Here is a 72089-nt window from a genome sequence, read left to right on the forward strand (position 1 = left end):
TTTCTTACACGTCCTGTACATATTCATGATTCAACGCTCATCAGACTCATTTTCTATGTATACACATGATTGTATAGTTAGTGACCTTGGCAGAATACATGTGGATAAATGTATCTAGAGAGTATCACTGCGTCATATAAATAGCGTTACTCTGGTTCAATGATAGTTGTCACAACATTTGTATCTTGTATTGCAGCTATGGTCTATTATCTGTCAATAAAGATATACAAACTGTGATAATCAGTAGTTCACTACAGAACTTCATAACATCTGAGAGTTGTTGAGCACTCAGACAGCCAAGCATACATGCTTATTAGAAGTAAGTGTGACAAACAATCTCTAATCAAAATATTGTTTTGAATTTACGACGTCACGTCTGCTTACTCGTCACTTTGTAACCTAGAATTGAATGAAAAATAATTGTGCTCAATTACAGAGTGATTTGGTTGGTGCATGCATCATTGGAGTATAAAACATATATGAAAAGTTAAAGACTGTAAATTTTGATGGCAAGTGATTTCAATTTTGCTGGCTAGCACGTGTAACGAAAAACGAGAGCCGAAAAACCCGGGATACGAACGCTAAACAACTGCTCCTAACAAAAAATGACGTTTAATATGCACTTATGGGGCCACGGGTGTTCCCCTAACTCGGTCTGCTTCCAGGCGTGGAATACTTCATGAATTAGTAATCCACGTGACGATATTGCACTAAAATGACGATTAAGGCATTTACATCTACATTCAATTTAATGGAACACTCTAGGGCAACGTAAACGACACGTGTAGTGCCCTAATCTGTCGACGATACTATATTGTTGGTGACGTCAGAGCTAGAATGACATTGTATATATTGACCCAACTGACCTTTTGCAGGTCACAGGTCTGTTCACCCTTTATAAGGACGGATATTAAGATACATAGTAATTTGAAACCTGAAACAGTTGGTATTGTACACGTAGATAAGTACCGAAAGAATAGAGCCGTTCAACTTCGTAAAGCGATACAAATAGGAGCCGATGCCCGATACAAGTCGTTTTACAAGCTTGGCCACTTATGACTGCAAGCGATTTATATAATATAAAGTTAAAAATTCCTCGTTGAAATCACAAGCATCATAATGATCGAAGTAAAATACAACGGAAGGCTTGACTCTGATACTGCAGGAAAAATTAGCCAAAAAAACACATGTTATCTGGTAACTCGCATAATCTTAGTTCAAGTCGTTTATTGTTGTTGTTATCTGGCGAAAATGTATATCAGTCAAACACGATACGTGAATCGGGGACTTACTAGCTGCATCATTTTTAGACTCCATGTCAGACATTGTTGGTGACGTCAGAGCTAGAATGACATTGTATACACTGATAAATTGACCCAATCGACCTTTGCAGGTCACAGGTCTGTTCACCCTTTCTCAGGATGGATATTAAGATACATAGTAATTTGAAACCTGAATACAGTTGGTATTGTGCACGTAGATAAGTACCGAAAGACTATATTCCGGTGTCTTGATACTTTGTTTGTGCGCTCTTTTGATTGCTGTTTCAACATTGGCTGTGGATCATTGAATGCTCATTGGCATAATTGTGATTAAACAGACATGTACAAAATTATATAGTAGGCGATGTGCATTACAAGGCATTCGTTATGTTGTCACGTTTAACATAAAAATTGTCAATGTTACAGACTTTCACTGAAAATGAAACTGTTGATCATAAAGGACGCACGACCGTGGCGCAGAAACATTTAGGAGAATGAGAGAATACACACAACGCAGCTTAAAAATACATACTTTTAATAAAAACGGGCGTGGAGTGAGCATCAGAGTATGGCAAGTTCGTTGAAGCGAATATATATGTTTAAGAGTTAAAACAAAGAAATGGAAATAGAATGTGTATTCCACATAAGCAGAGTTCTTAGACTCTAGAAAAACTCCTGAAAGCTTAGAGAGAAGACAGTCTTACTTGACTACTACTCAAATTCCTTTCAATTTAATATTGCTAGACTGAAATATATCATCTTATCATATCCCGATGTCATGTCCCTATGCTGTACATTGGTAACTCCATACACGACTGAAGTCTCAATAACTGTGTCCTAAACTAAGAAGTTATCTGCTTTAAGCTTGTTGGTGTAAATTATCCAATTTCAAAGAGGCTAATAATCTATTGTGCGATGTGCAGACACTAGACCGCCCGACACAATTGAGCAGATCGACTCTGGTGTAATTCAGCCCTTCTTTTTCATTTTCAGTTCAGCCCAAAAGCGAATCATTGAAATGAATTGTCTGTCGAGGTCTTGTCATGATTACATTAGCAATGATATGGTTATGCTGGCGGCGTTTGAATAGTTTTGAGGTAAAGGAGGGGAATAAAGAAGAAATTTAAGGGAGGGAAGATGAACAATAATCATCATCATCATCATAATCATGATAATAATAATAATAATAATAATAATAATAATAATATTTAATATAAGTATTATATAGAAATAATAACGCGAATAATAATAATAGGTTCAATTTCCGTGAAAATTTCACCAGAACGGTATTTTGGGTCGAAAAGACCAAATATGATATCGAATATACTGCCCCATATTTCCATGGTAACCATTTTAGGGGTTGAAAATTTCAGTTTTTCTAATATCCAATGAAAAGTTACTTTGATTGAAATGAAAATTATCTAGCGGGGGGAGTTCGGGTCGGAGAACACAAAAACCAGACTAATTTTAATGTTTTGAGTTGCCATGGTAACTATTCTGGGATTAAAAATGTTACTTTTCCCTAATTCCTATTAAAGAACTATTGATTGATGTAAACATTGATAATAAGGGTTTTTCACACTCATTTTAATATGAGATGTTTCCATGGCAACCATTCAGGAGTAAAAATTACTAGTTTTTCAAAGATTCCATCTAAAATCCAGCAATCAACAGAATGTGTTATATCAAAGGGATATTTTGGGTTAGGAAGACCAAATGTCCAGTGTAAAAATCCAGTAATCAACAGAAATATTATACCAAATGATTATTTCGGGTTAGAAAGACAAAATATGACATCCATTTTTACTGCCCTGTTTCAATAGTAACCTATTTGCGTTTAAAGATTTCAATTTTCTTCCTAAGCCCATTAAAAGTAATCCCAGTTACTATGCAAATGCTCTCCTAAGTGTATTTATAACAGCATGAACTCCATGTTCATTTTTAGCTCACGTGTGTAAACACGTGGGCTAATGTCATAGTGATGTCCGTCTGTCTGTCCGTGTGTGTGCGTTTGTGTGTTAGTGTGTGTGTGTGTGTGTGTGTTTGTGTGTGTGTGTCTGTCTGTCTGTCTGTCTGTCTGTTTACACGATAACTCAAAAGGCCTGAACGGATTCAAGTCAGATTTGGTGCACAGGCACCATATGCTACTTGCAAGAACTTATTAGATTTTAGTTTGTGTGGCTTGCATATTAATGAAGTTATGCAATATCGTTTTTGTCCCTACAATGGTTTCCCTATGGAGACGGTAATGACAGTGTAGACATATATCAAGAAATACTGCACAAATTTTTCACAGATGACAATCTCAGAACATTATAATGATACTGTGAGTGTCATGTCAATTATCTTTTCATTAACATATTTAACGAATTTTTGTTATTTGCAACAACTATTGATCTGATATATATCTAATTATACTTAGAAGCATTGGGCAGTGTCAAGTTAATATATAGCTCATTTGCATATTTTATGAAGTTTTGTAATTAGTCATATAACTCCGATATAACTTCACCAAATGTGATGAAATCTGCTGCGGCTACTGATCCGACTGACATCTTACTGTAGTGTAAAACATTTAGTAATGTGAAATTAATTAAGGGTTCATTTGCATATGTAATGAACTTTGTAATTAGGTATATAACTATGAAATTACGGCACCCAAGTCAGTGAAATTGGGTACAGATATTGTTTTGATAAATATATAATTGTACCGAGAAGCATTTGGCCATTTCAAGTTAACAAATAGGTCATTTGCATATTTTATGAAGATTTGTTATTAATGATATAACTCCAAAATAACTGCACCAAATGTGATGAAATCTACTGCAGATACTGATCCGACAGATATCTGATGGTGGTGTAGAGCATTTATTTGTGTGAAGTTAATTAAGGGTTCATTTGCATATTTAATGAATTTTGTAATTAGTGATATATTACTCCAAAATTACAGCGTTAAGTTTGATGAAACTTGCTACAGATGTTGATCTGATAAATATCCAATTGTACTGAGAAGCATTGAGCAGTGTCAAGTTAATAATTAGCTCATTTGCATATTTCATGAAGTTTTAAAATTAGTCATATAACTCCGAAATAACTGCATCAAATGTGATGAAAACAGCTGCATATACTGATCCGACAGATATCTAACTGTGTTGTAAAGCATTTAGTAATATAAAGTTAATTCAGGGTTCAGTTGCATATTTAATAAACTTTGTAATTAGGTATATAACTCTGAAATTACGGCACCAAATTTTGTGAAACGTGCTGCAGATATTGATTTGATAAATATTTAAGTGTGCTATGAATCATTGAACAGTGTCAAGTTAATTTAGGCTTTATTTGCATATTTAATGAACTTTCTAATTAGTGACATTACTGTAAAATTACAGCATTAAATTAGATAAAACGTGCTACAAATGTTGATCTGATGGATATCTAATTGTCCTATGAAGCTCATTTGCATATTAAATAAAGTTTTGTAATTAGTGATTAAACTCTGAGAGTACTGTGCGATGTTGAAAAAAACCTGCCACATATAGTGATAACATATATCTTATTGTTCTGTGAAGTGTACTTCTATTAATCAACCTGTTGTAAAACACGTGAGCATATACAGTTCATATCTGGTTTTCCCTCATGAATGTATAGATTTATGTCAGGATTTCAAAGTACAGCCTATTTCCTCGTTGATTGATATGTATAACTTGTATGGTTACATTGGTGAATGTGCTTTACCAGATCATTCTGTATTATCTGTTACTTTTACAGCTTATGATGTTCATTCTATAAACAAAGATAAAAATAGTAGTACACAGTCCACTCCCGGAAAGAAAAGGAGATACAATGTTTCAAATATTCCCACAATTTTCTTAGACTCTGAAATAGGTAGACGTGCTACCCTAGAAATAAATGATTTGCTTGGGAGTAACAAAAACACCCAAAGGGATGTGGATGATATCTATGACAAATTTTGTAAGTGCTTTTTTACAGAAATGGATTCTTTGCTAGATTATTTAGACACCCCTACTTGTTCAAGATATTTTAAGAGTCATAAACCTTTCTGGAATTTTGAGCTCACAGCATTGTGGAAAAGCATGAGGTTGGAAGAAACATCCTTCCTTCGTTGTAAAGGCTCAAAATCACAAAAATTAAAAGCTAGACTTTCTTTTATTAATTCGAGACATGCATTTGATCGTAGGTATAAGCAGCTGAAAGGTCTTACCATAGGAAACTTATGGATGACATTGAGAATTTGAATACAGATAACCCGAATGAGTTTTGGAACCATGTGAATAAATTGGGTCCTAAAAGAAATAAAGATGTCCCCATGGAAGTTTATGATAATGACGGTTCTATAGTTTGTGATACTGGTGCAGTTTTAGATAGCTGGACAGCCGATTTCGAAGACCTTTACAACATTCCAGAAGGGGTTCATTCATTTGACAATGCTTTTTTCCAGCAAGCTATGAGTGGTAAGATACAATTAGAAAGGGAGTTTGAAAACTTCAATGTTTTCTTGAATCGTGATATTTTAATTGAATAGGTTTATCGTGTAGTTAACAAGGCAAAAAATAAGAAAACAATGGGTTTAGATAATCTCCCTTATGAAGTGTTTAAAAATGAGTTTTCTGTAGCATTGATTCATAGTCTATTTCAATATATTTTTAGGTTGGGTATAATGCCAAGTATATGGGGGAAAGCCATTATCAAACCTATACCCAAAAATGTGCATAATGATCCACGGATCCCCTTAAACTACAGGAGTGTCAACTTACTTTCTACTGTCAGTAAACTTTTCTCAGGTATCCTAAATAATAGACTGGTGACATTCCTTGATTCAGAAAACTTATAGTTGATGATCAAAATTGCTTTAGAAAATCAAGGGCTTGTATAGATCACATATTTGTTCTAACTACCATAATTAGAAATAGAAAAGCTCAAGGTCTGTCAACGTTTGCTGCATTTGTCGACATGAAAAAAGCTTTTGACTGGGTTAACAGAGATATACTGTTTTATAAACTACTTCACTATGGTATCAACGGTAACTTTTATCATGCTATTAAGAATATGTATCATAATCCATTTTCCTGTTTAAATATTAATGGGTTTTCGTCTCCATGGTTCAGTACAAGTTGTGGGGTGAGACAGGGGGATGTTCTTTCTCCCACTCTATTTTCAGTGTACTTAAATGATTTTGCAGTTGAAATTAATGACCTCCACATTGGCATTCCAGTGGGTGATCTGATGATTAGTGCCCTTTTATACGCTGACGGTATAGTGATTGTAGCCGACTCCAAAGATAAACTTCAGACTGCAATCAGCCAAAACACAAATTATACTTTTTAGAGGTCCAAATATTGATAGAACAAATTTTGTTTTTCAGTACAATGAGAAAACATTAGACTTTGTTCCTAGATACAAATACCTTGGGGTTGTACTGGATGAATTTTTAAATTTCGATGTCACAGTGGGTACACTAAGTGATGCAGCTGGTAGGGCATTAGGGGCTGTAATCTCAAGATTACACAAATACAGAGATTTTAGATTTGATACTTTCACCACTTGATTTAATTCTTGTGTTACACCAATTGCGGATTACTGTTCTGGGATATGGGGTTATGTTGATAATATGAAATGTGATTCTTTACAAAATAGGGCAATAACATACTTTCTTGGGGTCCATAAATTTGCACCAAAACTTGCTATAAATGGTGATATGGGTTGGACTCCACTGAATGTGAGACATAAACTGAATATCCTAAGGTTTGGAACAGAGTTGTTAATATGTCATATGACAGAATCACAAAAGTTGTTTTTCTATGGGATTACAATCTAAGAGATAGAATCAAGAATTGGTCTAATGATATAGCTTATGTATTTAGAGATATTAATTTACATAATAAGTTTTTAAATCTTGAAACTTTAGACTTGGGCTATGCCTCTTGTAAGCTAAAAGATATTTTTGAGAGAAATTGGTGTACAGATGTGTGTAGAAAACCTAAGTTAAGAACATATGTAACTTTTAAGAAAAAATATGAAACAGAAAATTATTTACTGCAACCATTGTCAAGACCGAAACGCTCAATTCTTGCACAATTCAGAACTGGTATTTTACCTTTAAAAGTAGAAACAGGCAGATTTCAGCAATTACCAGTGGAGGATAGAATCTGTAATTTTTGTCCAGGGACTGAAATTGAAGATGAGAAACACTTTCTTTTTTATTGCTGTCTGTATGATTCCCTAAGACATACATTATTTGGAAAAGTGTGTGCTTTATACCCAGAATTCAGTGCTCTTCATATTACTGATAAGGTTGAACTACTGATGCTTAAAACACCTGACTTGTTGGCAAACTATATCTTTGATGCTTATGATATGAGAAAAGATACAATGTATAATTTAGAAACGTTTAAGATAAACTCATCTCACTCAGAATACTGTTACTTTTACTATTTATTTATTTCTTGTTGAAATTTGTTTTCTGTGTCTTATAAGCCCAAGGGGATGGATGTGGCAAGTTTTAACAGATATTGTACTACACATGTGAGCAAAAGTAAACTTTAAGCCCACGTAGGACACGTTAATAAATAAAATACAACAACATATAATAATAATAATAATAATAATAATAATAATAATAATAATAATAATTAATATAAGTATTATATAGAAATAATAACGCGAATAATAATACGTTCAATTTCCGTGAAAATTTCACCATTAGGGTATTTTTGGTCGAAAAGACCAAATATGATATCGATTTCACTGCCCCATGTTTCCATGGTAACCATTTTAGGGGTTGAAAATTTCAATTTTTCTAATATCCCATGAAAAGTTACTTGATTGATATGAAAATTATCTAGTGGGGTAGTTTGGGTCAGAGAACACAAAAACCAGACTTATTTTAATTATTCAAGTTGCCATGGAAACTATTTTGTCATCGAAAATGTTACTTTTTCTCTAATTCCTATTAAATATGTACTCGGACATAAATCCCGATATTTTGGGAATAACCTCATTATTATACACCTTTTTTAATTCAATTTTACCTCGAAAAAATCAAAATTAAAGCTTTTTGGGGGATGCCCGTCCCGCGCGCACTGCACTGAGCGATCGCGAGCAAACTGAGAACGCGTTAAGCGTGTCCGCTAAGCGCACAAAACGAAATTGCAAACCCGCGCAGCGCAGTGTAAGCTTACGTGTTAGAAATTGTAGGTCGGCAGCATAATTTCACCCGAATTCACAGGCTTTTGATTCACCACTACTAACTTTGTGAGTACCGAATTGTTTAGAAGTATTTCCCCGCATTGACGTAATGGTGTTTTGAGGTCAAGGGTCAAATACCGTCCAATAACACCATAATTTATTGTACTCCGAGTCAAAGTTATTGGACTCTGCGTCCTCTGATACCAAAATTTACTGTACGAAGAAAACTCAATAGATTGCAGACGCAGGTGTATAATAATAAAGATAATGTATATTGGGGCCATTATGGTTAAAATTATGTTTTCCGTTGATTTTAGTGTGTTAGAATTAATTTTATATGGACCAGAAATAATTTTTCAAGCATTTTTAATTTTGTTTCATGCAGTCATCTCAAATAAGTGTTATATAGTATATTACTAACTTATTATGCATTCATCGAATCAAGTTTATGCCTTCAAATCAATTTTGTGATAAAATTAATTCTACTAGTATCTCAAATTAATTTTATGAACCCAATTCCCCTTAGCACCCAATGTACCATTATTTATCACAAGCAGTAACAGTAGCGCACAGTTTTTTTTTATTTAACACATGATTCACTGGTAATTATTTATTTTTTGGATTTACAATTAATGATTTCTTTGCCTCATTCCAGGAAGAATAATGAAGACAAATTATTTCTGATTGTTTAACTATAGTCAAATTATGACCATGTAGTGGTGCATTATTTTAGTGTGACCTGGCGTGACCCCATAAACTCTATGATTAGCTAGATCCCTTTCCATGGTAGCAACGGCTAAATTTGAACATGGTGCCTGTATACCTTTAAACACTTTTTTAAATCCAGCAGGCCAAGACAAGGGGGAAATATTACAAGATAAATGTTTCACGTTTAATACTGCCCTACTTGACATAGTATAGGGCCCTCACTTGTGCGAACGTCGTAGGAAACACTTATTGCAACAATTTACCCTAAATATAAAGAATCGGCTGTCAATTAAACTGCGGTTGCTAACCAACCGGAGGTAAACAGTGAGACTAAACGTGCTCAGAAATACGAACGCAATAGACTAATCGTTTTGGCGTGTGCCAACTCACAATTATAGAAAACCGCAAAGATTAGTCGTTTTGGCGTGTGCCGGCTAATCGGCTAACAAAACCAGGGAACCGCAAAACCGCAAAAAGAAATGTAAATAGCTATGGAATAGTTCCTATAAAAATCTCTATATATGTATATCAACGTCAACCTGGGGAATAAGATTTTGACCTGTAGCACAATGCTCAATGGAATAGTCAGTATTATTGTAAAAGGCGATAGTCATATCAAACTATTGACATGCGACAAAAATAATTAATCTGTCCACCTTTCAGCTTGGTGAAAAACGCATTTATTGATTCGCCAAAGGCCTGTGGATTCGCTTAATTTTGCACAAGTGCTACATGGACATAGGAAAAAGTTCGACTCACCCTCTGGATTGTTGAGAATATAACTGACTGTTTCAGTGAATCCGCCATGATGAGAGTTCTCGAATCCAAAACTGTAGCCGTGCTCGAATACAAATGTCTTCTCATTAAATTACGTCATTTTATACAAGAGTTAGCATTCCAAAGTCTGTCACCCTGTTTTTTGCGAAGTTTGGAGAAGGGCGGCATTTCCATCTGAATGATTGAACGACGTGAAACACAAACTTCCATCGCATAAGCTTATGTTCCGGCAATATGTAGGGCCTACACACAGTATAAGTTACACTGCAGTTACGTAAGCTTACAAGCTTTATATTATACTCCACAAAATGGCCACAGGCAGCTTGAACTTTTTGAAAGAATTTCCTAAACGTCCTACTTGGTACCTTAACACTCACATGTGATATCCTGAAAAGTATTCTCTGCAGTAATTCCAGTTTCTGTCAACATTCAACTGTTCAACGACACGATAGCACGAGCATTACTGACACGCGTAGCACGAGCATTACTGACACGCGCACATAGACTCAATTGCGCATGCTCTCTGAAGGGCATGCGCGTGAATTGCGCGTGTTCCAACAGTGAAGAACGCAAATCGCATGCTCTGCCAGGCTATTCTGGCAGGGCGAAACATGCGAGATGCAAAAAAATGTTTATTCTGCAATGCCAATATAACGCTTACGAGGTTAGGTGGTCGCAGAAAAGAAGAAATTTCACTGCACAGAGAGAGAGAGAGAGAGAGAGAGAGAGAGAGAGAGAGAGAGAGAGAGAGGAGAGAGAGAGAGAGAGAGAGAGAGAGAGAGAGAGAGAGAGAGAGAGATTGTTAATTTATGTTGGAAATCTTTTTCATAGTCGTGAGCTTTGATGAAAGAAAACTAAAAACAAAATTAAAATGAACTGATTGAACGTGTATCCATGAAGTTCTCACAAAAGTAAAAAAGTCTAGGCCTGCTGGTATCGCTTAAACTGCTTAATGTCACTTTCCCGACAAGCATTATCCCTTGGGTTAATGATATCCCCCTCTCTCCGAACACTATGATGCATAATTCTGCGCTGCACGTACGACAATATGGAGTCACCCCATTGACAAAATTAAAATAAACAACACCTCTTTTTCAGAATTCCAACACAGCTTCAATGAACTGTTATTGATTTCTATATAATACTTATAGCCCCTAAACTTGTAATAATAATAATAATAATAATAATAATAATAATAATAATAATAATAATAATAATAATAATAATAATAATAATAATAATAATAATAATAATAATAATTAATAAAGTATTATATAGAAATAATAACACAAATAATAATAGGTTCAATTTCCGTGAAAATTTCACCATAAGGGTATTTTGGGTCGAAAAGACCAAATATGATATCGATTTCACTGCCCCATGTTTCCATGGTAACCATTTTAGGTGTTGAAAATTTCAGTTTTTCTAATATCCCATGAAAAGTTACTTTGATTGATATGAAAATTATCTAGTGGGGGAGTTCGGGTCAGAGAACACAAATGCCAGACTTATTTTAATGTTTCGAGTTGCCATAGTAACTATTTTGGATTGAAAATGTTACTTTTTCCCTAATTCCTATTAAAGAACTATTAATGATGTAAAAATTGATAATAGGAGGTTTTCTGGTTAGCACACCAAAAAAAATCACACTCATTTTAATGTGAGATGTTTCCATGGCAACCATTCAGGAGTAACAACATTTTTTTTTCAGAAGTCCCACAGCTTCAATGAATTATTTTTTAGATTTCTATATAATACTTATAGCCCCTAAACTTGTAATAATAATAATAATAATAATAATAATAATAATAATAATAATATTATTATTATTATTATTATTATAATAATTGTTTATTTTTCACCCTATGGTGACCTATTGGTCAGATTGACGGGGATTACATGACTTAAAGAAAATTAAAAAGTGAATAAATAACAAAGGCGAAAATATTACTAAAATCATACATAAAAAGCAAAAGTAATCTTTAAAAGCAAGTCAAAAAACAAACAACAATATAAAAACCAGATATGAACTGAATATGCTCACGTGTTACACAACAGGCTTATTAATAGTCAGTAAACAGACTAGAAAATTGTAGCATACTTACAGAACAACTTGACTTACTAATGTGACCCTTGAATGGAAGGAATGACTTTGAGTTTGACAAAATTACAAACTTATTTATCAAGCATTGAAATTGACTGCTGGTGACTCGACATGTATTGACATTTATCAGACACCTTTTACCTGTCTCAACGAGCAAGGAGATGTTATGCAACATTTGCAGACCTCAGGATAATCACTAACCAAAACACAAGAACAAAGACAGACATTGTATATTCTCAGAGCAGTTCAAAAGAGCAAACGACCCGGAAGACAGACTTCTGATAAGACTAGATGTGTATACGGTGTACTGCCAGAGTAGCTATCTCTGACGCTGAGTTGTTTTACGTTTCAAGCGGGCGATAACCTACACTTATCAGACACCTTTGACCTGTCTCAACGAGCAAGGAGATGTTATGCAACATTTGCAGACCTCAGGATAATCACTAACCAAAACACAAGAACAAAGACAGACATTGTATATTCTCAGAGCAGTTCAATTGAGCAAACGACCCGGAAGACAAACTTCTGATAAGACTAGATGTGTATACGGTGTACTGCCAGAGTAGCTATCTCTGACGAGGATTTATTGTATTATGTATTATTATTGTATTATGTTTTTCGATATTCCTGTCAATAAACCCAATTCATACGCCGTGTGAGGCGTGTAATAAGAACAATCAGTTATCTGTTATATCATTATATGGAGCAGGTTTCAGTAACTTTCGCACAGTACTTTCAGAGTTAAATCACTAATTACAAAACTTTATTTAATATGTAAATGAGCTAATTATTAACTTGACACGCCAAATGCTTCTCAGTACAATTAAATATTTATCAGAACAATATCTGTAGTAAGTTTCATCACATATAATGCTGTAATTTTGGAGTAATACCACTAATTACAAAGTTCATTAAATATGCAAATGAACCCTTACTTTACTCCACACAGCTAAATGCTTTACACCACAAATAGCTATCTGTCGGATCAGTATCTGCAGCAGATTTCGTCACATTTGGTCCAGTTATTTCGGAGTTATATGACTAATTACAAAACTTCATAAAATATGCAAATGAGCTATTTGCTAACGTGACACGGCCAAATGCTTGTCAGTACAATTAGATATTTATCAGATCAATATCTGTACAAGATTTCACTGACTTGATTGCCGTAATTTGAGAGTTATATACCTAATTACGAAGTTCATTAAATATGCAAATGAACCCTTAATTAATTTCACACTACTAAATGCTTTACACTACAGTTAGATATCAATCGGATCAGTATCTGCAGCAGATTTCATCACATTTGGTGAAGTTATATCGGAGTTATATGACTAATTACAAACCTTCATAAAATATGCAAATGAGCTATTTATTAACTTGACTTGCTTATGCTTCTAAGTGTAATTAGATATATATCAGATCAATATTTTTTGCAAGTATCATGAAGTTTGGTGCAGGAATTTCAGAGTTATCCTACTAATAACAAAAGTTCATTAAATATGCAAATTAGAAGATAATTGACATGACACTCACAGTATCATCATAATGTTCTTAGATTGTCATCTGTGAAAAGTTTCATGAAATTTTGTGCAGTATTTCTTGATATATGTCTACACTGTCATTACCGTCTCCATAGGGAAACCATTGTAAGGAAAACAATGATATTGCATAACTTCATTAATATGCTAGCAATACTAACCAAAATCTAATCACTTCTTGCAAGTAGCATATGGTACCTTTATACCAAATCTGACTTGAATCCGTTCAGGCCTTTTTGAGTTATCGTGTAAACAGACAGACAGACAGACAGACAGACAGACAGACACACACACTAACACACACACGGACAGACGAACAGACATCGCTATGACATTAGCCCACGTGTTTACACACGTGAGCTTATGACCAAGGACAACAATACTAAATAAAACAGGTCAAGTGAAATAAATAGGTACAGGGAGACAACATAAAACTAACATAATGAAATTCTTAACTTAAAAGACGGACACTGTAAACAACTGGGCTGATTTCCTTACGTTTGGTTCTGCATCTAAAGTCACTCTGTGATTAAAACGGGTGTCATATATGTGGTGCGTTACATCAGGAAGTAAAAAGTGCAGTTTGCTATCAGGGTTAAAATACTAGACGCAAATTTCTTAAAAAATGAGCAGGTGTCTTGCTTGAAGCGTTTCCATGTTCATCCATTCGAGAGCTGCTCTTTAGGGTATGAACGGATAAATAATCCTTACAGCTCTTTTCTGGACACTTTCAATGGTGGACTTAAGCTTATCTGAAAGTCCTCCTTGCCATACTACTGTGAAAAATTCAAGACTGGAACGTACTAATGAGATGTAGATTAATTTAAGGTCGTTAGCACTGGCTCCATACCTACTCAAAACGCGCATAATATGGAGACGCTTAGAAGCTTTGGTTACTAATTCGTCAATATGTAAATCCCACTTCAAATTATTACAGACTCTTAAACCAAGACATTTATATTCATTTACAAGTTCCAAGACCGTTCCATCTACCACCAGCGGTTGAAGATTTACAGGAGACTTTGAAAAGCATATCCTCATTTCTTTACATTTCAATGAATTTAACTGCATGTGGTTCGTTTTGGACCAATCAGAGATTTTATCCAGGTCTGACTGCAAGGTCGATTCACAAGGATTATTGTAATGAAAGTGTTCTGAAATAGTCGTATCATTCATAAAAATGAAATGCGAATTTCTTATACACAATTGAATATAATTAACCATCAGGATAAATAAGATTGGACCAGGTTTTGTACCCTGGGGCACTCCAGCTTTTACTCTTTGCCACACTGAGAATTCATTATTCAAAAGAACCCTTTGTGATCTATCGGTAAGGAAATGAGCGATCCATCTTATACTACTAGGATTGACATTCAAATTTACAAGCCTATACATTAAAATGCTGTGGTCTATTTTATCAAAAGCCTTGCTAAAATCAAGGAAACAAATTCTTATCATATGTCCAGGATGATCAAGTTGGTCAAGCCATGTTTGAATCATGTCCACCATAGCTAGCGAGGAAGACGATTTCTTTATACCAGCATATTGTTTTTTGTCGCTAATACCTTTTACTTCATGCTTTATCCACTTTTCCATCAATGATTCCATTAGTTTTCCTATTGTATTTGTAAGTGAGATTGGTCGAAAATCGTTCAGAGAAGCCGGATTATCCACCTTAGGTATAGGGACAATATTTTCTTGTTTCATCAGTTCAGGTACATAACCTTCTTGGAAAGATGTATTCAGGATATCCACTGGGGGAGTATAGCAATTCATTCAAAGAAGTCATAATTCATTGGCAATTGCTTCATTGTCGTATTCCGGTCTAAAATTTAATGTCAGATTCACTGTATCAATGTGTATTCCGATAACCAAAACATTTTGTGTCCAACCCTTCTGATTTGAATATGTTACAAGCGAAATTGGACCGTCAGGATTTTAGGTTACCAGGACTACGGAACCCATGAAATTGTTCAAACTTCAGTGAACTGAAGTGATTATGTCAAACGCATGGTAAAAGTGTCTTCTCAACATAAGCTTACATACAGTGAGACAAGAGGCGGACTTAGTGACATATATGTTTTGCAGCTCCTATTACCAGTGACCTACATTCTACAGATTCAACATTCAATAGATCTCCTTTCTCTACAAATAATTTTACACTTCGGGTACGCATGACCATTTAGTTGAAGCAATAGACCCGAAAGTTCACAATTTACATAGACCTTTGTCACGTGATCTGCAGCTCTGAGCAGTTAGGCGTTGCCTTAATATGCGTTTCTCTTAGACATTTTAGGGTAATCGTTGATCAGAAATACATCATTCTAGAGCATCTCGGCTACATTGACGTTGAAATTGATTTGTTAACATCCTAAGTCGGCATGGCAAGCTCTGACGTAAGACCGAGTACTTCAGACGGCAGACGGGGTGTACTTGCTGAACAGTCGAGTGGTAATGGCGGCCGAAGTGGCAGTGCTACGGCAGCGAAAACCAAAAGGTAAGCTCTACAGACGCCTATTTGTAAGCTGATAGGGCAATACCATATGTTTTAATGTGATGAACGTTGTCCTTGTGCATTGAGAAATTTCATATTGCAGCATTAAATTCCCATCGCACGAGTATGGGTTTTACATTTTGCGCAAAACACTTAAGAGCTGTACTACGTAAAAATAACAACGTGGCATTGCATTCTCACGACTCTAACTTCGGTTACACTAGTGCCATCTACGTTTTGTTGAGAAAAGAAAGTAAGTGTTATCTGACCCAGATTTTCAACTTCCCATCACTGCATTCTAATATGAACGTGACTAAGTGCGTCCAGTCATGAAGAAACTGTTGTGTACAGACATCATGACATCAAATACCAAGTCGTACATTACATGTTCATTTTGCGTTCACTTTGCTTGTGATCGTCTTTTACAATAAATAAAATACGTCAGCTCTAAAACGCGTATGTTACATATGTACCATAGATTACCAATCTGTAAACAGCGAAGTTTTCACAGACAGAGTTAATATAGTTCCTCTTTGTTTTGCACATTCTCATAAACTGTGAAACTTTTCAAAGTATTGTAGCTTTTGGTTGAGCTAATTATCACTGCTTTTAAATATTTTACTAATTGCTTACTTTCAGCAAAATAGTTTAGTAATTTGAAAACAGGTCACGTGCCATTAAATAATGTTTTCATAGAAAACCATGGTTAAGAAATTATTCTACGCAAATTTATGCAACTTAGTTATTAATCGGTACTACTTTCTATGCCAAATATTGTCGCCTGCTCCTGAACAACAATAAATATTGAAGCGAATTGTATATCTGTGGAGGAAAATAATTATTACGATTAGCAGACCTGTATTTATTTCGAACATTTGGAATCAGAATTTTATTATCGAAGTGAAACTAATATCTCGGCACGGACGGAACAAAAAACTGACTACGATTGAAGCGGTACAGGCGAAATATACGATAAGCAAGCAATACGATCAGCAATTGCAAGTTTTGCTGCGGTCTCGACCGAAGAAGTCAAAGCCCTCGTCGGGCTGCAAACAACTGAAACATCGTTATGAAAATGCGTCGCGAAGTTACTGATTTCAATAACTGGCGTCTGACAGTAACGAAGACAAATCGTAGACTGGAGAGTATTTCCACCAGTCGAGCTTGCCCCTTCAAGGGACATGAAATGGGCGTATCATCTTGCGAGATTTATTACGTCAGAGAACGGAAACATGGTGGCGAAGAGTATGAGCTAGATTCGGTATCCAGTTTAATACCATAAATCAGTCGCCTTCGAAGATCAACAACGGCAAATGAGTAACATATTGAGTGGGATTGATAATAAATTCAACCCGCGACCGATCACATCGCCAAGCGATAGTGCAATACCAGTGTCGGCAATTACCGCAAAGACGAATGTCTTTGGCCTTGGCCAGCAACCCGATAGATCGGCTCCTCAGACAAGGCGGCGATCAGTACTTCGCAATACTTGGTTTAGCCAGCAAGTTCAAAACCAGTTACACGAGCTATTCTCCAATACTCAAATCACTGGAGGTATCTTCAGCTTCACATTCAACAGCGCGGCCAAAGGAAAAACTCTTAACAGTGTCTTTCTTCGCGAGATGTCCGTGCACCACCGTGTTTCAAGCACCACTTATCAGCCGTACTTGGACTCGAAAGAAAGAAAGAAAGAAAGAAAAATTAAATTGTTCATCGGAATCGCCGCTTCTACTTTGCCCGGTTCGGTTTTTTTTTTATTTCGGCAAATTCATACTATATAACTTCACTCAAATCATAAATTTTGTGTAAAGTGTGTCGGGACAGCGGTAAAGAGGCCAATACATGGGGGCAAAAAAATGGAAAAACTCAGATGCTCGGTTCTAGCAGGAGGATATTGAAGGACAATACTGAATTGTTGGATTTCAGTAATTTGCTGTGCATATCAATTTTATTCTGAGAGCATGTTGAAATACTCAGAATATGTTGTGCAACAAGCTACTGTAATTCCCTATGTTGTTGAGAAATATAGTGTCGAATTCAATTACAAGTATCAGTATATCTTGTGTCATATATTTCTGGTCAGCCTAAAAGGGGGAAAGATTATTTTGAATTGTCTGCATCCCCGCAAAAAAGTCCAAGGGACCGCGGTTACCTTTGGCCTAAAAATAAAAATAAAAATAAAAATAAAAATCTTCGCCCGCCCCTCCTGAACTTTTGTCAAAAAATCCGATGAACAAGGTTTTTTTCCTCTGGCGTAATCTGATTTCGCGCACACTGTGCATATCAATTTTATTCTGTGAACATGTTGAAATACTCAGAATATGTTGTGCAAACACCTACTGTAATATTTCAATATTTCGAATTTTTATTTCAGTTGATCTAGCTACTCCAATGTTGTTCACATGTGTTAAAACTATTTAAGATTTCTGTCCTGAAACGTCTTTGTTTGTGTCTGTTTTCGCTGTCTGCGTCAAGATGGAATTTCAGTGACACTGACAGAGTGAGCTCAGCATCAAAATATTTCAATGTGAATAGCAATAAGTTTCCCTTAGCCAATCGGTGAGGTCACAGCTGATGAAAAGGTCATTCACAGCACATCAATGCTAACCATATAGAAGCTATCATAATGCAAGCTAGCTGTATTGCGAGTAGCCGCTTCTTTCGACTACGATTGACAAAAGTGGGGAACATATGTAATAATATACATTATATCCGTTGTAATATTTCATACCCTTTCGACCTCAGAAACTTTTTGACCTTTATGTGCAACGTTTTCACAGTTACAACTATGATAACCCGCGCATGCCTCTTGGATCGTTCTTTGTGCTAAAGTGGACCAGATGTGAATTTAATATGCTCACGTGGTTTACAACAGGCTCGTTACATTGAAGTACGCTTCACAGAACAATAAGATATTTGTCAGATTATTATATGTAGCAGGGTTCATCAACTTAGCACAGAACTTTCGGAGTTAAATCGCTAAAATTATAAAACTTCATTTAATATGCAAATGAGCTGTTTAATGACTTGACACTGCTCAATGCTTCCATTGGACAATTAGATATTTATCTGTTCAACATCTGCACCATCTTTCATCATATTTAAAGCTATAATTTCTAAGCAATACACTAATTACAAAGACCAATAAATATGCAAATAAACGCGTAATTCACTTTACTCTGCTCAGTGCTTCACGTGACAACAAGATATTTATCAGATTAATATCTGTAACGGGTTTCACAAAATTTTGTGACATAATTTCAGAGTTACATCACTAATTACAAAGTTCATTAAATATGCAAATGAACCCTTAATTAACTCTACACTACTATCTACTTCACAGAACAGTCAGATACCTATGGGATAAGTATCTGCTAGAGATTTCATCAAATTTTGGTTCAGTCATTCCAGAGTTATATGACTAATTACAAATTTTTATTTAACATGCGAATGAGCTGTTTAATAACTTAACACTGCTCAATGCTTCCGTTGGACAATTATATATTTATCAGTTCAACATCTGTACCACCTTTCATCAAATTTAATGCAGCAATTTAGGAGCAATATCACTAAATACCAAGATCATAAAATATACAAATGAACCCGCAATAAACTTGACACTGATCAGTGTCTCACTTGACAACTAGATATTTATCCGATTAATATATGCAACAGACGCACTGTCATAACTACGACGTTAGCACACGTGTGTGAAAACGTGAGCTAAATTGTGATAAGACCCCTTGTATTATCTTGCTATAAAGTATCCAAGTTCGAGGCCCGGTAAAAGGAGACTGTGTCAGGGTGACTAATCGCATTCAAAATCTGTCACGGTGAATTTTCTTCATTCAGAAAATAGCTCTTTAATAAATAATGTTTAACGTTTCAGTTGCTCTCTTACTTTTAATCCTGAAGGCAAAGGTGGTTTGATAAAGAAACACGCCAAGGTGAATGAAAATATATTTGAAATTTACAGGAAACACCTTTTACCGATACTAATCAATTTTCATAATTTCTTTTTGTTGTTCTCAGGAGTATGGCAAAGAAGGCTGTCATCGTATGTGATCGATGGGGGCCGTTAATTCATGGTGGAATCACCGACTGTGTTCATCAGGCAATCAGACTTCTCCAGAATATGGGGATTTCTGTTCATTGTACCGCTCTTAAAGCAACAGAAGAAGAGGAACGTGAAGCTGAGGAACTTGGTGTCACGCTTCAGCTTCCGACAAAAACAGGCGTATTAAAATTCCGAGAGCCTCATCGTGATTGGTTGTTGTACCACAACGTGCACTATCCAAAGCTAGAAGAACTAGCAAATGTGAAGTTCGTGTTTGGCTTCAGTGCGTTCACCTCAGAAGCAGCCTTTCATATCACGTGTAAAGTGTTTCCAACGGCGTCCTGTTATCTGTTCAATCTGTTTGATGAAGATGACATAACGCCTTTGATCGTCGGCTGTAGTAAGGAAGAAGTGGAATTTCGTAAGAAAATTATGTCAGATGAATTTAAGAATGCTAAGTGTTCATTTTCAGTGGGAGAAAGAGTTTACGCAAAGTATAGGCGACTTTATCGTGACTCTAACCAACAGCTGCTTTCTCCAACGTTGTTCGAGGAATATTTATCTCCTTCGATATCAGAAAGTCTACCAATTCTTGAACACGAAGCATTCCAAATTCTATCCATCGTCCAAGAATACGAATTCGAAGATCCAGAGAAACTTGAAGTCATCATCAGTGCCATAAACACAGTCGCTGAAAATCTCGACCAACTGGATGAAACGCCACCGGCATGGAAAATTATAGGAATACCACCAAGTAAGGAGAAGGAAATCGTAAAAAAGCTGACGAGAAATTCTGCTCTGACGATCACGCCTACTTACGTTAACACGACTGAGGAATTTAATCGCCATCTGTTCTCGTCCCATCTTGTGCTAATTCCGCCTTCATCAACGAGTTATGGAAAACCTCACTCTAGCAGCTATGTGCGCAGCGATACCTGTTATCTTCCCTCGAAGATCCCACAGTCATGAGATTGTAAACAAACACATTGGTATCATCGAAGCACGAGAATGTGCCATGAACATGGACAAAGATCCGGCAGAGTTGGCCAAACGAATAACATCCGTTATACGGAAAAATTCAACAGCATTGGAACGTGCTACAAAGATAAGAAAGCACATCATAGAAAAGGTTGTTAGGGATATACCAGGCGTCAATAAAGCTTTCATTTCAACCTTAATCACCGATATGCAAGAAACCTCTGAAAATAATGAAACCGCTCGGGAAGCAAAAACTGCTGTTGAGCAAAAAGGTATGCATACAGGACAAGGACTTTTGAGTGAATGAGTATGTACGTGAGATTGTGTTATAAGAACGTGTACGTGTAAATATGGCAAGATTTTAAAATTAGATGCAATATTTGAGGCAAAGGAGAAAGTAAAAAATCATATAATAAGACAAGCAAAGACATGGGGAAACGCAGAAAAAGATAATGACTAAAAAGAAAATTATAGATACAGACAATATAGTTCGACAGTCACCATCACGTAAATTTTCATACAATCTTCAAAACAGATCTTAAGCCGTCAACAGTAGAACACGTACCAGGAACAGCAGGCGATACAGACAGTATTTCTAGTACGTCTGGCAGTCACGAAAGTAAAGGTAAGATAAAAAAGAAGACGCCTTTCATCAAACATGGTGACATGATAAGAACACTCACATCCTCCAAATTTTCAAACTAAGTTAATATTGTTGTTGTCTTTTAGTTTTTGACTTCAAAATAACGGTCTTCTAATCACGATTAACGATTTATTGTTTGAACTTCCTCGCCATGGGTATTATACATGTTCAGTTGAGCATTGTAATTACTGTATTCCAAGAACAAGGCTTACAGTCAAACAAAACAGCATTAAATACGCAGCAATCAAACATTGGCATTATTCCGTCGCAATTTGAGCAAATTACGTGTGGACAAAAATTGAAAGTGGAATTTAGAAGCTGTTGAATTAACACAGAATAATTTGTATCTTTTTCTTGATTTACTTATCTATTTTATTGTATTTTTCATTGTCTCTTTATACTTCAAACATGTTTTTGGTCTTTAATCAAGCTCTGTATTGCATCATTTAAGCTTTTGCAATGAAAATCGTTTGCTTTGTTTCAATGTGAGGAGAAGAATGATTTTCATCGTTGGAGCATTTATATATTGAAATCACTTGTATGTTGTTTGTGGAAATTTCTTATGCATAAATGTGAAAAAACAGTGTTTCCTTTGTAACACATGTAATCTGATCGTTTTTAAAACCCGAGAATCCCACATTGAAAAGAGTCCACTTTGCTTTTTGTAAAAATGGTGACTATGTGGCCTAGAACAACATCAATAAATCACCAACTAATCTTGATAGCGTACAATGTTCGATATACGAGGTATGCAATAATAGAAAGCCTTCCCCCTGTTTTCCAACAGGTGGAAGAGAAACAAGGACAGCCATTGAAGGAAGATTGACATCATACGAGCGAGAGTACACTGGCAATGTTAAATCAGACATTGGAGAATCAACTGAACCGATAGAGAAAGGTAAAATTGTTTGTCTTTCTGTGTGTCCTCATATATATATATTATATATATATATATATATATATATATATATATATATATATATATACACACACACACACACACACACACACACACACACACACACACACACACATATATATTATATATATATATATATATATATATATATATATATACAAAGGTTCGCTGTCGTATTATGTTTGCAGAATACAGTTTGCAGTTGCAGGTTTGCAGGATGCAAAAAAGTTAACAAACATATCATTACGTTGTACTTTAAGTAATTCAAATTCTACTTGAACTGTGAGGGCAGTGTGGATGATGCTGACCACAGAATGAATAACAGTTGTCACAGATTGAAAACTGATGTTGATGGATATTCTGAATAACTTATAAAAATGAATCTGCAGTTGAAATCTTTATGAGCTCTGAGGGCAGTATTGATGATAGTAACCACTGAATGAATGACAGCTGCCAGTTTAGAAACTGCTGGCCAGTGTGATGGATATCTGCAGTTGAAATTCTTCTTGAACTGTCAGGGTAGTGTCGATGATCGGAACAACAGAATGAATAATTGCTGACACAATTTGAAAGCAATAGTGATTCTGACATTATATTCTCATTAACCTTTGTGCACATGAAATTCCAATGGACTGTGAGTGCAGTATTAACATCGGTGACAACAGAATGGCCAAGTGTTTGACAAAGAACCTATTTGCTATTTGTATAGATGTTTGCAAAGTTTCAGAAACAGCACCAACGTTTTTCTTCGAAAGGTCGAACGCTGTGCTGCATAATATTTTGGAACTGTTCAGTTTGTTCAGTCTATGTTTCTGTCATAAATATAAATATTTTCAACAGGTGAAAAGGATGTGAAGAAGTCTAAAAGATGGTCAAGAATTTTTCCTATTCGCCTGCTTTGGTCAAAGAAATACAAGAGGAGGCGCCTGCAAGGTAAGCAAATCGAAGATGTTAATGTTATTTCTAATATTACAAAACAACATTAAAAACATGACCTTTCGAGACTAGAGAAATACAGTGGAAATAGCCTAATGAATATGTCGACTTGTGCATATAGACAAAATGCTTGATATGCGCTTAGCAAACCGTGGGTACTTACGTATATTGACGTATATGGAACACAATATTAATTGCATACAAAGCGTACATCTTTGTATATGGAACATTCCAATACGTTGATACGCGTAGCGTATTTCTGTTCACATCATGAGTATACGTAATGCAGATCTTTGCACACTAAATGTAAAGTGTAGTTTTGCTTGTTATTAGTATACGTACGTGTATACTTAACGTATTTGACACATGTACAGAATCATTATATGTGTATATATTGTTGTATATCAAGCATTTTGCCCAGTTATATGTGATTATTCTATAAATTCAATTTGCCTGATGTAATTAATAATAAAAGTCAAGATTTATTTATATATAGTATATTTAATAAACGTAAAGTTCGATTGTGAGACGTTAAGGAGAAACTTTATTCATTTAAAACAATGTATGGAATTCTCTTAACTACATTAAATCAGTAACTTAAATTCATTTGTACGGCAGGTCAATATACATTGTGTTGTCATCACTGCCCTCGGAACTCAAGGGCTGCCTTGGCAACATTGTTTTAAATCAATATGTTTAATTTTGAAACATGCAACAGTTGTGGGCCGACTCGCAGCGATTTCGAAGCTGTTATCCAATAGGTTTGCAGAATATTACTGTTACAATTAAATAATACAAATAAACTCCCTAAGTTGCTGTGAATAGTGACAATCGACCAATCAGATATAACCTTGCAACACGCTGCGAGTCAGCCGACAGTGTATAAGTGCCTATTGTAAAATGAGTGTGTCGAAGCTAAGTTTGAGTTCACTCTTGTTGCTTTTTCAGGCCAGATTGAACTAAAAGTGAGACCAGACGGCGTTATTCACAGGAAGGGATAAAAGTGAGAGATGTTACTGCTGCGTTCTACTCCAACGAGCGAACAAACTAAATGCGGAGCTGGTAGGGAAACAACTGGATCAACGCCGCAATGGCATGACTTTAAATCATATAGGTAAAAACAGCATTTCCTATATCATGGATTGCCAGTCATCGGAAGCCCTGGAGTCTTTGATGGGTGACTATTCAAGTGGAAGTCTTCACAGGATGGTAAAGAGTACATTCCTGTCTGAGAGCCTGCTGGATGAAATTGGAGCTCTCTACCTGTCATTAGGAACATCGATAGACTATGAAGAGTATCTGCTGTGTCAGGAGGAATTAGCAGACACCGAAGGTATGTTTATGTGGCAAAGACGCATAAAAATACGGTTTGGTAGATAGACGAGTAAAACATTTGAGATATAGATGAACGCTTTGATCGAGATATGGGTAACTATCTTTCGCCGCCTTTGTGCATGGGGCTTTTTAATGTTGTCTGATATTTAAATGTTGGGATTAGCGTTATTAATAAAATGTTCTAGTTCTTGTTTTATAAGCTATCGTATTGTGGACTGATATATTGACAGGAAACTATGAAATATACTTCTTTATAAGACTCAGATGCTGTACCTCAATTGTTTTTGCATTTTAAATATACTATAGACCAAACTGAATACGATTTTGTTACCGATTTATGGTTCTAAACGGTGATCAATTCCACTTTAACTATAAATTCTGGCATACATTCTCATTAATAACCCTTCGTATAGACGTAACCTTGCCCTAGTGGTTAACTCGTCCTTGATATTTCAAAAAGGATGGTAATTTGATTGTGTCGAAATACATGATTAGCACATGGCAATCCTCTCATTGTACTTTGCAGGATTAATTTCACCATGAAACATCATGGTTTTGATTATGTCATTAGATTTGTTATCATGAACCATTGTCATTTATATCTGTATTCAGGTGAAAATCTATACCAACTGTCTGTTGAAGCCATCGAAGAGATGAATGAGAAAATCGAATCCGATGTTCTGAGAAAAAGGGCCGCTGTCACTATGGAGCAGGTAAAGACTAGAGAGAAAGCTAGAGACAGAGATATTCTGAGGGGAATGTCAGAGGAACGAGAGAAAGGTAGAACATCTGAACTCGATGAACTTATAAATGAATGGATCCAGATAAAGAAAGAATTACAAGAGCTGAATAGCACTCATTCTGAACTGGTATTTGATCGACAAGAGTTCGTCCGAAAGACAGGGGCCATAATTGATGAAGTAGATATTCCCTTAGAAATAAAGCAAGAATTAATGATGGCATTCCTGAAGTATCTGCCTTTAGGTCCCGATAAGACTGGCAAGCCTGGTCATCAGCTGGTGATAGAGGGCGATTTCCTTATGGAGTATGTGGAGAATGTCGTTCATGACTTTGACTTTCCTACCAAAAAGAAACAAGATGTGACAGAGCAATTCAGGAAGTTGGTACGGGAAAAGTCAGGGAAGGCGACTGCCAAGGCAAGTTTGACTGCAAAGCAAGAGAGTCTGCAGGAGCGTATCCAGGCAATCGTTGATGACGCTGATATTCCTGATGAACAGAAGGATGTCTATCGTCAGTTGAGGCAGGTCGAAAGAGGTAGGTATATCCATAGGGGGTCGCCTACGTGTCCGTCCCCAGGGATGGGTAGATTGTCAAGGGTAGTGCAAGACCAAAACACCAAAGTTTGGTAGAATAAACCTTTATTAGCAATACAACAAAACAACTACCCACCCCGGGGACAGACACGTAGGCAACTATGGGATATCCATGCATTGAAGATATGTTTGGAAAGGTTAACCATAATACCACGCTCTATTCCTTCAACACGGAAAACTTAAAAAACAACTTAATATGGAGGTGTATGGAAGAGGTGGGAGAAAAATTGCCAGTTAATTCTTTGTAACCATCCTACGTAGCTTTAGATTATCAAAAATACTGGTTAATTGAGTCAAAAATTAATTGTACTCAGGTTGTCCTACCAAGCAAATCAGTTTGTATTATACAACACAATAAATAATGATAATCATTGTATCATTTTCATGTGTGTGTATGTGCTCAATGCAACTAAACCCTATAAATAATTATTAGGTAACTTCGAAACACCATTTGTAGAGATCTCGTTTCTTTGCACAGGAGCAACATTACAAGTGTATCACATTGTCCGAGGCTTTAATGTTCAATTTCGTTGAAAAAAATTGTATCTGGGGAGCACTACATTCAGTGCTCTGATCAGCTTTGATTTCATACTTACAAACAGACACATGCATTCATGCACACAGACATACATACATACATGCATACATACACATACATAGATATGCACGCAAGCATGCATGCATGCATACTATACGTAGATATATATATACACATAAATATATACACACACATATATTCATACATGCATACATACATACATATATACATGCATACATACACATACATATATACACACACATGCATGCATGCATGTATGCATGCATGCATGCATACATACACATACATACATATGCACACATACGTGCAGACACACATGCGTACACACACACACACACACACATACACACACACACACACACACACACACACATATATATATATATATATATATATATATATATATATATATATATATATATATATATATATATATATATATATATATATATATATATATACACAAAATGTATACAATGTGCCCTCCCGGTTATCACCATAATGGCTTTATGGCAACCTCTGAACTTGGGCACAGAGCGTACAGTTATGTGTATATATATATATATATATATATATATATATATATATATATATATATATATATATATATATATATATATATATACACATACACGCATGCATAAAAACATACATGTACATACATACACACATGCATGCTGCATGTATACACACACACACATCCATACATACATACATACATGTATACATACATACACATACATACATACATACATACACACACACATACATACACACATACATACATACATACATACATTCATACATACATACATACATACATACAAAAACACATACATACATACATACATACATACATACATACATACATATCACATACATATCACATACATACGTAAATAGATACATACATACATAAATTGCCAATTTGCATTGTAAAGACATCTGTCATTTCATAAAATCCCGTTTCATTAGAGCCGCACCCCCAAAACAAACTTTTGTGGCAGAAATTATTAATAAATGTTACTTGTAACTCGGTACTTAATATTATTTTTATTACAAGGCTCTGAGCTTTCTGTGTCTTGAGACCTGAAAATCCCTCTTACCATAAAAAGCCATTTAGTAGAAAATATCAAACGTTCAGTGCTATATTACCACCGTATCACCAACATTGAAAGGCATTTGTAAATGCTCTGATGTTGAAGCAGCTGCAGATGAACAAAACAGCAGCAATTATGCATACACAGAACCCACTATGTACACAAAATCCATATACACTCAAAGCAAGAGTTATGTTTGAGATTCTAACTGAATACACAAAAGAGAAAAAAATAACAACAATGGTAACAAAGTCATGACTTTACACATGAAAACACTGAACAAACATAAATTCAGAAATAAATCTAACAAGATCACTACCAGTATGTAGCATCACTTAATTTAGCAAGGCAAAATGAATATTCAAAATTTATTAGGTTTAGTAAAATTAATTTCATCAACAGATAATCTGTGAGACAGCTGTTCTTCAAAGATTCTTATAATTTTCATGAGTCGAAATCACCTAATCCATAGTAAGATAAAAGCAACATGTAAAGCATGACAAAACATGTGAGAAGTGCTCCTTCAGAAAATGCTTATCACATGGGAAAACTATTTACAAAGATACCTTTTTCAACCTAAAAATGTTTAAACCATTTTCAAAAAGATAACAGAATTTATCAAAATTTACATATACAAATTTTCAACTAATCAGAATTGTTCCGACTCCAACTTTACATGAAATTTTGAAATTGATCTCCAATATTTCATGAATTATCAAAACTACATCCTCAAGATTCTTAACTCAGACCCTAACCGTAACAAAAGATTATACATTTAATAAGTATATGTGTTCCAGTATATCTTCATCACAATCAGTGATTTTACAACATTAACACAGCATGGCTGGATGTGGTTTTGTTACTTTTGTAATCAGCTGTATGCCGTCAGTTACAGAACACACCACGGCTACTGATAATGCACATGAGGGAGAAACATTATTATACAAATCACCAAACTTTGCAATGTCAATGCCATCTGTTTCTTCTTTATTCCTGATGAATTACAATGTAGCTGCTGTTTGAATACATAGTATACTTTATTATTCATAAAATGTCATTTATTCAATGTTGGCAATTACTCGGTAGAAAATTTCCTGACAGTTACATCATTGTAATGGAATCACAAGCTTAACAAGTGAGCATGACAGTTTATTATTAGATTCATACCAGTACATTGTTAGGGTTGCGTTTCCCTGCTGTGTTAATGTTGTAAAATCGCTGATACAATGCCTTGGCCAATTCAGGTCTGCAGCTGGAAAGATTTTGATTGTAAATGTAAAGTGTGAGAGTGGTCATCAGCCCTGATAAGCTTTGAAAAAATTAGTATTTTCTGATAATATCAGGCTAGTGATATTTATTCATGTAGGCAGAGGATTTACACAGAAATAAACTTTGACCTAGTAAGACTTGAGCACAAAGTAGAAAAAACTCAGCTTGAAAATAAAGAAACTAGGAAAACAAAAATGTACTGTAATGACAGTCCAACTGAAATATGTTAACTTTGAAATTACACAGTCATTACACAGGATCAGAGTCCTGTACCAGGCCCATCATTTCTACATCCTAAATGTTTAATACATGCATTCATTTTCTTCACTTTCTATGATTCTTCAAAGCTGTGCCCACCACCATCACTTTCTAATCAGTTTCAAACTGTGGCAGCTGTCATCCATTCTGTAGTCACCATCATCAATACTGCCCTCACAGTCCAGTAGAACTTCAATTGCAGATTCATCATAACATGTTTACATCAGAATATCCATCACAGTCACCATCATTTCTATACTGGCATCTGTCATTAATTTCTTGGTTACTATTATCAACACTGCCCTCAAAGTCCATAAGAATTTCAACTGCAGATTCATTATTACAAGTTAATCAGAATATCCATCACCATGAGGTTTTCCGATCTGTGACAGCTGTCATTCCTTCTGTGGACAGCATCATCAATACTGCCCTCACAGCTCAAGTAGAATTTGAACCCTACATATTTATCATTACAAGTTAATCAGAATATCTATCAACATCAGTTTCAAACTGTGACAGCTGTCATTCCTTCTGTGGACAGCATCATCAATACTGCCCTCACAGTTCAAGTAGAATTTGAACCCAAGATTCATCATTAAAAGGATAAAAGTTAATCAGAATCTCCATCACCATCAGTTTGAAACTTTGACAGCTGTCATTCATTCTGTGGTCAGCATCATCAATACTGCCCTCACAGTTCAAGTAGAATTTGAACCCTAGATTCATCATTAAAAGTTAATCAGAATCTCCATCACCATCAGTTTGAAACTTTGACAGCTGTCATTCCTTCTGTAGTCAGCATCATCAATACTGCCCTCACAGTTCAAGTAGAATTTCAACTGCATATTCATCATTACTAATACTAGTATGACTGTGAAAGATTATCTCACTGGAGTCATCTTCACTGTTCTCCAATCAGTCCTTATCACTCTGAAAGATATTAATAAAATGCATTTTAATTAAATTGTTCATGATGTATTACATAGTAGATATATAGTTGTACAGTACATAGTTTTATGAAAGTAGAATTTTAATCTCTCAGCAGTACAACTAGTGTCGATATTTCTAACAGTAGCATGTCCGTGACATAAATACCTTCACTATTTCCTTCTCTGAATTAGAGATGATATTAACATGACTGTAATGGCATGCATACAATACATACTGATAACAGTAGTGCTGCAATCTCTGTAATTATTCATGGTATGTCATTGATAAAGACTCAAATACCAACACAAGGAACAGAAGACAGACAAGCTTCTACACTGACAATTGCCAAATAAAGCCCCACTAGCTGTAACTCTTGATATTTTTTGAACACCAAATTCTCTCCTGGTTTTCTCTGAATTCTACCCTCTGAAGGGATATGGGCTTTTGCTGCATTAGGAAACCATTCCTTTGTGAAACATTTCACAAGTAAATTCAAATTTTAACAGTTATTTTGATTTCCCGCCATTTTCAAAAATTGGTATTATGACAAAGGAAACTGAACATGCAATGTCACAGTTGAAACAATCACCCCTAAGCATTACACTGGTCTACTCTTTGCAGTTTATGTGAAGATTTCAGTGCAGATATACACAGGATCCACGGTTTTTGCTTTTCTACTTGGGGCTGTGATTGAATGTTTGGGCAAACATTTAATCACAGTGTTATCTTTATCTTGTTCAAAATTGCATATAGAGTCCCAGCGGATAGTTAATAAAAAGTGTATACACACAACTAAGTTACTACATTTTGACACACTTATTTAAGCATGAGAGAAAAATCATTAAAACAATGCTGAAAGATACAGCTAGTGGGGCTTTAATTTTACAGTAGTGCTTCATTGTCATAATCTTTGGGTGTTGTAAATATATAAATTTGCAGTACACATAAAAGCTTTTCAGTTCTCATTATTTTTTCAAAGAAAGAGGAGAAAACCGCTTTCATTTTTATCGTATTTTGACAATATCACAATGAAAACTTCAAACACTTCCAAACTTGAAAGCATATCAGGCAAGCATTTTTGAAAAATATAGGATCAAAAAATTGACAAACTCAATTACACTAGTATGCTCCTTTTGATCAACATACAAAATATGAGAGCTATCAAATACATTTAAATAAATGGTGAAGGTTTTTTGGTTAAGGGATGGATCATTTGATTTCTATGGTTGGGGTGGAGGATTTCAGGGAAAAATTTTACTGGCCATTTATTGGAAAAAATATGCCTCCCCAGTGAACATTGAAAATAAATTGCTTAAAGGTTGTACAAAACAATTGTTTCCATGTATCTTGAGACAGTAAACTGTGACTATGTCTTCAGTAGTCTCTGGAGCTGCTGCCTTTGGCGTTAAATATGGCCAAGCTTTCAAGCGAGGATGGTACAAAAAAAAATTGTTGCTATACACATTTCTCCAGCTCACCCCCACCCCCCACCACCGGAAATCAAGTGGTCCACCCATAAAAATAAGAAATGAGGCAAAAAAAATGTATATGTGCAAATTTCAGAGAGTATATGACACACAGCCTGTCCACCATAATCAAATAACACTAGCTTATATTTATAGACCACTTCATCCCTGACTGGGATGTTGGCATTGTATACTAGATTATAGGTGAAATAGCATTTGTTTCTTGATTTACCCTGGCAAAGACTATCAACTCATGAATATCATGGCTGTAAAGTCTGTCTTTCAGCTTCTCACTTCAGTACTCATCATTAGGGAAGCCATTTTTTTCTCTAACTCTGATATGTAGAGTAGACACAGTGATGTAAGCTGCACACTCCCATTTTGCTCAATCACTTGGGCTTGAGTGACATCAAACACAATATTAAATGCACTATGATGAGCAGCAAATTTGTTGTTTTGCTGTGTTTCAATGCAAAGGTTCATGGTTCTTTCTTTATTGTGCAGTTGATTGATGTACTTCAGGTCAAATGAATTGCAACATAGCCTATAGAAACCTGCCTCTCTTGCAAACATGTCTAATTTATAATAAAATACTCAAAAATTTGATTGACAACTGATGCATGTTGTCCCCAAAATGTGCGAAATGTCCCCAAAAATAAATGGTAGTGGGACACATTGTCCCCTGGTTTCAAATTCCTGGCTGCAAACTTACTTTGTATGGTACCTTGGAGATACCCTGGGAAATGCCAGTTGAGTGCATACAAATACAGTTATACAGGATTGGTTGACAAGTTCAATATTGTGTTTTTGCATGCTGTTGGGAGATATAAAGAAAGTTTAGCTGATTCATTGAATAGATATATTCCAAAATAATCATAATTTGCAGCTTTTGTACCCTATTACAAGATCTACTTTGGTTTTCTCATGAAATTCCAATGCATTCACAGCCCAAAAAACTCAGAATGTGATTAATTGTTATCACCATTAGCCATTGGCTGACATAACAATGTTATTCATGTTTAATTGCATTTCTTACCAAACTCTAGAATCTGAAAAAAGGAAAAGTATACCCCATTACCAAATCCCCCTCTCTACTACCCCCAGAAATTTTAAATCACCCTTAATTCCTCCATCCCCTCACAATTATTTGTGAATGTAGCCTTATGAAAACAATACTTCAACAAACATCAACAATTACACAAATTTGCAGAATATTACGTCAAACAATTATCAAAATATTGCCCAATTACTGTATATTCATCAATTATGCCTAATTACCTAAATTCATTAATTATGCAAATTATTAATATTTACAAGAAAAAATTAACTTGAGAGAATACCTTGACATTGCCACGGTTTCTGAAACATTTCAAGAACATTGTTCCATATAACAGCAAACCATTATTGAGATACAGTCTAATTACCAATTCATTAATTATGCAAAGAACTATTTACCAGAGTGATGAAATTCACTGGACCAAATGCAATGACTCTGTCATGACTTCAGAAACAATTCCACAACATTGTACCATACTAACCAAACCATTACTGAACTACAGCCTAATTACCTAATTAATTATGCAAATTGCTAATTACCACAGGAATATATTCCCTGGACCAAATGTAATGACACTGCCATGACTTCAGAAACAATTCCACAAAATTATAGCACATGATTTTGACAATCTGTTACAGAAATACGGGTTTAATTACCTGTATTTATTAATTAGCAAATAACTAATTACCACATAGATAAAATTCATGGGACAGAAGACAATGACACAGCCATGGCATCAGTGACAATTCCACAAAATTGTAGCATATAACATCAATCCATTACAGAGATACAGCCTAATTACCTAAGTTCATTAAACTAATTATGCAAATTACTGATTACCATAGAGATAAAATTCACTGGACAAAACACAATGGCACTGCTACAGCATCAGTAACAATTCCACAAAATTGTAGCATATTACACCAATCCATTACAGAGATACAGCCTAATTACCTAGATTCATTAATTATGCAAATTACTAATTACCACAGAGATAAAATTCACTGGACAAAACACAATGGCACAGCCATGGCATCAGTGACAATTCCACAGACTTGTGGCATATAACATCAATCCATTACAGAGATACTGCCTAATTATTTAAAGTCATTAATTATGCAAATTGCTAATTACCACAGAGGTAAAATTCACTAAAAAAAGACAATGACTCTGCCAAGACTTCAATAACATTTCCACAAATGCCAAGACTTCAATAACATTTCCACAAAATTGTAGCACAAAACACCAATCCTTTATTGAGATATAGCCTAATTACCAAAGTCCATTAATTATGCAAATTACTAATTACCACAGAGATTATATTCCCTGGACCAAATGCAGTGACACTGCCAAGACTTCAGAAACAATTCCACAAAATTGTAGCACATTACTACAATCCATTACAGAGATACAGCCTAATTACCTACATTCATTAATTATGTAAATTACTAATTACCACAGAGATAAAATCCACTGGACAAAACACAATGACACTGCCATGGCATCAGTGAAAATTCCACAAACTTGTAGCATATTACACCAATCCATTACAGAGATACAGCCTAATTACATAAATTCATTAATTATGCAAATTGCTAATTACCACAGAGATAAAATCCACTGGACAAAAAGTAATTACACTGCTATGGCATCAGTGATAATTCCACAAACTTGTAGCATATTACACCAATCCACTATTGAGATACGGCCTAATTACCTAAATTCATTAATTATGCAAATTACTTGATCGGAGCAATTATTATTACCCAAATCTAAGATAATTAAGATAAGAATGTCAAAAACTATAATTGTCATTACTCAATTGAACAAATAGTTACAAACAGCTAAAAAAATACAACTACCAGCATGAAAAATTTGTTTGTGGGTGAAATATAATTAATTATGCAAATGAGTACAATTTTTACCGTTTTAATATTTCAGTTGATATGTTTTTTTTCAAGAAATTGTCACCTTCATGTCAAAAAACCATGTTTCAATGGCAGTACTATTGTTTTATCAGCTGATGACCTTTGACCTACATTTGCAAATTGTTACCTTACACCTATAGGTACACCACTGTCCAACACTGTCAGGGTTTTATTGTCGAGAGATGGCAAGAAATCATCAGGAGAAGTCTTTAACCCATGTGGATTGACAATAAACCAGAATGGACATGTACTTGTCTGTGACAGTGGACATGGCAGTGTGAAGACAGTAACAGCAGACACTGCACAGATTCTAACATCTGTCACAGTTCATGGCTTACCTCACAATTTCAAACCAAAAGACACAATAATGGCAGACAATGGTGACTATTACACAGTGGATCACGGCAACCAATGCATTGTAGTGAGTGATGCAAAGAGTGAAGTGAAACAAATAATAGCAATGGGTAAACTGAAAGACCCCACTGGTGTATTTGTTGATAAAGACAGAAATGTTTTCATAGCAGACTACCTTGCAGACTGTGTAATCAAATGTAATGGAGATGGGGACATTATTTCAAGTCAACAACTCAGTGAGCCCTACTCTCTGACCATGAATAGCAAATATCAACTCATAGTGTCATGTCAGGGTGAAAATTGTATCTATGTTTTGGACAGTAATCTTGAAATATTGAATCAATTTGGAAGTGATCACTTAGTGAATCCATGGGGAGTTACAGTTGACAATGCAGACAATATTTATGTGGCAGATGATAGGAAGATAGTGAAATTTGATAGACAGGGTGAATACCAGGAAACTGTAACTGTAGATGGAAACCCTGACTACATTGCAGTGTTTACAGACGGTAGAATAGTTTATTCAGATTGGATTGATTCCACTGTCAAGGTCATTTACAAGTAAGAAATCTGAGAAGACAGTCAATGCAAATATTGCAGCGAATACAACTGTACAACTGAACAACATGCAAACACATCACCACCATAACTGACACAATTTTCCTGATTTTCTCATCAAAACTCAATATTTGTCAGCCAAGTTTGGGTTAGAATTTCTCGTTATGATGTCAGGAAATGACTCCAAGTGGAATTGAAACCCTTGGATGAAATTTTGTATTTTTTTCAGAGTGAATTTTGTTGTAAAATGTGAAGAAATTGTAATCCTCTTGTTTTGTTTTGATGCCATGAACAATGTCAATAATTTCATTTTTCTCAGAAACTATTCACAATTTCCTAGTCATGTTGGGGTTAGAATTTCTCATCTTGATGTAAGGAATCCAATAATGTTAAAATTAAAGTCATTGGTTGAAATTTTGTATTATTTTCAGAGTCAACTTTTTGTAAAATGTGAAGAAATTGTGATCAGGTTTGTTTTGATGCAATTGTTTTGACACAGAGAATACAAATAATTTCATTTTTCTGAGAAATGTTCATAATTTCCTGGCCATGTTGGGGTTAGAATTTTACGTCTTGATGTGAAGAATTCGAAAATCATAAAATTGAAGACATCAGTTGATATTTTGTAATTTTTTCAGATTGATTTCTGAAAACTGCAGAGAAATTGTGACCATGTTTGATTTGATGCAATTGTTTTGACTTCAAGAAGACAAATGATTTCATTTTTCTGAGACATGTTCACATTTTCCTGGCCATGTTGGGGTCAGAATTTTACGTCTTGATGTCAGGAATTTGAAAATCATAATATTAAAGTCATCGGTTGAAATATTCATGTTTTTTTATAAAGAGATATGTTGATATTTCTGCAGAATGTCCTGTGTTGACATGATTTCCATTCAACATTCAATCAAATTTCATCATGATTTCTAGATTTCTGAGTTAATGTTCAGATTTTCCTGGTCATGTTAGGGTTAGAATTTCACGTCTTGATGTATTTAAGTTGGTAGAGTGGAAATCAAAGTGATCGGTTGAAATTTTCATATTTTTTACAGAATATACATTTGTTAATTCTTCACAGCATTGCAAATGCAATGACAGTTGTATTCACTGCAGGGCTCGAACTTAACGGTTGCCCGCTTGCCCGGGGCAACTAAAACCTGACATCGGGCTGGTAAAAATAAATTACACTTGCCCGGTCGGGCAAGTGATAGACTTTGATCAAATTTACATGTTCTGGGCATAAAAAAACTCAAGAAACTTTGTAGAACAATGTTCGCTATTATCGAGTTTCAAGTAACTGAAACGGGTATCACAACCGACAAGCCGGACGTCAACATTCAGCAAGTGATATCCAGTTGTTGTCTTTCCTCCCTCGGGAAGTCTAATTCATTAACGTATTACTTGCACTTGTTTGTCGCTAGTGACTCCCAGGGGGTGTTGGTCAGTAATATCAACAGCCTCTTTGCACGTGGTGACCTGACTGAGACAACGCAGACTGTACGTCATAGCGAAGCAAAGCACCCTGTTTTCATGTATATTTTTGAAATCTATGCCAGATAAAGTCACAGATTCGGAAACAGGATCTGTGTCAGGGATACAGTACAGGTTCAATCGGCTGGCCACTCAGAAATCGACGGTGATAAAGCTAATGGCGCGATCGCAGCATCGAGTTCAGAGAAGAAGCAGAAGTGCGACATATATGAAAGAAACGGCAACGGAAGTTTCAAAACTTCAGGAAAAGAGATTTGCTGATGGGCCACCCCTTCAGCTATATGACCCAATCCTGCACTAGAATATTGGTGGACGAGTGGGCAGAGATCACGAAGACCAACACTAATGGATCGTAAAAATTAACACGATTATCAATACAGACAAAACAGAACTTGCATTGATATGATGCTGTCGGCCACATTTTGAGATTGCTTAGTCTTCGTGATCTCTGCCCAAACAATGTAAACAGACAAAAAAAAATCGGGCAAGTAAGATTGTTCATCGGGCAAGTAAAATTTCTGGAAACTTGCCCGCAGGGCAAGTAGGTAAAAAAGTTAAGTTCGAGCCCTGCAAACTGTAAACATTCATCAAAGCATCGCTGTGAAATCTTCTCATATTTGTTTCGATTTCACGAAAGAAACTCATCAGATCTTACCTGAACAATGTACGTATCTTGTGTTATTAATCCTGGTCAGGAAAATTCCATCCGATTTCTTGTAACGTCGTCAGATTTATAAAATTCCAGGAGTAAATCCACATATGACTTCAGCAGGCAATCTGTCAGTTGTTTTGAGTGTGAGTGAACGCTTTACTCTAATACTCACTAGATAGCTTCCACTGTATAAAGTAGTGCTAGACAAAACCTCACCGCTCAAATATGAAACTGTAAGAATTCTTGTAATGATTCAGAAACTTATGATCGATTTCATGACCTTTGTTATTATTTCCACTTTCGAAATGTTTCTGTTTTTAATGAGATGTACTACTAACCCTCTCACATTACTGTAAAACTCTTACGCCGGTACATTGGCCATTGCTAGGTGGCGCTATAGCAATTTCTGCCGTCAGGCTGGTAGAATTGGCTTTCGGCTTCAGGAAGAAGTATACGTAACACGTTTGTATGGACAGTATTTCAGAGAGTTTTGACAGTTTTATCGCGATTTAAAATGTACTCTGAAAAAAGCGTATATTAAGACATTTTATTGGATTGAAGACTTTTTCGGGTTTTATTTCAATTTACGTTAAGTTTTCCTTGTACGCTTGCCCAGTATTGTGTCGCACACCGGGGTCGCACAGCAAGCTATAGGCCTATTCATTGTTTCGAACACAGTATATGCATGAAAGATTATCATTCGAATATGATTCAAGAAGTAACATCCTTTTTTATCACGTGTGTACGCTATACACCATAGCTGCACGTTTATACCTTAACTTTGCTATAGTGTTAAATATAGAAGTATTGAAGACTTTGGTGGTTTATTCTGTTTCTTTCTCACCAGTGGAATCGTATAAGCAATTCCATTTTCATACTCTTTCTGGTCATTCTATTATAGATATAGGTATTTTTAGACTCATGATGTTTTGTGGGATTAGTTTAATCAACTGTACAACGTATTCAGAATTATCCCAATCTAACGACTTTTTCGAAAAAGTGCGTTATTTGCAAATGTTTTTTGACTTATATATGTGTTTTTTCTAGGCTGTTTTCCTAGTCTTCCTCGCCCACGTACTATCGTAAATGATTTGATGAAGTGTTATATATCGTGCTAAGGTGTTTTTAAATCTTGTATTTTATTCTCTGTTGTACTGTACTTTTAATCATCGTACTACGTATGTTTTTCCCCGATATAATTTTTGTGGTTTATGTGTCTCACAAGTTAAAGGAAATTTTATATTCACATTACTTCAGAATTCAGTTAGGAATTTAAACACATCGAAAACGTAGCCAGCAGTCAGCTTTTTATGATCGTCAGATATTTCAGAGCTGTATCTTCTTGAAAACGATGTACTATTGTAACTTTCTGGATTTAAACTTATTTTGGTGCTTCTTAAAGAACACAAAGTCGTGTATCAGATTTTCAGTTCGGCCATCAATACACACAGACACATTTTACTTCGTGTCAGTTATGATAGTTATCCGATTTTTCTTTCCTGTTAGGAGATTGATGGCATTTTTTTTCCACACCATTGTGCACTTTAGCAAACATACCCTGTATTTTAATTTCTTGAGTGAACTTACAAATTGTGTCTCGCATTTCTAACCCTTCCAAGAAATCTTGTTCCTCGTGACATGTTTCACGTGACAGTAGAATGAATATTACTGCTCACCGTGCACAGACTTGACAAGTTTCTGTTTGATGTGTTTCATTATCAATGGAAGTACGGTTTGAAAACGCTATTTTATGCACATTTTTATGCACATTTGTACTTTGAAGTCCGAAAGTAGCTCATAAAGATTTGCTTGTCGAATTCAAACTTGAAGTAATAAAAGATTTGAAAAAAAATCACTTATTGGCAATGTGCTTGTTGCTTGGTGTTCGTCATGGTAAAACATATATCAATGTATCTTGTTCTTCTATAAATGTATATGTTGCCATGGTAACATTCTTCAATCACAAAAAAAGGTATTCATCAGTCAGAAGGATTCATGATTTTATGACGAGGAGAGATATGTGAGAGTCGCATAAGTTGCTTCAATGACTCGTGTCAGGAAGAGAACTTATTAACCTTAAAAAGCGTGGTTGGAGATTAAAATCTACGTACTGATTTTGTTAGATTTGCATATCTAAGTTGTATGCAATGATAAGGCCCATCTCATAAGCCATACGTTTTCATGACAAAACTAACAATATTCGTCAATGGTCGACGAACAAAATTTTAAATGATTATCAAGTAATTGAATTGTTTCCTAAGAAGGTTGAATGAACATTTCCCTCTTTAATGTAGTTTTTGAAAACGATGTGTCGCTGACTTGACAGATGGGTGTATTTCTTTCAGTCACGGTCCCCTCTCAAGTAGAGCGACTGCAATTCAGACAGTTTACTCTCTGCCAAAAAGTAAGAGGTTCAGGGGCCGCCAATGAATGGAAACCCACAAAAACTTTCCCAAGACACTTTTAAGCAAAATCGCGGCTGATCAAAATTCAAAAGAATTTCCACAATCTTCAATGCAATTGCCTGCAGACGAGTCGTGTGATCATCGATGTGAAAAGCGGGTGTAAAGGAGATCGAGTGCGCCCTCATCGGTGAATTCAAATAACATATAGTCCGTGAACTCGATCGGTGCGTGCGGAGTCGTTTAACCAGTATATATCGCATTATGTCATATCGGCTAAGACATAATCTTGAAATGTGCGTAAAGAAAGAAAGAATCGTTGATTACGGAGCAAACTTAGACGTTCTATTCAAAATAAACATTCTTCCACGTTTTATCGCATTGACAACCCATGAGGTCGTGAGATGATTGCTACTACAGAGAGTGTTGGGTTCTTCGGTCATCTATTTCTGGGACCTTAGCATATCCCTCGGAAGGATGAAATATTGGCTTCCATTGACGAGGCATTTCATACCTCACCTCTTCTTAGTCCAGGCAGTACTTTTTCGGCCTATAACTTCTCACTGTGATGAAAAGCACTGGACACAAAACAAATCGATGAAAATAATGCAGTAGCCCAAGTAACATTTTACGCACTTTTACTCATTTGAATCGTACCTTTTTGTCCGGTATCATCCCATCATATGATAATTAAATAAATACGTCACGACAATTACTCTCTATTCACTGTGTTCCAGGGACCTGTTTTGTTGCATGTGTTAGTGTGTACTACAGTTTCCCACGGCGTTCTAAAATACTCAGTACACAGCTTATTTACATTGAAGTGTTTTGTCATCAAATTTACGCGGTCATAGTACTGCCTCGGCAGACTCTCAAAAGCAGTAAATTTACTGTCCAGTCAGCTCTGCACCAAGCCCAGTAACATTAGCTATCAAGCCACGTGACCGAAAGTATTACAATTTAGTGAACTGAATTGCTAACTGTACCTGTTTGATCACCGACAACAATTTACGAGATTTCCCGACTCGGAAATACATGAAGTCGGTCATCACACCATTTTTCAGGCAGATGATAATACCAAAGCTCACAATGCGCTGTCTTCTAGCGTCATACATGATATTTGAGAGAAGCTGTTTTCAGCAGCGACGTACATAAGGCGAGAGTATGACAAATGTGATACTCTTCTGATAAAATAAGCTAATTTCTCTGTAACTCTGCTTGTTGGGATTTGGTAGAAAATAATAAATACCAAAACAAGGTAACGCAAGAAAAAATGCAAACAGATGTTTTACTTATAAGTCGAATGTACAGCATACATTGCGGTGAAAGTGGGATTAGCAATAGAAAATATACACGGCGTATACATCACCGTACGCAATAGTACATGTCGAGGGGATTCCAAAAGGCTAATAGACAAAGTACGATTATTTTCATCGGGTAAGTGATGTCTTTAAGATACTCACTCGCCTTACAAGGAATACGTTGTAAGAAAGAGAGATTCTGAAAACAACAAACGCTGCGGAAAACCAACGTCATGGGCGAACGAACGAGTTTACGCGCCGATCTGTAACACTGAGCCGCGATCCCAGATATTGTAGTTCATACATGACGATCACAGTTCAAAATCGTCAGCTTTACCCTAAAGCGACCGTGAGCGTAGTTTTTAAAAGAGATGATTATTTGGAAGAAAACACCGTCACTAAGTTGCCTTCAAGTTTGAAAAAATCGTTCAGCCTAAAGACGAATTCATTCCTCGTTCGGTATTTGGCAAAATCGTGATGAAGTTAAATGTACATTTCACATCAATATTAGAATAGCAATAATGTTTTGTTGTTGTGGTGCGTACAATTGAAATTGTGAAATTTGTTTTAACATTCTTTTGACCTCCTTTAAGAAATAAGGTGCAACTTGGAGTAAAGCGAATACCTAGGACTTACACCGTATATCCGACATTATCAGAGTGACTGTAGATCAAAATATCGGTAATTATCGTCTTTGATATGTCAAGACGGCAATTATGACGATAAAATGGCCTGTACATAGTTCTATATTTCAGAAGTAAAGGACAAGTGAACTGGCTCTTACCAATTACAAATCTGTGGAATTCCGAAATTAATCAGTTTCCAAAGTACAAAGACATTCGACCAATTCCTCTAAAGAGACCTTGATGTGTAATGGTGTCATGATAAACTTTATTTCCGCCTGTTTGCCTTGTCGCCATTTCACTCTCCAGAATAAAATAATGTAATTTAACATTTCGCCTCTGCGGGGCCAAGAATCATCATTCTGCGAGAATTCCTACTAGCCTGTTGCTCTTCCTTCCGAGACCTGATTTTTGAATTTGTTAGGGAGTTTACGAACATGGTTGCTACCACCCTGGAGGCAATCTCATCTTATGAAACTGTTTTCCTCGTTCTAGAAGGCTGCAAATGAGATGACCTAAATTTACAGTGACATGTAAACGGCATCGCGCAGAAAATACTTATTCGAGGAAACTTTCTTTCGTGACAAATTCACAAATATTCAGATTTCGCATTTCAGCTCCCTCCACGCAGAAGCTATCCTGGAGTGTATTCTAACACATCCACTAATTCTACTATTCTCGATGTTTTCCAACAAATGTTAGGCAACTTTGATATTTTTCACACCTCTCCCGAAACGTATGCCTTATTGATCAGAGTGGCTGTTCTGACCATTTGTATGACACCTGCCAATAATTTAGTTCTAAACTACACAAATGCGGTTAATCTTCTTTCGTTTGAGACGCCCTTACAAGCTAACTGCTTCAACACATATGAGCTGAGCAAAATGTACACATCAATGTACAAACTCTCTGACGTCTGCTCCGTTTGCTGTGCAGTAGAGGCATCACAATGCGGACTCAGTCGCCTACATGAGTGTCTTGGAAATCCCCATGAAGCAAATGTATTTCAAGCGGCAGCCGAAACACAATTCCCGACACTTATTCACCATCAGTTCACAAGCCTGACAAATGCAAGACATGCACATGAAAATGGGCTAAGTTCGGATTTCTCACTGCACCATTGCTCTCAGTTTAAGAAGCGCCAAACCTGATCGTCATAACTTTGCTAACACTCTGTGTACCGTGCGGCTTGTAATTGTATTTGCCAGGTAAAGGAAAGTTGTTTTTAATAGTTACAATGATTTCAAATTTATCAAGAAAATGTTAACACCTTGAAGATATGGGAATTACCAATATAACATAAGAGCCAACCTTTGACTTTTCTGGTGTCATTAGTGTGTGATAGCAGAAGAGGTAAAGCAAACTTATGAATATTAAAGCGCAGTGGTCGTCGCGCTGCGCGTGCGTGATTTTTTTGTTGATAAACATAAATTTTTGTAAACATAAGTCTTCTCAACTTCAATAGGAGTGAGATGGGAGCAGTCCCCCACTTTGTTAACGCCTTTGTAAGACACAACATTATGCAATAGTAAAATATTAAGATCGAAACGAACTTCAGTGGTGTATTTCTATCTATAAACTCGTGTAGAGCTACGAACATTGGGACACTACACTCAGCACATTATGTCGCTGAGTTTACTGCACGCAGACACAGTGAACAAAAAGGTTTGATCGCGCGCGATCACGCTGGTTGTACACAATGCTATGTACAGTACAGTGAAAATACATAACTAAAATGATGAACATTGCCTATATATGTAGACCAGCAACAAGCACAATGCCTAACACAAAAATTACACTCAAGACCATGATCGGCAAGCCAGAGCAGGACACGGGAGATGTTGTTGGGAGACGGTCACCGCGTTGACGTACACGGGTATAGAGAATCCGGTCCCACAACGTACCGGCCCGCGACGACTTAGCCCACAACCAACAGTTGATCACCATGTCTTACTTCTCCTAGTATTACGTGGTAAGAAATAGTAAAATGACAGGAAACAATAAACAAAACGAGCGGGTTTTCGCGGCATTTGGCAGGGAAATTGCACGGCTACACCGTGCATAGACTATCGAGAGATCCTGTGCCCCGGTCGTGTGCACGGTCATGACAGTGATCCAACCGTTAGCTGGTGTAGGCCTATCGGTGCTGGGCAAAATTCGTTGTTGTACCTCCTGATTGCCGGGTAGGTCTGAATCCTCTTTCAAGTGAGATAACCCCCACATAACAAGAAGACCTATGAAAGGTCCTTCGCTTGACTTGATACCTGTACTCAGAATTCTTGTTTGCACCCCAAAACGGGGTAAACTTTGTAGTTGAGTCGGATTCTCCACAGCCGAGTGTAGCGCGCCATATACCCGGTTTGACACCGACGTTCATACAGATCACGGAACGGAACAGATGCAGATATGCTTCTTGCTGCAGCGGGCATTGCTCTGCGAGCTGTAGATTTCTGTAGTTTGGGTTGTTGTCTTTGTACTCCTGTCGGGCCTCTTGAAATGAAAGCTCTCGTCCTTGCTAGCGATGTCGAAAACTAGAGCCCGGTCGTTGATAGTCTGTTGGCGTATACATGCGTACATGCGTACGTCTAGCTCTATGGCTCGAGCGATAACAGTATAGCCGAGCCCCATTCAAAGTTCTGATTCAAGAAAATCATGAGCAAATGTGATCTCAATCCAGCGTGCAATTATTGTTCAATATTCAGCAGATATTTAACTTACATTAATTGACCTTTTATTGCGTGTTACATTTGGTTAGTTGGTATGCTTGTGACAGATCAGCCGCCATTTTAACAAGCGGCAATATCGTAAACACTACAATCAACCCGTAACATGTGCGGCGTTCTTGGATTTGTTTACAACAGAGGGGGACCCCCTCAGGAGGATGCGCAGCGCGACGACTACTGCGCTTTAATAGAGGTGGCCAGTTCTGAGTCTTGGTTCTGATAGTCACATCCAGCAATGTCTAGATCTGTCAATGGGGAAAAGCCGTTATAGGAAATTTGCAAGTTCATGAGAAACACATCACCCAATATTTACCGATATTTGAAATTCGTTGTGTGATAGTTGTGTGATCTTTGTGAAGAAAATCGAGATTTTCAAAAATCTAAGTAAGAGCAAACTTTATTCACTCTATGAGCTTAAGAATGGGCCCGCAAGAGGTAGGCGCAAAGTAGGTAGTACAAGTCTGAGAGTGCGAATGTCTCTCCAAGGGCGTACTCTACCTTACATTTGCAGTCAGTTTTAGAACCAGCTTGTGAATACAAACGCGCCGATAGACCCGGAAAACAAGGGAACCACCTGGGCGATACCAATTTGAAAAAAAGGCGTCTGGGTAGCGGAGTCGCAGTTTTCTGCGTCTTCCTAGTTGTCAGCGACGAGTTTGATGACATCAAAAGCAACTTGTCTGTCCTCATACTTGTCACGGATATCGGATAGGCGGTTTCGTAAACACTTCCTTCTGTTGATACATTTGACTTGTTCACTGCAGCATAAAACCGTAAGAAAATAAACGTACGGATCCTTACCCGGCATAGACTGAAAGATTCAGTCGTGTGCGGGCGCTCCGGCGCACTGCGACCTGCGACCCATGGGTGCGTTTCATCGTACGCCAGCACGGCTCGTTAGCCAGACAGGAGTCTTCCAGTTTCGGAAGGCATCAGGCTGCACGAACAGCAGGTCTTGGCAAGCGAAGATGGGTGCGTTTGGGCATACCGCAATCTCCACTGCAGAGTTCTTATCGGCGCGTTTTTCCCACAACTCCTTGCGCTGTCACCGATACGCGGGATAAGAACTCTGGTTCCGAGAGTGGGCGTACCGTTCTCGTCAGGAGAACATCCGACGAGGGCAAGCTGCGGATGGCTGTTCTTAACTTGTTCTTGACGACCAAACGACACAGCCTCGCTTTGGCTGAACTTGGTTATGTTGAAGACGTTCGTTGTACATTTGTACAACAGTTTACTCGAAAACAATTTTCGACAACACTCCAAAAACGTCAAACATCTCATGTGGAAAGATCAAATTGTAATAATAATTCACCTATGTCGACTTGTATCCTGAGACGTTTTTCATACAATAGCAACAAGCGTTTTTTAACAACACAAGCGATTCATCGAAGTAGTCAGAGATTAAAACTAAATCAAGTTCTCTGTCCAATTTGTCAATCATTTCATTAATTGCAGAATCATTGTCATGATAGCGGTGATCAAATCCCAAAACATTGGACATGCCATTCCTTAGAAGAATTCCTTTTCGTGCTCCGATTTTCGTGACGTATTTGTCAGGTTTCTTCATGAATTCTTCGAGAGCGTTTTCACGTTCATTTAGTCCAACTTCACTTGCACATTCAAAGAAGCCAAACGCTGATTCAAACCTCTGTACAGGACTTCGTATAATGGTGATATACGTGGCATTAGGAACAACTTTATCAAGTTCAGGTCTGTTGTATGTCATATGGCTTGCTATGATGTTAAAATGAGCGCTCTGGTTACCTGGTGGTCTTTGGTATTGTAGCTTTGTATGGGAGAAAGGTTGACGCTCATTAAAATGATGTCCTATCTTCGGCAAGGCAAACGACAAACTACGATTGTATCCGAAACGCTGAATGACAGAATTGGCTTTAGTACTAGCTGTCTTATGAGTCTTGATAAATACTATTTGAGTGATTTCTGTGCACGAAATTCTCCTCTTTCCATAGTTTCTGGGGTCGTTTCTTAAAGCATCCGAGGCAAACCTGGAAGCAATCATACATATGCGAGTGATGAAACAGACTTCCCTTTCTCATAAGTTTTGTTGATTTATGAACGTGAAAAGTTTTGACTGTAGCAATTTTACAATGGAAAAATACCTTCTCGACAATCATAGTAATGAATTTAATTTGCCTGATATGAGTTGTCTGATTTGTCCTTAGTTGCACACAAGATGGCATGAGTACATGTAAGAAATGAAGACTGGATTACTGTGGAGTAGCGCTAGGAATGGCACCAACGACTATGAATCTGATTTGCGGATAATTTATTGCAAGTGTTAGGAATAATACTACTGTCGCCACTGGGACAGCTAAATGCTAGTTCTATGGATACTGATACGCATGTATTCGACCATAACACACAGTCGTCCGTTGAACAGCCAATTTGTGCTGTTCGTAAGACAATTAGTGGTAGCAGTAATGAAGTGTTAACTGAAAGGTATAACTGTACAGTTCTTCATCACCAGCTGTTGTTGATGGTAATCAAATCAATTTACAACAACTTTTCAACAGTTTTCTTTTCCAGTGCAATTCCTTACTCTAAGTTGTAGTTGTGTGTACTTGTAGTAAATGCATGGTGTATGATTGTTCCCTTTAGCTTAATTAATATTCATTTCTTAAAAAAATCTTTTGCTGTAAGTTTCAGCTTTAGTAAATAAATGGAGCACAATGTGTCTAGACAAAGCAAATAATGAAGTACATTATATTGTATGACTATTATTATCTCAAAAAAGCATGTCGTAAGTTTAACTACGTATTAATGTAATATGCACCTCGAAAGTGAAAGACTTAAACTTTTGCTCAAACTTTCCTCAAGGAATCTTTCAATCATTCTCTTTCAAAATCAAGAATAAAAATAGGGGGTCACCGTGCAAATTTTGGTACTAGAGAAACAAATAACCCAAGATTTGCTGATATTAGAAATTCAAAATGGGTGCCATCCCAGTGTTAACTCTATAAGCCGGTGAAAAGTTTTCTTTCACCAAGAGCTTTAAAATGAACCCCCACATGTGGTATATCAGAAGAGAATTGTAAAAGTTTGAGAGTCCGAATGTCTGTCCCCGAGGTGCGTTCAACCTTAAGCTAAGTAAAATGAGTCTGCGCTTTCGTACAAGTATGAGTGGACAAAACACTGTAAAATGGTGAATATGGCATATGCGAATTATAATCCTGAAAGAGACAACGTGTTACAATCCTCCGAGTCCCGTACCATTCAATCTCTCAACATTGATTTTACACTCTCTGGTTTAATTTCGACAAATGGCGGGAAATTTCAAAGAGTCAAAACCGATACATATATACTGTTGCCAATTGTCTTACAAACCAATGTTTTTGGTTCACTCCTCACTATAGTAATTACCTTGGTTCTTTACATAGGAAGTAAGTAGAAAACAGTTTCGGTACAATCTCCACCCCAGGTTCGTGAACGGTGACACTACCTGACAACCTACAAAATTACGTTCTTCGTTGATCGGCTTTTATCCTGGTAGGTTACCTTACTTTAAATGATGTCTTTACCCGTTTTAGGTTGATGTCAATTCTATGAAAAGAGTCATCAAGACTAGAAACGTTATTCTTTAAAAAACATTACTTACTGACGGAAAGATGTGCTCAACTTGGTAGCTGAAGTGAGGAAGTGATCGTTCAACGCAGCAATGTAGAAAGCCATCACGAAAAATGTTATTACTATGATGCAGAGGAAAGCCGCCTTTCTTGTAACACCCATGCTGATTAATGTAGGTTTATCAGGGAGGACTGAAAGGAAATGAAGAACAATTAGTTAGGCAAGCAAGAAAGAAGAGTTTTGTATAATAGATTTTATATTTTATTCAATTTTCTCACCCGCAGCAAGACAGCACAAGGTGCGTAAAAGGATTAAGTGAAACCAATACTGATCGTTATTCTTGAAATATTAATAATTAATAAACTAATATCAATAGTGATCGGTAATCTTGAACTGCCAATAATTTATAAACGAGGGATAACGTCTTGTATGTTTCTGAACAGCTCAAGTTTAGAACTCAATGTGTTTCGAGTTTGCGTGGCAAATCTGTTTTTTGTACATGCATCACTCAATGCAATGGTATTTTCCGGCTGATCTGATAATTTGTTTTAGAGGATTCAAAATCAAATTTCTTGTACATGCACATGTACACTTGTTATGCACATGCAATCACCCTTTTCTAATCAAGTGCAATCATGCCAATTATTCAGGGTCCCTATATGCACAAATATTGCAAGTTTAATATTTAGAAAATATTGATCTGAGTTCTATCGCAGACTCCCATGTATAGTGGATCAACATTTTAGGCAAAATTCCAAAATTAAATTTCTTGTACACATGTGCACCTGCAAACACCCAATGCTAATCAAGTACATTTATATTAGATATCAAATGATCTTTACGGCCCTGATACGGCTTTTGCGGCCCGAGGTCGTACGAAAGTAGGGCCCGTATGCGTGCGAGGGCCCATACTCGTACGACCAAGGGCCGCAAAAGCCATATCAGGGTCGTAAAGGTTTTATCACTTACCTTACGGAATGATAAATATGTAGTTTACATAATATTCAACGTCGATATCAAAAATTCTTCGCCATTTGTGTCAATTTTTCATAAATGCGATGGCCGCTTTCCGTTGCGGATGACATACATATTAGAGACGTTTAGTTTCACCTAATTACGTGTACGTCTGACGGCGCGAAGTGGCGTACGCGTATCTGTGCTCACGTGTGAATAGAGAGGTTTAGTTGTGCGTTCCCGATTATTTTGCTGCATATTTTTTCTCAGAAACATGCGAAGTTCGTATAATTTTTAAGAAACATGAATTTTGATACGTGAGGACCACTCTTATAGTAGCTTGTTGTAACCTCGAACTACCTTAAATCAGCCGATTTTCTTTGATACAGTTATTTATGTGGTTTAGAGAATTCTCTTTGGAGGCGTCAGACAAAAAGTGGAATGCGACTACAACATGTAAGGAAATTATGGCAAGTACTCCTTGTACAGTTGCAATCTCTACAAAATATTCCGATATCAAAGATGTTTGCTAATTTACAATGATACCTTTTGAGTTTGCTTGTCTAAATTCGTGGAAATTGGAGAAAATATCAAAATACTACACGTAATTATGACTACGTGTAGAAGTGTTGTTTGACCCGCCGAATGTCTGTGCTGCACGTACGCGACGTCTGGTTATCACGTGACAAAGACGCTACGCGTTCTGATCGAACGTAATTACGTGTAGCTAAACCTCTCTATTGACGTCATTTGTTAACTGCAGAATTCTAAATCACGCAGAGCAAAGCAATATTAAAATGAAGTGCGATCAAAAAGAAAGCAATTTTCCGGCGATTTCTAAAGTCGTGCTGATAGCATTTCTTCCGGTTTCTCCTCTTCTGCCTTAGGAGTTTAAAACGCCCGGGTGGCTGTGTTGTCCGTTAAGCGACGCCAGTCCTTTGAAATCGTAAATATGCCAATCACGTAGCCGTTTCGGCAGAGTCGGTCGACTCATTCGACTTGAGGCTTGTTAATTTGAAAATGTAAACGAATTATTGATGTAATTCACTTTGTCACCGACGACGACAACGAATATAGCGGGTGTAGCAGTAGTACCCGGATGATGACGCGCGCGAAGACGATCATCAGCCCACTTTCTGCTCTTTCTCGGACGAAGACCGACGTTTCGGCAGTGGCTTATTACTGGCAATCAGTCAAAGGAAGCGTTGACCTGATGGTAATTTGTAATGCCAACGAGATGTGTTTGATACCGATTTTTAGCTCACATGCTAACACACTTGAGCTAATGTCGTAGTGATGTCTGTCTGTCTGTCTGTCCGTCCGTCCGTCCGTCCGTCCGTCTGTATGTCCGATATCTCAAAAACGGCTCCTCAGATCAGAATCGAAACTGGTACATAGATTCAGTTTGCAAATTCCAAGAAGTGATTAGTTTTTATTGGGGATGGCTTGCTTACTTTTTGCTCATTTGCATAATTGATGATGTTAGAAAATGGATATACATATTGAGAACGACTGCGCTTATTTGATGACATTTGCTACAAATGCAATGTTGATCTCACCGTGGTATATCAGCCGCGAAAGGTATAAATTGGTGATAAGAAAGATAATCGCTAATTTTCACATTAGTTAACTTTCCTAATTAGGGATATATATCTAAATTGACCTGATCAAAATAGACGAAACGTGGTATGTATATTAAAGATAATATGATTTAACACTATTGAAGTAATTAAGCATTTTATCTTCAGCCTAGTCCTAGTTTGCATTTTTGCAATCTATATCTGAATTGACTTGACCAAAGTTGACAAATCTTGCTACGCATATTGAAGATACTATGATACAACATTCTTTAAAGTCATTAAGCATTTGTACTTCTGCCAATTTCTTATTTCCAGATACCATGATACAACATAGCTGAAATTCATTAACCTTCTTTTACTTCAGTCGACTCCGAACTTGCATATTTAAAAAAACTTTCCTAATTATGGCTATTTATCTTAATTGACTAGATCAAATTTGACGAAACTACCTATGTACATTAAAGATACTATGATACAACATTATTGAAAGTCATTAAACATTCTTACTTCAATGAATTCGTTATTTGCATATATACTGAGATCATTTCAGTCAATTCCTAATTTATATATTGAATTAAGTTTTAGTTTGCTAATTAGAGATGCGTACCGGGATTTACTTGATCAAAGTTGTATGCTATGTACATTGATCATTACACTAGGTCACAACAATAGTGAAATTCATTTCGCATTTTCATGTCAGCTTATTTATAATTTGCATATCTTATGAGCTTTCACAGTTTGGCATGTGTTGCTTGAAGGACGTGACCAAAAGCATTACACTTGCGATATAAAGTTGTAATAAAATGACAACAGTTCCAGAAAGTTAGTATTTTTATTTCAGCTAATTATATATTTGTATACTTAATGAGCTTTAGCGCTAATCTGTGGTGAATATTGTTCATTATGTCAATAAACACTTTCAATGAAGTTGCAAACATGTTGCAAAGGTACACATTTACATATATATGCAATATATAATGAAACACGTGAGCATTTTCTGTTCATGTCTGGTTTTCGACGACGATGTGTTCTCCGGTTCTAGGCAGACGTGCCTTGACAAGAACCATGATAGAGACCAAGGCGAATGACTGGCAACCGGCCCGGATGAGTTGCTGCCCGAAAGGTCGTTCGAGGAGCTGCGTGAATCTTTGCTGGGCGGATTTGTGTGCCGAGCAGACAAGACAGCTGGACGAGCTGTTTATGTAATACAACCCTCTTACGGACATCGACGAGGATAAAAGAAAATGGACAAAGGAATCCGCAGACTAAACAACGCAACACCAGTGTTATGTAAGTACCTGCTTACCAGTGAACTGTAGAAGCGAATCCACGTACGTATGACAGATAATGACACTGAAACTATCAAAAGTGAAGTACGTCTGTGATTGATCTTACCGAATTGACTCAGTGAAATTGGATTTGAATCGTCTTTCGAGATTAATAACAACATTGAATTTGTAAACGAATGAACATCGCAGTCTTACGAACTTAACGAAATAATTGCCACTGTAGTGAATTGTGGTCCCTGTAACACCTCTATTCATTAATTATTCCCTCTCGTATTATGATTTTTGACTTTGTTGGTATGTAATATTGTTTTATTATTTTTGTTGTTTCTTATTTGGAATAGAGCGACACCGCCTAAGGGTATAGTTCCGGGCGAAAATGAAAACATTGCCACCCCTTTCTTCAGTATCTACACCAATGGGTGAAAGTATAAATGTAAGATAAATCATGGCTATCTCACTGGTCTATAGTCCTGCAGTGCTTCGTCTGATGAATTTGTAACGTCACCTTGAAAACCATGTTACTCCTGCCATTCGTATCAGTTTAATTTTTCCAGCTCTCTGAAATGACTTAATATTTTTTTAGTGGTGGTGTACAAATTTCAAGGTTTGTAAAACAAAAATTATATTGTATCATGCAACCATGGATGTGCCATTCTGATTGGACGAGAGCTCATTCCACCGATGCTAAAATACTGTTTCAGCACTGATAGCGGTTGTAAAACGGACCCCTGACCCGAATTTTCGTACCTATCTAAACCATAGACCACCGAGAAAAACTGAAACAGTCCACTTTGTTTCAAAGACCGAAGACCGAATTTTGATACACAGATAAAGTGTGGGTCTGTTACTCACCTCTTGGTGAAAATAAGTTGGGATCCATGATGAAAGACATCTTTGAAGCAGCACATTTGGGATGTGATGCACACAAATATTAGGGCGACAGCGCACCGTGCACTTTGCTTGATATTGCGGGAGTCGAGACGCGATATATCCTAGTACCGCTCTTTAAAATTAAGATAGTATTCTCGACCGCGGAGTGACGTCAGTAGGTGAAACACATACGAGCGCGGTGAATGAGAGATCAGACGATGCAGAAGAGCGAATGATACAGAAATTGTGTGGAACAAAGCAGAACTAAAAGTTATGTCATTTATTTATATTGAAACTTTGAATATTGCCTTGGTGGTTGAAATATCCGAACTTCACCATGGCGCTGTGACGCAAGAATGACGTAAAAAACCGCAGTACCCGGATGACCCGCGGTCGAGAATTCGTTCATACACAAATAAATTGACACTTCCTCATAGTAACGGTATGTCAGATATTCTTTCCAAACGTTTTGGCTGTAACAGACCGGGCTGTCCTAACGATGTAGACCAAGAAGTTCAAAATAACAATAGGATGACTCCTAGCGACTGCGACGAAATTTGACATGAAATGCAACGTGTAGTGTCAGCGGCCAGCTCTCGATGCATCGGGCAACACACTCTGCACAACTGTTCATCAAAGTTGAAGTCATCGCAAGTTTGGATTATTTCAAAACTGCTTGTTTTCTGGTACAATTAACGTCCAAATTATCCATCAAATAGATCCTGTAACTTCACTGTGCCACCTGAATGTTGCGACGGTCATCGAATACCGCGTATGCAGAACAGAATGAGAAAATCTATTTTTAGTATGCCAAAAAAGCCAGGACTATTGTTCTTATGTAAATTTACGAAAACGAATGTTACTTTTTTCTTTCGATTTGAACTCTTGACCCATTTTCTGTGACATGCAACAGGTATTTTTGACAAGTGTAATGTTCGTGTTGCATGCGAATAAAATGCAATGTCGATATGAACGTAATGCGTAATTATCGTAGGATACTGTGTGCCTGTACGGAATCCCAACTTATAAAAATTCTCGGTCTCGGGGCAGAATTTCCAACTTTCGATCTCTCACACGTCCGTTTTCTGTTTTGGCGCTTAGAGTGATGAAAATACCCAAGTGAGACAACAAATATCTTGTTCACATTGGCAACCCAACTGAAATTTTGACCGACGCAAAATGATTGTCCTTTTGGGATTAAATTTGGTCCGTGTCCACACTTACCGGTACCAGAATTAGGGCCGACGTAACTTTACCTTCCTTTGTGACCTCTGACCTGTCAAAGTTCAAAATGGCGTATTTGAATAATGGCACGCAGTTTCTACTGTTCATGATTTTCCTGCGTTTCTACGCACAAGAAGGGCATATATGACTACCGGTCACCCTTTTAATCATCGGAGAGATCATCACTATTTATTGGATGAGCATATGGTATATATAAGACCGCGGTGGAGAAATAACCAGTGCGCGGCATTTTTGACATGCCTCTCTAGTCTATTACGTGCACTGTGGAATCGAATGACATGGTCTCGTTTGCGGAACAAAAGGTTGGTGGGAAGTTCTGCGTACATGGGATGATATTAAAATATAAAGACTGGATTGAAAACTTTCGATAGGTGTAAACTTTAGTTTCAAACGTCGTTTGTTTTGTACGAATAAGGGTGACTAGTTCAATTTCGATTCATGGCGGAGGCCTGGTTAACTGGGACCAGGGCCGACGCAACGTGTCCACACAGGCGATTTGCGTCGGACCAAATTTTGCCCAGGGCCGACGCAGTGTGTCCACATTGGTTTTTTACGGCGGCCCCGGCCCAGGCCCGGCCCTAGGCCGACACAAATTCGTCAATCTGAACAAGGTTAAAGACACGCAAATAACCCCCTTCGCAGTCGGGTATACACTCGATTTTGGTACAATTCGCTCCATAGCACTCGCCTATTGGCTCGTGCTATATGTCGCGCATTGTACCAAAATCTCGTGTATACCCTCCTGCGGAGGGGGTTGTTGCTTAAATACGATTACCTTGTAAAGTCTCTGTCGCCTTTTACAAAATATGTAACATTGATGTTGGTAGTCTTAGACAAGCCTTTCCTCGGACTTCTCAATGGATGAACTTGCACACTGTGTGAAGACTTTCACGAGCGAGCCCCTCTTGTGATACCCGATTCGCTGTCTTTCAATAAAGTGTAAAGCTGCTATCTCTTGTTTTATGTTGATTACGTGGCATCATTTGCCTATAAATGATCGAGGCCTATTTGGGTAATCATATTACCACAACAATAGTGTTTGCATACCGAGTTCATTATCGGCCACTGAATGGTCTACAATTGCTGTTTAGCCGTCAATCACCGTCCCTCCGTCAATTGATGGTACTCCGATGGTACTCCGTTCTCAAGGACAGTGTCTCAATGTACATACCTGATGATATCAGGTTCTGTTCGCGAATACAAATCTGCCGACATCGGACATCCCTGCAAGAGCTTGAGATACATTCACTCCTAAAGATTCAATTTGTATCTCCAAAGGTGTGACCCTTTTATATTTTGTTTCTCATCTCCAGAGGAATACTCGGGCAGGGCGGGCGGTAGCAATAAAAATCACAAGTACCAAAAAAACCATGTATTTGTTTCAGTTCAATGTTCTGTCCATTCAGTCTCTACAATTTTTAAGTACCTTTAAGTACCTAATTTTTAAGTATTTTTAAAAACCTCTGGTTTTCCTTGAAACAACTCTCTCAAAATCATGGTATAATTTCTGGGTATGTTGATTACGTACCATTCGTTTGCCTATAAATGATCGGAGGCTATATGGGTGATCATTACCACAACAATAGTGTTTGCATACCGAGTTCATTATTGGCCATTGTCGGGGCCACTGTATGGTCTACAATCGCTGTTTAGCCGTCAATTGATGGTATCTTCCGTTCTCAAGGACAGTGTCTCAATGTACATACCTGATGATTTCAGGTTCTGTTTGTGAGCATTCAAATCTGCCGATATCGTACATCCCTGCAAGAATTTAATTATACATTAACTCCTCGGTTGTATTTGTCGAAATCAAACCCTGAAGAAATTGTTTGTATCATTAAGAGATATTTATTTATCATAGCTAAAATGCAAAACAACAATAACAATGTAAACAGTGTAAAGTATTAATACAAACTTTTATATTTCATAAAATGCAAATAAATTCTAAATCATTTTCTTGGCAAGCTGTTCTAACATCTGCATTTACATTTCCAGTTGCTTTCCTGTTATGCCAGCCGCCTCTTCTCCGCCTCCAATGCAACCTGCTTATATCTCATATCTGTCTCAAGTACTTCATCGTACAAGTTCCCCAAGTAGACGATACGTCAGTATCAAGGGAAATGAGCATTGCTTTTAAGGGGACAGATATTCAGACTCTCAAAATTTTACAATTCTCTTCTGATCTACCGCTTGTGGGAGCTCATTTTAAAGCCCTTGGTTTAAAAAATCTCACCTTCTTAGTTTTTTGAAAATCCAAAATTGTATTTTACTTCTTAGACAAAGCAGGGATAGCGGCCATTTTGAATTTCAAATATCGGTAAATCTTAGGTTGTTTCTCCAATACAAAATTTTGCACGGTGACCTCTGAATTTTATTCTTGATTTTAAAAGAGAATGGTTGGAAGAGTCCTTGAGGAAAGAGTGACCAAAAGCTTAAATCTTTTACTTTCGCGGCACATACTTATTTAAAATGTTATTATTCAATTCAGTGCAAATTGTATAACAACGGGTAAAGAAAAAATTATAACGCTAATCCAGTCGCTGACATACAGAAGTATGTCTGTAAAATGCGAAGTCTCTCAGTCAATGAATCATTTAAATGGGGAAACAGAGAACTGAGGACTGAAACAAGGCCACGCTATTTCCCGCCAAGTTTGCCCATCGGCGCCAGACGTGCCAGAATATGCTTACTTTAGAAAGTAAAGCTGCTATTTTAGCGCAAACGCCGATAAAGGCGGTATAATCGGGGAAGACAGCAAAGACTAACACTCAAAGAGCCTGACGTCCATATAACATAACAGCGGCTCTCAATGTCCTCCTTTCAGATGTGTATCACTCATGGAGATCATCACAATGACATGGCCTCAATTTAATTTTTAGGAAAATCTTCAACGACACTTTTCATTGATTTTGTTCAGGGAAGACATTCCGTCTCCTCCCGTTAGGATGTTCTTATTGATAACTCAAGTGTTTCAATCGCGACACACCGTGTACAATTTGGAATTTTACCACGCACGACTAAATTCAACATCGGACTAATTATCAGCCATAAGATCAGACTTTAAACGCACGTAGGCAGTGCTGAGGATTCTCATCAAGAACGATTGTATTTAGATTTCTATATTGAGTTAATTTACTAGAAGTTACTGTGTATGAATCAGTCGCATTAATTGATATTCATATGAATGTGCCCTTGTAGTCGCGCAAGTGGCTAAGTGACTACGCAGCTCATGTTTACTACGCGAGTTACTAGAAGTGTATCTGACTAAATGTATGTGCTCCGCCATGTTTTTTGGTTTTTTGGGGGCTTTGCCGACTTTCGGAGAGTGGGGCCCAGACATAAATTATGCAAATCAAATACGTCACAGGGCCGAACTCGACGTCGTCATTGCTGAGAATCCTACGTTCAAAAATCGATCATCGCATAGTCTCACGTTCTACGGACTGTAGGTCAACAAACAATTTGCCGGACCGTAATGGTTGCATCCTTTTTAGAACAATGTTTTCATATTCAGGCAACGTCTAAATTGACCTTTCAACCCCAAGGGTCTTTTGATAACAAGTCTGATTTATGTATTATTGAACGTGCGTGCGGGAGTGGTATGTTAGCCAGGTATAGCCAAGCTGATGGAACTTTTGTGGAGGGACCGTGCAAGTTCACGATGCTAACAAGACTTGCTCCAAGTCTATGGGCATATAAATACCAAAAATAATAAACTGAAGGAGTAAACTTAAGCAGACTGTCGCATTAGTGGTAGGTTGTTGCGTAGGATCGTGGGATGAACGCATTGGCTTGCTCGGCCAGCCAGTAACTGCTGTTGCTATGCCGAGAAAAGCCAAGCGACCGGAGGCAAGTGTAGTTGCTGACACGCAGCTGTTCATAATCGTATATATAAATGGTTTCGTTTGGGGATTTAAGAATCACAAAAAAATCACTAGCAATCACACACCTACATGTAATTCACCGTGTTTATTGCCGCGTGATCAATTTTTAGTGGTTATAAACTTTTCAAAACAACGCATCCAAACTTTGGTGTCTAATTGCAATAACTAACCCAATGTTTGATTATGAGTAGATTTCTAGTAAGTCGATATGCTTGTTTTTATTGAACTAGGTATTGGCAATGGGAGAAAGTATTCAACATAGTTTTCATTATCATCATTCTGTACTAGAAATAGACATTCAACTAAAAAAAATAGAAACACACTTACATTGCCACCAACATAAAAAATTGGTGTCCAACTTTTCAACACCACGTTTCTTTCTGATGTCATTTTTTTAGAACTATGACCAACTCTCGATGTTATAGTTGCAAGTATCTGTATTCCATTTTATCATCTTAAAACAACTGCGCGCATCTTGCCGATGACGGTGACGCATAGGCAAATTTTATCAATTCAAGGAACTTAATATATGCCGCAAGCGCAAAGTCATCGTATGTGTACAGTATACGAATTGTGCTACATTATTGCAATCTTGTATTTCGAATACAGAAAAGAACGGAGTGACATAAATGTTTACGTTTAAATTTTCTCGCTATTAGAACGAGCACATATAGTGCTGTATGTGTTGTTGAATACTGACTCAAAATGTCATTTAAATGTCATTCAACGACAACAACATGCTTGGGAATTCTGATACTGACATTACAAGTTAGATACTGCCAGGTGGCCATGCATAACGCCCACTTTCCTTCGTTCACTCAGTTTCCAAATGTAATGGCTCTCCGCAAAATCAAAAGACTTGAAAACAATAGTTTACTAATGAGGTTCTAAGTAGCGCGGTTTTCAGTGGTCTCATTATGCATGCAAGGTCATTAAAAGCTGCTAACTGCCTTCCGGCTGGTCCCTCCAGGGTTAGAAGTATACCGCGGGAGGTATCTGGCGGTACCGCCTATTTGAAAATGACCTCTTCCCTTATAAAGAAACAATTACGAAATATGCGAACGACACGCAAATAATAACACATATCCATAAAGTAAGTATTATTTTCCACATCTTTATTAACGCAAAATATCGTTATCATCACGCCTAAATCAAAAAGAGAGAGAAGCTGTGCTGCATATGAACGAGGACAAGCGAAGAATGCTGGGTTTGAATTCGAAGACGACCCGGCGTTCGGTCAGTCTGGTCCCCTGTCCCATTTCTATCGCTGGCTGCGCTGCTCATGAAAATAGGGTCAGATATATGGGCTATTGTAAGCATGGCTGTCGTTGGTCAATAGTTCGAGCGCAGTGATTGCATTGAATTTATATACAACTCTGAGTTACCTTCAAATTATATTTCGTTTGCCCATGGAGTAACTTTACTGATTCTTTTCCAAACCAAGTATCCTATGTCGACATTTTATGAAAAACGAAATATTACGTATTTATTAGTCACTACATGCGAAATGAGGAATAGTCTATCACTTCTGACAAAAAAAAGCAATGGACGATAATCGTCATTTTACCATTAAATGCCATCATAGAAGTACAAAGTCGGAGACTTAAAGAGAACCGTGCAATTAACTTAAACATTCGATGTTTTGTCGTCTTATTTCCAAGCTTGCGCCACTACAGATGTGCTGAATACACGATCTTGTCAGGTGACTGCGCTCATGCAGTAAAAATTCTGACTAAATGGCGACCCAAGCGTAACCAATACCTTACCATATTTTTCGTGAGAAGCGCTGCTGGGAGGAGAATGAACAATTATATGCGTTTCGAAGATTAGCATATAATTACTATCTATTTGTTACATAAGAGAATTCCTTTGATTGACGCTTGTGTCACCAGGTGTTAAATACATATATATTGGTGTAAAGGTCTTTTGTCTTCAGAATCGGTCGAAACTCCACGATCTCCAAACAAGTATTTTTCTATTATGTGTATATTCTCTAAATCTTTAGTGACGCAGTTTTATAGATCTTGTAAGTCCGTTGCCTTTAATGCGTTGTCAGGGAGAATTGTATAAATAAAAGTAGTGAGTCTTTCGAGGGTACACAGTACGCTCGTGGGGTGTGACGACCACCTCATACCGCATATCATCACTGTTGTGTATCATTAATTATCAATTCTCGAAGTTCAGTATAGATTTCAACGGGACAGGGGACCAGACTACACCGACGTTCATATTTTGAAGAGCGCCCTCTATGTCGATAATTAAATGCCAAAATTTATGGTTTTTAGACGGAGCGCTGCTTTCCAACTTGGGCAGAACAGTTGCTATTGCAAAAATAATGACGGCATAAGACGTCCCTTATTAAACACAATCGATTTTTATAATGGTTAAATTACCAATTTACGTCTAACTTTCCGAAATTCTATACCTGCTCTGATTTGAGACACCATGTGTGAACTGTTTTCTCAGAAGGCACTTGAAACTGGTTGTTTACGCAATGCGTATAGTGGTCGTTATAATGTATATTGCAAGTAACAATTATTACCATTTTATTCCTTCTGATTACTGGTAATGTATCTTTACTATGATTGACATTGTAAGGGTCGACTGTGCATCGGATATAAAATTTAACTTTTAGCGCGACAGCAAAGGCTAAGTAGACTAAAGCCCCATATGATTTGACCAATGCCATTGTCAACCATAAACCAATGCAGACAAAAAGGTCACACCAGTTATCTTTCAAACGCTAAGGCAATAATAGACTCCAGCATTGAAAACATTCTAATACAATAACTTTTACCAGATATGTTAGATGATTAGTAAAGAAAATTATACCATTCATAATTTAGCCTTTGCTTTACAACGCATATTCAGGCCTCAAAGGTATCTGCTCATCAACAGAGATAACAATGCAAAGTCAGTCTGTGTTGCAGGTTTGTACATACCGTAAAGTTTTGGTCTACGTCACTACAGCCACACCAGCAGATCATCTTCAGTTTTGCTTCTTCTGGCACTTGGGTCAAAGTTTTAGAAAATCACCTGAACTTTTTGTAATCAATTTCTCAGAAGTGTCTTTTTCTCACACCCGGCGATTTTCCCCAAATCGCCTGCAATAGTGTCATTATATAGAAATTAAGAGTCCGCGCAGACCATTGATGTTAATTTATGGGCAAGGGCGAGAAGAAGGCAAAAATTAAAGGGGCGAGGCTTGCCGAGACCGTTAAATTTTTGCTTTCCTGTCATCCGAGCTCATAAATAAACGTTAATGGTTAGCGCGGACTAGAGTCTGTTATTTCCAATATATTATCTACGAACCAAAGAAAACCGTCAAAATTTACGAAAATTTCCCACAAGAAAGATGACGAGGTCCCACAACTTTTCAGCGAGTAGTGCGGGCTGTAAAAAATCGGAAATCCGGAGATTTTCTGAAAAAAGTGTCTAACATTGCCCACAAGTGCTCCCTTTTATTCTGTTTTTGTTTTATTCCGTTAAACGAAACATTGTTAGAATGCCACTCTGCAGAGTATAATACTACAATTCAATTTTTGTCCCAAGCCCTGCAAGGAAATACCTTTCTGCGAGGATTGCTACGTACCCGACCCTAGCCGTCTGACTTTGAAATTTGTTACGTAGCTAGAAAAAATCATTATATAAGTATCTCACAGGGAATCACCCCGTAAATGCGATCACATCTAAGCAAACATTTGCCTCCAATTTTGTCTTTTAAGTTCCCTATTATGTCCAAATTAAACTTATCGAAGTCCATTCACAACAAAACGAATACACGATATTATACAAAACGCAGAAAACATGCTATAAGTTGTAGAAAATACTTTGAAAGCTACACGTATTGCATATTTTGCGCCGCGTAAATGCCGCGAGATATAAACAATAATGCATAACTTATTATGCGAGAGAGGCATAATTACGTAGTTTTCCTTGACAAATTAGAGAGCCGACGATGACTGCTCACTAGAATATGTCAAATGTAGGTTAAATGCCCTGTTTCGATTTCATCCCGGCTAGAAGCCCGACGATTGTTCTAAGTTTTTAATGCAAGCGCAATAGACAGTCTGTAGTTTCATAATTACCTGCAAAATTGCTCATCCGTCAGTGGTGACAACAGAATATATTTTGCACTGATCGACAAGGCACTTTCACAAAGTACAGTCACTTTGTTCGATCACCTCCAAAGACTGTCGCGGAAGGATATTATGACGAGGCTACATTCAATTTGAGAAATCACTGGTCGAGGGTTTTATTGCAGATTCTGAATGAAATGTCTAAACACACGGCTTTATCGATTAAAACTAGCGATAACATGTATAAATTGCAACGGTTGCTTCCTCGTTTTAAATAACCGTCGCTGTCATCATCATTTTGATATCCTGACATCATCATCATCATCGTCATTGATACATTGGTTTATTTTACGAAGCTTTAATCTGTGTTAAGACAACCGCATGTTTGCTTTCACGTGCTGTCTTTCAAAGTACATGATCTACATGCAAATGATGAAACCTGCCTTTTACGAAGAAACCAAGGGCTCCAAGCCTAGTAGTTGAATGAGACAACAACTACGTCACCAACTGCAGTCAATACTGTGCCATCGTAAAAGTCACCCGACCCACTACCAACGACAAGAAGGCCTCCATGAATCCAAATCATGATGGGCACCTTTCTCCGTCGCTGCAAAATATACATAAGGCGTGACTGAAATTAGATGAGACCTATATTCGTGAATAGATGAAGTTGATTGGCCTCTAAAATTAGTAGAAGATTATGTAGCGGTTAAATCAGAATATGAAAAGAAAAGATGATACACTTTTGGAAATAAACAGCTGAGAAAGATAATTGTGTATAAGTGCAACTATAATAGTTTAGTTAATTGATTGATTGATTGATTGATTGATTGAGTGAATGATTGACTGATCGATTGATTGACTGATCGATTGATTGATTGATTGGCTTATATAATTTATTTATTCATTATTCGCTGTCTTCATTCATGTAACTCAATGCATCGATATTGTTCGTTTAGCGTTGCACATTAATTTTGTCTTTTGTTAAATTTGTAGTAATCTGTATTTAATTTTTATAGCTATAATGCTTCACTTTATCTCGTTTACTTTGACTGAATGTATGTCCATATTATTCAGAGTACACAAAAGTTCAGCCATTAGAGGATTTCTACAAGCAGTTCAACATCTTTACAAAATACGACTTACGGTCAATGTAACAGTAATAAGATACGTAATGATCATCATTTGCAAATTGATTGGAAATGTGTAATAAAGTAGTTCGATTATTGGAAATAGTAAGGGACTTCCCTTTTAACGAGGTTGTAATTGAAGAATTCTTTATTCAAATCAAATGAAATATTGTAACGCAAAACTGACCATTTGTACGTTTGTGCCCTGTGGGCCCACTGTACTCATAATGTGATGGCCGTATGCCGTGGACGCAGGTATCTCAGAAACGCTTCAGTAACTTTTTCTGAAATTTGGTCTGATGGTCACTTGGGCATGTGTCTCAAACGTTTTTTTTTTCCTGTTTTTTTGATTGAATCATTTTAAAGTCACTATTTTAGCTTGTTTGTGAAAACCAGTATTTTGAATTTGTTCTCAAACCACCGATTTGATCATTTTGATGTTTGGCATGGGTGTTCATATTGTTGAAAAGCCGTCAGAAATGTTCAAAGTTGGTGATACATGCCTTGTATTATTTTTATATAATATTTTTTATCCATTTTTACTTTGTATTTATTTGATTTTTACTCACTTTTGCTAAAGCTATCGTCTGCGCATGCGCACAAATGTAGGACAGAATCTGAGCTGAAAAATCGAAACGGACGCCAACTTGTTTCTCTCGTTTGGTTACATTTTTGCGTTGTAAACGTTTCATTGTGTATTTGAATATGTTTCGTAGTTATGAAGTTGACAGTGACGGTACATTTGCCGCTGTTGTGTATTTTTTGGTACGAAAGGCGCCTTCGATCGACTGAAGAATGATGGCCTCCGTAGGCGATACTCACGTTACCGGCAAAACTATTTCTCTTGGCGGCAGGCATATCAGTTCTACTGAGGAAGCAATCCACCGGCCCGTATAGGTCAGGGCCACACCGTTTGATTTGGGGGGGGGTACGGAGGATTTTAAAGAAAAAAATTGTCGCCAGGTGAAATAGAAGTAAAAAATTAAGCCTGCAGTGGCTTGAAAAAAATTCTCATAGCAGACCGAGGTAAAAAAAACTGTCACAATGCACCTGAAATGAGCAAAATTTTGGAAACTTTATTCTCATGTATTCTTTGCTGGTGTGCCACCATAGGCGGCCCAATGTTTGTACCACAAGTAATTATTTTTCCCAGCGCTTATGATATAAGCAGCACTACTTAACACCTCAGTGCACGCAATGTTTTCGTTCCCTTTTCTGACCCCAAGAAATTATATTTCAGGATTTCTGTTGCAATATCTCAATGGCAATATGTAAACGGGACTATTTTACTTCTGCAAATTGTGAAAATTTAAAATACCGGACAGGAGTCAATAAACTAGTTTTAAAACCAATTTATTATTCTCTAAATATAAATATGGTAGAAAAATTACAAGTTGACCATCAAAAATTAAGGAACAACAAATATAATAAAATACAATGTGTGAGCCTTGTTTCACTGACTACAAAAGATAACATCTTCCCGGAGAACTTAAAGGAATTGACTGTTTTAAAGAAAAGCAGGTATGGTACTGATTAGAGTTGATTTTGCCGGAAAAGTGTTCTATAATTTAAAGCTAGAATTTCCATTTTTTTTTTAATTTGTTACAATGTAAAATGAATACATAGAATCATCCTGTGATATGTGAAACACTGAGTTAAATTTGAAAAATTGCACTGTTACTCCATTTGAAAAGAAAAATTGATGCAGGTCTGACAGTTGAAATAAAAAATTGCTGTCACTCTGACGGAAATTTGGTAATTTCGTTAGTTGTGCTTTCATTTTGACATCATTGTTGACTTCAATCGCTAAAGAAAGCATGTGCTTATATGTTGACCAATTTACTAAGGAAGTACGCGCACTTCAGAATCACGGCATAATCCGACATGGCAATTTGGCATGATCATCAGATCACACATGATCCGAGATTGCACTTTAGCAAGGTCACAATAACTAATGTTGTTTGTCTCACTGTTGTTACATATATTTCCTCGTGGCTACTTGAAATCGTGCACTGGCATGCATGTAATTGTCAACATCACTATGCTTGAATGTAGTAGACTCTCATACTAACGTTTGAGCTGCCCGAAGCCAGAGTTTAAAGTTTACGAGAAAGTTATCTTACATGTTAAACTCAGTTCTATTCTGAACAAAATACAAGCTATGTTGTATACTATCGTAAATAGCAGCATAATATAAATATTTCCTACCTATATCACTGTGTCAGAAAATCAGAAGGGAAAAAGCCAGTCAGCGAAACTGTGGTCAGGATTGATGCTGTCCAATTTTAATATTTGTCTCTTGGCACACACCAGATACTTATGACTGTGAGACAACATTTCCATATCACTGTATATTCACTTTTTATCTTTAGTTTGCTTTTCTCCTTATTGTATGTTCTTCCCTGCACTACGTAATTCAAAATTAAATATTGTTTTGCCTTATACATACTTGAGGGGTAAGGTTATTTGCTCCCAGAGATTAAGATGCGCTGTTGACCTACAGTGTCCAAACTTTTTTTCATTAAACATGTATTGTAGATAGGTGTACACTCCAAATATTAAGTACAAGTCATGATCGAGTGTAACAAGCAAAATTTTTTTTTAGTCAATGGCCCAAATTATTTTCTATTTGATGAACAATAGATCATACATGTGTAATCAATGCCAACAATCCAGTTCATGTAATTTGGTTTAGATTAGCCATTGTCCATTATATTACAATAGTTTGTGGCTAGATTTTCTCCCTTCTGTATCATATAAGTTCACTGTTTCCTGTTTTAGATATTGTTGATCCTATTGAATCCCATCTCTTATTCTTAATTCACTTTCACACATATTAAGGCTGTTGATACTTAGATTCCACGCTTGAACTTATGCTGGAGCAGTAACCAACCAGTTCAAATAGCTTTCATTTATATCCAAACAATTTTACTTTTTGACAAACTTTACATTTATGGCAATTAATAAACACTAAGGAGTCACAAAGTACTTCGGTGCTCCCGGGCCCCATTTTATCCACAACTTGGTGAGAGAGAGGCGGGACATACAGACAACTTGATGTGTATTGATCTATCTGAAACATAGTTTCTAAAATTGGTCGATCTCCAAGGCAAGGGCTCAAAATTGACAGACTCAGAGACCGGAAACATCTGTCTCATGTAGATAACGGATGACATGTCCTATCCATCTATCCGTCAACTAGGCCATTACGATATCCAAACAACTTTACTATCAAACGACCCCGGAGGATTATTTTTTGCCGACGTCAAAAAGTGGCCCTATAATCAAAGTCAAAAATAGGGTGACCCCCATGAATCCACGGCCCCCTACGCCAAAGAAACTGACCAGTTCCTTAGGCTTACGTGGTTAGATTCTCAGTTCACCAACCGGTGTCTCGGAATACGGTATCCCCTTGAACACATTTATAGTTCATTTGACACCAACATCCTTATGTGAGAACCCAACCGACTTATCGATCAGAACTCGAGATCTGATATTTACCAGTGGATCGACTTCCGCACGGTAAAAGCTCAGCGCCAGATATACCGCAAATCGAGTAAAACGCATGTTGTGGCTTGGGGAGTAAAGTTGTGAATGAGTGGTGTCCTCGACCCGTATTGATGTCAAGCATAAACTGGACTAGTGACCTTTGACCCTTGTTATAGGAAAGGAGTCCAATCCGCCAGGTCACGTCATACACTTAAGAATATTATCGATGAGGCTAAATCGCATGAAAATTTTAAGGTCAATAAGGGACATTGTGCTGATTCAGAAATAGCATTTGTGGCGCCTAATGTATTACACAACATAGACTCCACAAAAAACCATGACCAATGCAAAAGGAAACTACATTGTCCGTTCTTCTGACATCGTTTATGTGTGCGCCACAAATCTCTTCAGTTGTGAATAGGCCATTCAATTCCTCAAGGCCACTCAGTTGCTCATGCAGCAGTTAAAGTGGCTGGCTGTTTGACATGGGGTCAGTCCGTGTTCTATCTCGTCTCAATTAGGTGACCCGAAATGGCCCAGTGCCAAACACAACGCCACCGTAAGGCCGATTTACTGTTTGGAAATTGTGTGGAGAGGGCATGTGTCGTTTCACTTAGGCACAGGAGCTAATTATGCCTACCAGACTTCAGTTCAAACCTGTGCTCAGAAGTTGCGACGTAAAACCTACTTTACAGCAAACCGCCGCTGAGACCAGATTTTGGATTTAAATTCAGCATGAGTGATGCTCAGTCTACATCGAAAGTGTATGCACCCACAGGTCACGATTAGACATAAATAGAGGAAAATTTTAAAAAATATCGAAGGGCACGTAAACTTACGTCTTCATTGTTTCGGCGCTAATGGCGTGTTGCCGACCATTTTGTTCTGGTAATTTTGAAGTCCTTCAAGGAAAATTGCATGGTTGATGCGTTCACGGCTACTCCTAAATAGGGCATAATAGTCAGTGAACGCGATCGGTGCCCACGGATTCGTGTCGCCACTAGGTATATCACGTAATGTCATAACGGCTTACACAAAATCTTGCAATGTGCGTAAAGAAAGAATCCTCGTTCATTTGATTCACCTCAAAATATCTAATAATGCATCGATTTATAGTTTAAAGTACTCGAGGTGTTTGCTTATTGCTGGATGAAACTTTGAAAAGGGAGAGGGATCTGATTATCGATACAAAATGTTACAACAAACAAAAAAGCCGTTCAAGAAAACATTCAATGATACTGGAGATGGTGCACTGTCAGAATGACTGTGGATATGACAGCCAAGTAAACGAAGTAGAACAGACGTGCTCTTTGTCGAATACTGAATTTATGCGTACCGCCTTTACTTCCGAGGACGCTATCACGAAAGAAGACAGGTGATTTCATGTGACAAGCCTTAGCAATACCTTTCATATTCGTCTCTGCGATTTTTTCTCCGAGTCTCCATTCAAATTATATGGCGCAATATTACAATTCCTTGAAAAGCACCTTATTTTAACAATTTGCATAGTGCATAACAAAAACAAAGCAAAACAAAGGCATATAAAGAAAATTCCTGACACGGAGTTGAAGGGCATTGCAAAGGCTTGTCAATGCACAAATATCAACCGGAAATCGTGTAGCGTGCTCGCTAAAGGTGGGGGTAGGGGTGGAACCGAAGGTTTAGCACAACGCTTGTCACGTAACTATTATACAAATAATAACTGTGTACTGTGCTTGGTCTGATTTCCCATATCATGGCTTTCAGAAAACACATACTTTATTAGTGTTTGAGACTTCTATAACTGAAAAAATCTGAAAATGTCTATAAGGTATCTAGCTATCTTAACTTGAGACCAGTCCAATGCCCGTCACATTAATAACAACACTCAGGTTGAACTCATTTTACACTGTTGAAATAACATGTGCCTTCTATGCAATATGAAAATTGACCTTTTATGCCATGATGCTATAAATAGTGTGTACAACGTGTCCCAGGCCGGAGATGGCAATTTAGACTTATGAGTAAATCATTCAAATAAATCATACCTATGGCATAGGTGCCTCTCATTGTAGATGACAGCACTTCATTAAAAATATTAAAAGTCGTGTCTCACGTGCACATACGTAAATGCTAATTTGCTACACGTCATTCACAACGGCGCCAATTAAAACGGCGTACTGTTTACCGTCCAGGGTGCAAAATGTTCTGAGTGATGAGCACGGTTGTCATGTAAGGCCGATAGAGAAAAACTAAACAGAAGTTACTTTGACCACAAATTCGTTTGTATTGATGTTTGGTTGAATTATATATGCCAATGCTAATTTCACGAGTGAATCAGTGCAACTGAGAATGTCATCGCCACCAAAGAAGACAACGTTAACTGGCAATATATGCTCTTCGGAATTTATAGGCATGTAGATTTCAACGGTCGGGACCTCGAGAATAGGAGCCAAACTCTTGTAGACCCATCACAAACACACAAAAATGGGAACCGCAGAAAAGCTTGTCTGAATGCCCCCTTTCCGACTCTTTCTTATCTTTTTGACAAATGTTAATACGGCATCCTACGCCTCACTCGGATCTTCAATTCCTTACGCAAGGCCCGCGAATTTCGAAACCAGCCGAATGGCAGCCAACTTGAAAATGCGCACAAAATATTGCCTTTTTATAATATTTAAACACATCGTTTCTTTTGGATAATGCGTAATTTGACAAAGTAGAGAGGGCAACTTCGTATAGCATGGTTCATCTTAAGCAAATTAATGTTGAATTTATTCGGAAGTTAATGATTGTGGGCGGTTTGAAGAAGATGTTATCGACAACATGGTCTTACTCGTTTGCACGTTTTATAGCTACAGAATATGTTTTTTCTGTTAAAAGTTTATTTCAAGTTTGTAACATGTACCTGTATCAAATGAAAAAAAATTGATACAAAACATTGCCCTTTGTATTATGTCTAGTAAATAATTTGGTAGAATTAAAGAATTTAAGTCTTATTTTTGACAGCAATTTGCGACATAAAGCTTTCGGTTCTATAAACCATAAAATAAACCCATCGCTGTGCAAACCGGTGTGTATGGTATTTTGTTTTATTTCTCTGTGATGTAAGATATTTCTGATATCCTTGTTTACCCTCTACATTCCATTGAAGCTCCCCTCAGCAGTAACTTTTAATATGTTTTCCAGCACATGTGTTACGTCAAATAGTTAATAGACGGGCCTTACATATGTCACATAAGGTCATATTATGAACTATAAAGAACTAAACTATAATGTACCGCGTTGAAAAGAGTATTGTCAAATATAATGAGACACAACACACAAGACACAAGTAAAATGAATATGTGAAATCTCAAAGTTAATAAAATTTTGCGTGTCAGAGTTCTTGAGAGTTCTCTCAGTTCTGATATTTTGGCCTTTTTGAAGGAGAACCGAGCGAGAAATGTATTTGACACAGACTGTGTGAGTACAATGTGCATTTAATTGCATATTATCATTCGGCCGGTGATACTAATGAAATATGTGTAAGAATAATAAAGGACAAGTTGAACATTACTATGAAACTTTCAAAGAGATGGTGTGCCGATATTTGATATGAAAAGTAAACTTAATGCATTTCTGACAGTCAAACATATGAACTAAATATACTTTCAAGTTCCTTACGCTTGAGTTACAATTATGCAATAGTTTTCACGATTTATTCTTGTCTGTAATACTCTCTTATTGCCTTGTCTCCATTTTTGAAGGCATTTTCATTGTACTAAAATACAAAATATCTGTACAAGAAATGCATAAGTTTCCTTTTCAAAATGCATTACGTCTTCTTTACACTTAATTTGAAAATCTACCTCCTCAGAGGAAATCAATTGACGTTGAAGTTGGCAATACTTGTCACAATAATAAGTAATCTTCAGATTCCTTTTCGAAGCCAAAATGGCGACCCTTCTTTATAACAATTTCGTTTTTCCAAGAAATTTGAACCTAAAACTGAACAAAATATTTCTGATTGCTGGTTGCACGCTTTGGTTTCGTAACGACATGGGAGTAATTAATCAAGGTGGCGCTGTAGCCAACGCAGTGTATTTTGCTCAAATATCATTATTTTGAATATTCATTCAATTTGAATTAATTTGTTAACCCAAAGTTAAATATTGGTTCAGTCCACCTTTAAGCTTGTAAAGCAGTCAAGTTGCTTGATAAATAAGTGTTAATTTATGCATATATATGCAAAACACATTGTTTCCCGGCTTATCTTTCCGAAAAAATAACAACGATCTGGTAATCTACAATCAAATGTTTCTACAATTTTAACTCTATGTTTTTAAATGCTATATAACAAAACGGCTACTTTGTTTTGCAATGAATTTCTTATTTACTTGAATGAGAGTTATATCATTTTTGCTTATTTGTCTAATCATGTCTTGGTCACATTTTTGAGTGTCACTCTTTGAACCCATGCCAGTTTAGAATGATCGGTCGTTTTTTTGCTACTCATACTGTTGTTTCATTTGAAATATTACATTTCAGAAAATAGTATTTATTTGCCTAAATTAATTTTATCATTAATAGCAAAATTGAGTTTTACCCCAAAATACAGATCCCCTACATCTTCGAGTAAACTATTGCTACCATAGAAAGCTGAAGATTCTATGCTTTTTGAAAATGTATAGTACAAGGGAACTTTCTGGTCATTTTAGATGAGAAATATTGCTTTGAAAACATGTGTTGGCAACGTGCAGCTCCACCATAGATATTACCATTTATATAATAATATATATGTATACAGTATGTTGCACTAATGACCAATTTTCCATAAGTTGTAAAACATTAAATTGGCAGACTACTCTATATTGTCTCGATGAGATCAGTGCAATAGCAATAAATATGTGCATATATAAAAGGTATACAAATGTTGATTTGCTACAGAACGGGTTTTGTTTTCTTATTAACGATAAGAATGCAAACATAAACAACTATCATGATATCATAAAAATACAACCTCAAATAACTGTCCCAAAAACTCTTTTGAAATAGCTG

The 72089-nt window shown here is 36.8% G+C and overlaps 1 protein-coding gene and 2 long non-coding RNA genes across 3 annotated transcripts; 1 reads left to right on the plus strand and 2 right to left on the minus strand.

Annotated features, from left to right (window-relative positions):
- The first annotated feature begins 15827 nt into the window (after nucleotides 1-15827).
- Nucleotides 15828-37980, plus strand: LOC139129830 (tripartite motif-containing protein 2-like). The gene is made up of 8 exons (XM_070695512.1): nucleotides 15828-16095; nucleotides 20125-21399; nucleotides 21663-21752; nucleotides 22558-22668; nucleotides 23530-23622; nucleotides 24574-24958; nucleotides 25573-26235; nucleotides 35002-37980. Exons 6-8 carry the CDS (start codon nucleotides 24721-24723, stop codon nucleotides 35778-35780), a joined length of 1680 nt encoding a protein of 559 aa, XP_070551613.1. The 5' UTR covers nucleotides 15828-16095; nucleotides 20125-21399; nucleotides 21663-21752; nucleotides 22558-22668; nucleotides 23530-23622; nucleotides 24574-24720; the 3' UTR covers nucleotides 35781-37980.
- Nucleotides 30091-38044, minus strand: LOC139129837 (uncharacterized). The gene is made up of 3 exons (XR_011551695.1): nucleotides 37920-38044; nucleotides 32589-32690; nucleotides 30091-30410 (listed from the first exon to the last, which is right to left on the minus strand). It is a non-coding gene; the product is annotated as an uncharacterized lncRNA (long non-coding RNA).
- Nucleotides 38045-46231: 8187 nt separating this feature from the next.
- On the minus strand, nucleotides 46232-55445 carry LOC139129835 (uncharacterized). Its single transcript, XR_011551693.1, has 3 exons — nucleotides 55264-55445; nucleotides 48582-48741; nucleotides 46232-46971 (listed from the first exon to the last, which is right to left on the minus strand). It is a non-coding gene; the product is annotated as an uncharacterized lncRNA (long non-coding RNA).
- Between the last annotated feature and the right edge of the window lie 16644 nt (nucleotides 55446-72089).

This window comes from Ptychodera flava, chromosome 3, assembly GCF_041260155.1.
Source record: "Ptychodera flava strain L36383 chromosome 3, AS_Pfla_20210202, whole genome shotgun sequence".
Lineage (NCBI taxonomy): Eukaryota > Metazoa > Hemichordata > Enteropneusta > Ptychoderidae > Ptychodera > Ptychodera flava.

Excerpts from the sequence above, each read along its gene's own strand:
- LOC139129830 (XM_070695512.1), top strand. The coding sequence starts at position 24,721 with ATGACTTTAAATCATATAGGTAAAAACAGCATTTCCTATATCATGGAT. Across the intron at positions 24,959-25,572 it reads GGAATTAGCAGACACCGAAG|GTGAAAATCTATACCAACTG; the intron begins GTATGTTTATGT and ends ATCTGTATTCAG. Across the intron at positions 26,236-35,001 it reads GTTGAGGCAGGTCGAAAGAG|GTACACCACTGTCCAACACT; the intron begins GTAGGTATATCC and ends TTACACCTATAG.